This window comes from Adiantum capillus-veneris, chromosome 12 (assembly GCF_014529385.1).
Source record: "Adiantum capillus-veneris isolate H3 chromosome 12, ASM1452938v2, whole genome shotgun sequence".
NCBI lineage: Eukaryota > Viridiplantae > Streptophyta > Polypodiopsida > Polypodiales > Pteridaceae > Adiantum > Adiantum capillus-veneris.
Window position 1 is genome coordinate 44,162,559 of NC_140942.1, and position 72,089 is coordinate 44,234,647.

General features: G+C 39.7%; 1 protein-coding gene across 1 annotated transcript; it reads left to right on the top strand.

Annotated features, from left to right (window-relative positions):
• Nucleotides 1–16,684: 16,684 nt before the first annotated feature.
• On the top strand, nucleotides 16,685–21,743 carry LOC147445665 (peptidase M1 family protein). Its single transcript, XM_086525116.1, has 4 exons — nucleotides 16,685–18,144; nucleotides 19,100–19,333; nucleotides 19,845–20,171; nucleotides 20,995–21,743. Exons 1-4 carry the CDS (start codon nucleotides 17,176–17,178, stop codon nucleotides 21,286–21,288), a joined length of 1,824 nt encoding a protein of 607 aa, XP_086381242.1. The 5' UTR covers nucleotides 16,685–17,175; the 3' UTR covers nucleotides 21,289–21,743.
• Nucleotides 21,744–72,089: the final 50,346 nt, after the last annotated feature.

A 72,089-nucleotide genomic window follows, 5' to 3' on the forward strand; every position in this document is an offset into this window, starting at 1 on the left:
GTAGCTTGAGATTCTACATCATTTTGGGACAATCTTTAACTTCGGTCTCGCCATTTGTAGGGGTTCATACAAGGTAATGAACTTGTTGATATTCATTTCCATCCGCATGTCTATAATCATATGTGAGTCTGATCACATGCAATTGTATGAACACTATGGGATTTGTCAGCTTTTGACTTTGACTTGTGGAAGTCAACTGAAACGTTTGTCCTTGATGATCTTCATATAGGCATTTGTCAACAGATTTTGATTGAATGTGGGTCAACTGGTATCTTCCAACAACCATATGATCTGGTAATGGCTTCTGCTTTGAAGGTGTCTGGCTAGAAGTTCTAGGGTTTCTTTCTAATGTGGAAATTCCTGGTACAAGAGCTGAGCATGCTGGGTTTGTAGCTCCCCCCTTCCTAGGGTGATCACTAATTCTTTCTCCATGAGATGGGCCCAAGACTATTTTGTTTAGGTTTGACCTCATTTTTTGGGGTCGTGAAGGTATACTATGTGTAGAACTATCGATGTTTGGCATTTGCAAACCTTCTGTATAGTGTCCTATGTACCTCCGTGAAACATGACATATGTCTCCCCAGGTCAAGCTATAAATTGCATTATCTTCACCTTGATATTTTCTATCATGTGGGTCTCCTATGACATGAGCTTCTATGCATTCTAGACCCAAGGCATCATAGATCTTAGACTCTCGTCTATATCTACGTCCATTTCGATCAAAGTATATGCTTGTCTGGTCACAATATTGAAGCTTGACTTTTGATGGGTGAGAGTTTGGCTCTGCGGTGATTTTTGGATTCACTCTGGTGATTTTATTCAGCTCTAGAGAGGATGGATGTAATAGATTCTTTCCTCTGAAATAACCATCCTTCTTGATCTATTACTGGGCATAATTCTATGAGCTGTGCATAGGAACTATGTGTTCCATACAATGCTAAGAGCATTTGCTTTGATGTGTCCCTTAGGCTCATAAATGATTGCACAATATTGGTAGTGGATGCAGAATCACTTGCAAACCTAACACTCTTCTCGTTCTTTGGTGTGATAATTGGATGCTCTGACTAAACTCACATAGGAATTTATCGTTGAATGGTTCCAAATTAAGCTTTCCAGGTGTTCATGCATCTTCATGTAGATTTTGAACTTGCCATGCTTTTAGTGGTGTTTCTAGTGGTAATGCAGGAGCATTTGATTGCACCAAAAATGATGAGTTAGATGCACTTACATCAAATTTTGCATTTCCATTTTGCTATATGCTTCACGATGCAATTGCTATCTCCCTGTTGTCTAGGTTATTGGGACAATCCTATGGAAAATGTCCACCTTTCCTTCCACAATCTGAACAGCACACCATTACGATGGGTGGCACTTCAATTGGTTAGTCCATGTCAAGCTCTTGCTGAGAAGTTTCAACTTCTATGTTTGCCAAGTTGTCAATATCCTCTTTTAGAACACTTAGCATCATGTTGTAGACTGCTCCATCTTGATCTTTTATACTACCTTTGGCCTAATTCTTTGATAAGACTCACTTATATTGGCTGCTCTATTGGATCTTCTATTTGTGGATCTCGATATAGACTCCACCATTGTAGTCCATGTACAATGATCGTGATTGCATATGTACCAATTGTATGGTTTGATGGATTGTGTAGATGTCTGGATAACCACTTGGGTCAATTTTTTGCACTTCTATTTGCATCTCATCTTTGAGCTTGCAATACCTGGGTCCACTAAAATCTGTGAACATGTAGGAGTTCTCTGAATTTGCCTTCACTTTGAACAATAGGATCTTGGCTTCTGTGTTGCTTTTGTTGCTCATCACATACCTATGTCCTTCTAAATCAGTATACAAGACTTTGTCTCCACTATAGCCATATAGCTTTAAGATTTGCTCTGTTGTGTTATGCATACTCCATGCTACTACTGCTATTGGTTGGCTTTGGTTCACTTGAATTCTGAGCTCGACTCGAGTCCAGTTTGTTCTTGATTTGTAAAGTTGTCCTCTAGAAAATTGTGATGTATGTAGAAGATGTAAAGTCTATGAGGAGACATTTGCCCCATCGCTTATGAATTGTAAGTATAATATTCCCTTCAAAAGGGAACTCCAAATAGTTTGTGTTGTGGACACTTCAAAGCTCACCTGGAGATCAATATTACTTGGAGAGTGTAGCTTTATAGATGTACCTCTTTGGACATGTGGAGGTCAATATTACTTGGAGAGTGTAGCTTTATAGATGTACCTCTTTGGACATGCCTCAGAGGTGCCTATATTGTGGTAGGTTTGGATAGAAAGAAATAAAGTTGTTTTCTCCATTGGCCTTTTCCCCTTGCTGACTACTTCATGGGAGTAATGAAGAAATTGCTAGCCATGTTACAAAGGCTGCTCAATTTGAAACCAAGGTTATGCGAAAGGGTTTGAGGTGTAGAGATGGAGACCTGGACTTCATGCTATTTTTAAATACTTCTCTTTTTGTAACTCTCTTTGATGCCCTCCTTCTATTCAAGCCACCATTCTTTTGGCCGTTGTTCTTCAAAAAAAAAAGATTCACTAGGACATATGGGCGGGGGTCCTACTTATGAGTATGAGAAGTACACATATGCAATCATCCCTAGAATGGTCTTTATAAGAGGATCTAAGACTACATGTGAACATGGTTTTCTTAAGTGACTAACACTTGTTTTTTACTTAGGAAAAGATGAACACAATGAAAAAAATGCATATTAAGGCTAGCGCATAGAGGTAATGTATCAAGCATCAAGCAGAAAGAATACCTCCACCAACAAGTGGAGGTTATAGATAAATTAAAATAAAAAGAATTACATAGGGTAAAACCCCGATAAGGGGACACCGTCCTACATAAGGACAAACAATAAGAATTGTCGGGGGCCCTAGAGAGAACATAAATTGGTGTGTGGTGGGATGGTTAGCATGATGTGTTCGCTTTCAATTTGCGAGATCTGTGGTTTAGATCCGTCGAGCATTGTCTGTTTTTGACTTGTTGGGTGTGTCTTGCTTTTGGGGGGGAAAACTTTCACACGACATATTCAAAATGAGTGTCATGTTTGCTGCCTAGCGCACCAAATCAACCACCATTGGTTTCAGATGGAAGCATTCGATGCAAGCTTTCATATGTGCCACACCATGGATGCATCGTGCATCAAACGTGCTTTGTGACAATCTCAATGTCCTTAAGCAGGGGGTTTTATCCTAGAAGCCTCATGTTAATAGACAACCATGAGGTGTGGGAAGGTCATTGATGTATATGCCACACAGTTTAGTACAAACAACAACTAACTAAATAAGGAAATGCTATGGGTGTACTCACTTCTAAACCTAACTATGAAATATTTTCGTGAGCGTGTGAACGCTTTGTAATGAGCTTTTGAGACTTGACTCTTGAGCTTAGGAAATGGGCCCTTCATATGTTCATACTAACTTCATAGGCTACATGTGGGAGTTAGAACGTTGTAACTGAATCCTGAAGGCCTCACTTTAGGCTAGCACTTTTTATCCGTTAAAAGGCGTTACAAATGAATGCACAAAAGAGAGTTCTGCTTCACACACCTTCAATTTCTAGATACTCATAAAAGACTTCATCCATACCTTCACTCCCACTTATGCAATGGTCACGTGAGGCTTAGTTACGCCCGACCAACTCTGACACAAGCAATTTTTCATCGGCTTAGTTGTTTAACTTTGCCAAAAATGGTATAGTTACACTAACTATGCCAGTTAGTTGACGATCAATTGCGTGTTTTCTCTCCTGCTACGCCTCTGTGTGTGTGTGTGTGTGTGTGTGTGTGTGTGTGTGTGTGTGTGTGTGTGTTTGTTGTCTATCACACTTTGAGCGTTCGTATTGCCATGGTTAGGCTTATGGATAACTAAGCCTCGCGTGAGCATGTCCTTATCGCCATAACATCCCAAACACTCTCCATATAGGCCTAAAACATCACACACGTCCAGGGCTAGAAAAATACATTTTTCCCAACCTGTTAAAATCAAGGCCATCTTTAAATTCTCCCGGTTTTAAGATCAAAATTTGAAGCTTTTGATGGTTGTTACACTAAAACTTGTGTAGATTTCCCGATTTTCTTAATGGAAAGCTCAAAATCTAACCGGGATTTTAGAATTTCAACCGGTTATGATACAATGGACCCCGATTTTTTTATAACACTGCACATGTCCACAACCCATGTATTCTCCAATAATGCACATACATCACCTTTCACATGCATATCCATGCCAATTTGCTTATACATTAATGCCCTTGAACATGTTGAATGCCCTTGAACATGTACCGCACATATTGCCAAACCCCCATATGTGCACCCATAGCATACATATACAAGTTTGAAGATGCCTTATCTATGCATAAGACTTGGTTCAAAGGGGGCGACAACAAAATAATGGAAAGGGGCGTGCTTGAGAAATGGTGCTCGTCGATGGGAGCAAAAGTAAATTTGGAGTTTTGAACCCACCAGCACAAGGCAATGCGCCCCCCCTTCCCCCAGCCACCCACCCACGCCCGCCGAAGCCCTCAGGCCCTCAAAGGAGAAAAACTTCCACCCTACTTTTTGGCATGAAATGCAGAAGACGAGTCGAGCTCTAGTACACTGGATTGCAACAGCCAATGGTTATACTACCATGCCATCACTCACTACTGCACTGTGTGATCTATGATGCTACTTTGTGTGGACTAAGAGGGCAGAGGTAGAAGTTTTAGAGGGGGCTACCACCATCGTCATTTGGACCTAGCCCAAGGACCCCCAACACACACACACACACACAAATACGCTCATGCATATGCATCACCCACCCACATAGGCAAACCACATACATGGAATGTTTGAAATTGCATATACATACACTCAATAGATGCACAGGTCATCAGTAGGAAATAGGTTTGGAGATTGCACACACAATGAAGCCATGTAAAACACCTAATCTTTGGAACATATAGTTTAAGTGAAAACAAAAATATCAAGATTTGTTCAATGTCAACTATAAACTTGCAAGAGAATTCCCTTTGAAGGAGTATGTGCATGCATCATCCTCTCTCTCTCTCTCTCTCTCTCTCTCAAAACAAGGTTACCTTTATATCACTCAATTATGGATGGTTGGTTATCTCATATTCCTCTCGAGTAACATTTTTTTAGCTCAATGCTCTTCGCATGGATCTTTGAAGTCTCTCAAGGTTGTTACCATGTTAAAAAGTCTCTTCTTGTGTGTGTGTGTGTGTGTGTGTGTGTGTGCACGCGTTGTTTTAAAGATACTACTTATACACAAAAGAACATCATGTTCAAGAGACAGTTGGCTGTGGACAAAAGTAAGGCATATGTACATAAACTTTTTGCATTTGAATATTTTTTGCACAATATGACTAGAATGAAATATCATTATAGTTATCCTATAGACTAGGACATTTAATGAAACTATAGATGAAACCACCCTTCATCTTCAAGGTCGCTAATAGCAAACCTAATCCTCTTTAAGTAAAGATAGAATTCTCACCTGCATCCATATAAAATAGTCAATAGATTTGTTAGCTTAGGATACGTCTTACATATGTCAAAGAACCTATTAGTCATGATCCATGTCCTACTTTAAAAATATTAAATTAGCTACTTTCTTAAGCTAAAAGAAGTTTTTACATTTTTTATTATGTGTTTTTGTTAAAAGGCCATCACCCATTGTGATGGAAATGTTTTAACATTGGGTAACCTACTTGCTATTCAAGTATCAATGATTTAACATAGTTTAAAGAAAGACATGTTTTTAAATCTTAAAAATCATGTTTTTTGACAATTTGTCATGTGGTGTGACTACCATCAGGGAAATCTGCTTATATATGGCAATCCTTATTTTTTGAGTAAATCTCTTTATGATTTCTAACTTCTTCCTTTTAACTAATCCATGACTCATTATTCCAAATCATTATTCCACATTCTCATAGGGAAATCTGCTTATATTTGGCAATCCTTATTTTTTGAGTAAATCTCTTTCTGATTTCTAATTTCTTCCTTTTAACTAATCCATGAATCATTGGTCCAAACAATTATTCCACATGCTCATAGTAGTATCAAGGCAATCATAGGAGGCTTCAATACAACTTTCATTCACTATAGAATCCAAGTAACCAAACCAACACAAGAAGTAATCCACTCAAATAATCCATCCAATATAAAAAAGACTTAGCAATATGTTATGGCATAAGAGCTCCAAAATAATCCTAGTTTTGGGAGCCAGCTAGAGATAAGAATTATCAAACCCCTCTTCAAATTGTGATGATTTAGTGTGAGCTTGGTCAGAACATCCTAACAAGATGAGCCAAGATCCAAACAATTCAGAGAGAAATCCACACCATTTTAAGACAAAAAAACTCCAAGCAAAGGCCAAAGTATCACGCTAGGTTCCAGCTTATGCTCTAATTTTAGAATAGAAATATATTAGCAATTTCAAAAGTTAGAGAAGGAAACACCTTGCAAGCCTTTCCCTTTTTTTAAGCTATGCCAATGCCTTTCTTATTCAACAACAAATAATGATGTTTTTCTAATTATGTTGCAAAAAATTACAAATTGTATTACAACAGATAGATTCGTACGACCAAATAACTATATCTCAACTTCAAAATCCTTTTCAATAGAAGATCCACAATCTAAGCTGAAACAAGGGCTAAAAAAGGTTAAAACAAGATGACACGCTTTGGAGGCCCTAATCAAGGTAGGAAAAGAACAATGCAATGAGCACCAGTTCCAACCAATAAAATCCTTGGGGAGGCTACACAATCTAGTCCTAGAGGTAGTACAATCTCCATCACATTAGCTAGTTAATACAAATTAACCAACAATGAGCTTCCAAACATCAGGTAACCTTAGAGAGAAGGATTGGCAGAGAGAAAACCATCAAAGGCCCCCTGAAAGGATTCCAAGTGAGTTAAAACAGCAATCCACCCATAATCTTGTTAGTCAAGCAGGTGAAACTAAGGCCAAAGCAACTTATCCAGTCAAATGGCGCTTCCCATAGTAGACGAGGGACAATGAGCTAGGTAAAAAAGAGTTATTAAGAATGCCCAAGCTAGGTAGATCCTATCAGAGCTCAACACTAGGAGGCCATCTTAATAAACAAGTCTATGAGCAGTAGAAAGTATTTTCATATTTTCTCAAGTATCCAGATTCCAAACATTCAAGTACTTAGTAAACCATCAAAATCATATGCTTACCATTTCCAAAGCAAGGCAAAGCAATCAAGACCTAAATGGAAGTACCAAAGATTAGTTTCAAAGTCAACAAATTTTATTCAAATTATTGGGGTGTATTAAAGTTTCATGAAGGTTTACAAGCAATCGGGACATAAACATATCCATTTTTCTCAATTAGTTATCATGCCAAAACCTTAGAGAAAAATCATAGACTAGAAGCTAGAGAATCCATAAGATTCTTAGAAAAAAGGTTGTAAATAAGCCATGATGTAGATGTAATGTACCTTTTATAGTGGGATCACACCAATGCACAACATAATGCTTTTTATGGAACATTTCCAACAAAATAATATCAAGGAGCCCTGAGCTAGTCAGAAAAGGTTGTTGTCAAAGACTAGAAAAATCAACCAAGTATCATAACCAAGCTTCTAGATGAATCATTCCTTCTTTAATAGTCATAGCTATAAGAGGTAGATAGGGCTCCAAAGAAGCCAGCAACGTAGAGTTCAAAAAATTCCCAAGACCATGCAAAAAGTTTTTTTATTTGATTTTTTTCAAGAAAAATAAAAAATCCTTGGATCCATGAAAATGTTCATAACTTACAGCATTAAAAAAAGTCAAATATATTAGAAAAGTATCAATAATGACCCAAATATTCCAAAGGAAATTACAATTTTCATAATGTGAAGCAAAACAGATTGAGAACAAGCTAGTGTTAGGAATAGCAAAACCTTGTTTACCATTACCCCGATCAATGCAAGGGATCCATTATGACCATCAAAATCAAAGAGCCAAAACCACCAGTAGGTCATTTTTATCAAATACAAGCTAGCGTGTAAGTGTAAGGTAGTTCAATCAATCCAAAGACATTAAGACTTGAGAGAGCTAGCAAGTCAATCTCATAAAAACAGTACAAGCTCTCAAGACAACCACATCAAAGTTCCCCAAACATCATAAATAACTCCATAATTTCCAAACTATTAATCAAAGAAAGGAATCAAAAAGAGCACCAATCAAGAATCCTTGTAATCATAACACTTCAATTTATCAAATTCAATCAAGAATCCTTGAAATCATTTCAAAGTATAACGAACCAAGGTATTTCAGTTTGTTCAGATTATCATGACATTTAAGAAGTGCACCACAAACCAAAGCCATATAGTTCAACCAAATCAAACGAGTAGCCATTGTATTTAAAAAAGGACCCGAGAGGAAGAGCCTTCCAATAATTTCCACGATGACCAAAGAAAAGTGAAGCTCTTAGTAACCAAATCCAAGCATTCAACAACCACAAGCCCTTCCTTCTGATTCCCGTATAAAGCATCTCCTCACACTCCCGAGATCACTTTGCATAAAAAAATTAAAAGGTCGCAAGGCTAAGTGAGGGATAGAAAATCCCTCACGTTATATAGAAGCTTGAAGCATGAGGAAGCTATTGGCCACTTCTACATCATCTCCAACAATAGCTATCATATTTGCATCCCAGAAGGGCAACATTACTATGCACAAACATGGTACTTGAGTGGTGTAGAGCTGGCAAAGAGAGGGAAAGATAATTCCTCTTGGTGTAGAGCCATCATTGGGGCAACTACAAATCATGTAGGGAGAAAAACAAGAGAAGAGAGAGTCAAGGAGGAGTAAAGATTACCTTAACCCCCAAGTAACCTTTTAGAAAGGAAGTAGGAGAGTGACATCACCGAGTTCAATCTGTCTAAATTTGACAAGGAACATGAGGTGTCCAAGGAGGCAACTATATATTAACAAGTTATCTAGGGTTGCTCCATGGGTGCCTTGGTAGTATGAAAAATAGTTCTACTACCCAACCTACCCTAAAAAGAGGTTATTCCTTGCATCAAGAGTATCAATATTCTGATGTCAAAAGTGTGTGTGTGTGTGTGTGTGCGCGCGCGCGTACGTACACGTGTGTGTGTGAGTAAAAAGAGGAAAGCAGAATAATAGTTATATCACCAAGTGTGGTAGATTGATTATCCATTTACCTCTTAAGTAATTGACTAGTCACCGGCGGTGAATATATCTTTGAGGCCCCTTGATATAACTCCTATGACATTAAAAATACTATTCTTCTTCTTTGAGTTTGACACCGTTGTAATTAAATTCAATAATTACAACAAGTTAAATGTCCTCTTCCTCCTCCTCCTCCTCCTCCTCCTCCTCCTCTTCTTTGGAATGTGTATGTGTGATATATCTTTTGTTTATTATTTTGAAGAGATACAGTAGGGATTTTTCCTTGAGGGTGAGCAACAAAACTACATAAAAATTCACAGCATGGGGTGGATGATCGAGTTTGGAAGCAAGCAAGTTAGACTAAACATATATCAGGGTGAGCTAGTAACACGATATGAAAGACAAGAGGTCGCTTGGAGGAGGTTGCAAGACAATGAGGGCAAGAGAGGAAAAAGAATAAGATTGTGCACCAATAGAATGGAGTAAGGTCTCTTTGGTGAATTTATGTCATGCATCTAAAAGAGGACGCAAGACATTTTGGAGGCAAACATGTTACTAGGGGTGGGCAAACAAGAGGGCCTTTTTGTAGGCTTAGTGCCATGTCATTAGCAAGTAAATTAGTGCACATGCCAATGAAGGTGTTTATCAAACTACTCCTATACATACATGACACCAAGATTGGCCTTTTTTTTCCTCCAAGGATGTCCTGCACTTGAAGGTACAAGCACATTCTATGTAGTGAGCTTTGTGTAATTACTCATGCCTAAGGCACAAAGATGTACACATACACTTACAAACAAAGGATTTTCTAATGGGGGTGCATGCTTAATGGATCTCTCTCTATTTAATGCTAGTGTTCCATAAGCTTATGTGAAGTACCTATGGATTCCCCCCCCTTATTTAGTGGTCTTCCACTTAGCCTCTTGACCTCTCCGTCACTTAGTCACTAATATACTAGTGACCCTATTATGTACACACATTTTGTATACTCTGTCTACATGAGCATACACAAATAATGCTCATTCTCTACTACTATTATCTCGTCCATTGTCTACTCCATCTCCATCTTTCTTCCAGCATTTCCAAAATTTGGTATTAGAGCCACCAAAACCTACCTAGAGCTATGCGTCTTCATCCATGCCTTTGTGTGTGCACTTTTGAGACAATTTTAGGGTTAGGTTGTTATTGCAGCTTCCTTGGCATTCCAAGAGTATGCTTACTAGGAGTTGTGGAGTTCTACCCCCCTTTTGGAGCTGATTTTACGTGTGTGGAAGATCATGTGTACCCAATTTTGGCAGTTAGATGTAAAGTGTGATACTCAAGGTGTTCAACACATTTTTCTACACCTCGTATGCTAGCATGGCCAATTTGGACTGGGATGTAACACCCTTGGAGAATGAAAAAATGCCATTTTTTTAATCGTCGAGTGAGTATTGGTTGGATGGAACCAACTACTCTTTATGGGCATTCTTGGTGAAACAGATTCTTGTTACACAAAATGTTTGGGATTATGTGGTAGGTTTGAAAGAATGACGTTAATTCATTTGTTCCATCCAATTGAGGATTTCACTTTGCTTCTCAAGTTGTGAACGTGTGAGATGATTTCTTGATTGTGGTAAGTTATTTTAAATGTTTGCATTGCAAAGGGTTAATAGACATGTGTTAAGGCACTTGAAAATTAAGCCACCCCAAGGAACTATGTGTTCTGTCTTGCATAAGTGAAAATCTATGCTAAAATAAAAAAAGACATAGTTTGCTTTTCTCCGTGGAAAGCGGGTGGGTGGGTGGAACCCAGGTATGTGGGTGCTTTCCTTGAGTGATTTAAACAATTGTTGCAAGATAGAATCCTTATACAGGAGGACCAACTCGTATTCTCTCAAGTTTAGGATAGATGAGGGGATGGACAACCCCTTCAATGTATGGGGATGGACTACCAAGTGGGGTACTTTCTCGACATCGGCTTGTGGGGTACTATAAGGTATGGGCTTTTTCCTAGAGTCCCTAGAGTGTGAGTGAATAAGAGAAGAGGTGGAATTATCCCACATGTAAAGGTGTGAAGTTGTAGAGCTACTTAATGCTCCTTTCATGAAGAAACAATCATTCCAATTTTGCATTACATGTCACTTGTCTATGGTGATCTTGTGATGGGTTGGCTAACTACTCAAGATTATGAGTGCAAGTTAATCTATCTTGGAACCTAATTCACCTGAGTAACAATCTATCCTACACACACTCACATGTGTGCATAATGTTTGTCTATCACCCACCTTAGCTAGCACGATCCCATCCCATCAAGTGGTATCAGAGCTATGGTATGCTAGCTACATTTATTGATATGCATTTGTGTGCTAGTGTGATTAGCATCTCTATTAGAGTAATTAGTATTTCTTAATCATTGTGGCATTTTCCATACCTAGTTGCTTCTCTCACTAATCAAGCCCTAATGTAGCCATGTGTGGGCATGTCCTTTGCACACCCAAGAGGCCACTACCCTTCATGGCTAGGTAGGCTTGATTAGGGAGAGGATTAGTATCCATTTTTGCATTTGCATTTAGAGAAAACTTTGGTGTCAATTTTCTAGTAATTTGCATCTTCAATTAATCCATTCCTTTGATCATTATTGAAAATCATTTCTTGTGTGTGGGAAGTGCCCAAGGAGAGCTTTTCGTAGAGCCTTCAAGATCTGCAATCTGAGCTCGAGAGCTCCTTTTATCCTATCACCAACTTTTTCTATTATTAGAGGTGTGTGTGTGGATCTCTGCTAAGTCGAGTTTCTATTTTGCTATTTTCAGCTTTCCTTGCACAAGAAAGCCTTGAGGCCTTGTGGCTTAGAGCATTGACCCTAATTCGGGGTAGGGGATGTGGTCATGTGCTCAAGTTGGGTAATCTAAGTTAAGGCAGGGTGGGCGCGGATCCGAGCCGGCAATTAAATCGGGCTTTTTTGAGAATGGCGGGTCTGTAAACAGCCGTTCCTGAGGAGAGCGCGCCTCACACAATCAAACACAAGGCGATATAAAATCCACCTTTGGGCCTGCTTTTGTGTCCGTAAAGGACTATTCCCACAATCGGTGCTTTGGTACTCTGGAGCCACACCTTCCCCCCACCTAAGGTGGGAAATCCCATGCTCTTCCCCTCTTACTCCTCTTAAACACTCATAATAAGGGTGCATTCTCGTGAGCTGAAGAGCTTGACATTGCTCACTGTTTAGGAGGAGTGTCCACTGGTAGCAAGGCATCAAAAGTTTACAAATCATTCGAAAGATTTTTCACGAGCTTTGACAAGGCAAGCATCCATCAAATGAAGAAGAAGTGCTTTCATCATTCCATTTGTGAAGAGAAGCTTCACCACCAGTGAAGAGGAGCTTCACAAAAGAAATTCTCTCTCTCTCTCAATTAACTCTAAAACTTTTGCAACCAAGCACCATTTTCAATGTATGCCAAAAACCACATTTATGGAGATGATTTTCTAGTTGTGCTCATGTAAAAAGGTAGACACTGGCTAGGAGAGTATCCTAAGCTAAGACCCCTCTATTGGCATATTCAGTGAGAAGGGTGTAGAGAAATTTAATGGGGAAGGGTTTCACACATGGCAGACGAAGCATAGGGGCTACTTGATGAAGAAGAAATTATGGGGAGTGGTCAAAGCGCCACTAGATAATCAAGAGGGAGTGCATACTAGGGCATTTAGTGCACAAGCTATAGAAAAGGACAAACAAGCACTTGGGATCACTATCACCACACTTCACGATAACTATGCCCACTTCATTGATGAATGTACAAGTGCACATAAAGCATGGTTGTTCTTCAAGAAAACTTTAGGGCTAGAGCTAAAAGAAGTAAAGTGATCCTTAAAAGACAACTTTACAAAACTACAATGTATGAAGGTGAGGACATAGCTAGCCTAGTCAATAGACTTAAAAGCATCATAATCAGCTCACTTACATAAAGTGTGATATACCAGAAGATGACAAAATTGTCTTGCTTTTGAGTGCACTTCCACCCTCTTATGACCACTTAGTCACCATCCTTGAAGAGAAGAACCGGCTCCAGTATTACAAGACGTCATCAATTCACTTCAGGCAGAAGAGAAGAAGCAAAAGGGCTCATCGACATCATCAGGAGGAGCTTTTGTTGCATCATCATCATCAAATGTAAAGAAGTGTTATGATTGTGAGAGAATGGCACATGTAGCAAAGGATTGCTACACCAACAAATCTTGCAACAAATGTGGTAAGAAAGGGCATCCTCCTTCTCGATGCTACTCAAGTGGAGGAAACGACAGTGAAGAAAGCAGCAGTGGCAACAACAACATCAGAAGCTACAAAGGCAAGGAATCTATAAGAGGATCAAAGCATGTGGTGAAGGACCAAGAAGAAGACAAAGACAAAGGTGAGAACAACCTTGTCTACTACAACGATATATTTTGAAGATTCTAGCCTCTCTACTTCAAGGGGAGGAGTTCTTTTGTCATCCTTTGTGGATCTGTCATCCTTTCTGGATTTGTATTGACATCCTTTGTGGATACCATGTGTCATCCTTAGTGGATATAGAATCTTCAGTGTATTGTCCTAGTCCAAACTCCAAATGGAGGATTGTAAGGTATTGGCTTTGTCCTAGAGTCACTAGAGTGTGAGTGAATGAGAGATGAGGTGGAATTATCCCACATGTAAAGGTGTGAGGCCGCGTAGAGCTACTTAAAGGTGTTGGCTTTTTCTAGAATGTGAGTGAATGAGAGATGAGGTGGAATTATCTCACATGTAAAGATGTGAGGCCGTGTAGAGCTACTTAAAGCTCCTTTAATGAATAAAAAATCATTCCAAGTTTGCATTACATGTCTCTTGTTTATGGTGAGCTTGTGACGGGTTAGCTAACTACCCAAGATTGTGTTTGTGAGTCCAAGTTAATCTATCTTTGAACCTAATTTTCTTGAGTAGCAATCTAGACTACACACACTCACATGTGTGCATAATGTTTGTCTATCACCCACCTTAGCTAGCACGATCCCATCTCATTAGGTACGATGAGATATCTTACATTATGATGTTGCCAAGGGCTTCTATTCTCACATCTCTGTTGTGACTTTGCAGTTTCTTGCTTTAATGTAATGTTGAGACAAGTCCTCTGCTTATGATTCTACAAGAACGGACATAGTTTTATTAGATTTTGGTCGCGAAGAAAAGTGCTTTGTGGCAAGTATTTCTAACAAGGAGTAAGGAGTATCATTCATCCGACAAAGATACCATGGATTCATAGACTATTGTTTTTTCCTACTATAATTGTGGTTCTTGTAGTGATTCTTCCCCTCTCCTTTGTTGTTGCCGTAGTGGTAATTGGTTTTGTCCTTTTCGTAGTGATCATATATGTCTTTGTCATACTCGTCAGTGTTGTCCTTGTAGTATTTGACATCATCGTCATAGTGGCCCTTATATTTGATATCGCATCTGTCTTTTGTCATCGTGCCCTACAATGTTTAACTAGTTTTTTCCAAGCAAACAATGGAAATCAACAATGGCCCTGCATTAAAGGAGCCATGGAGAAGCTCCTCTAAAAGTAGACAAGACCCCCCCCCCCCCCCTCCCCTCTCTCTATGCATGTGTGTGTATAAGTGTCTCCTCCTATGCTTGTTACCCATGAACTATAGTGGCCCTTGTATTTGCTATCACATCTGTCTTTTGTCATCGTGCCCTACAATATTTCATTAGTTTCCCAAGCGAATGATGGCAACAATGTCCCTGCATTAAAGTCACCCAGGAACTGCTATTGATTACCTCTTCACATTAGTCTAAACGACTCTCCATCTTATGCAAGCCACTACCTTCAAAGTTCATGGACAAGTCATTAACAAACATGTATCAGTCTGTCTTGCTTAATGTAGACATAACAAGGACTGACATGTTGGACGCATTTCTCGGCTCTAGATTTGCACTTGACATACATAGATGATGCTTGAAAGCCTAGGCTAAAATGACAAATATGCACATAAGCCTCAAAGGACATACACTGATGGTGTCACTAACAAAAATACACATGCTCATAGGGCCCTCTAATCTTTTTTGTCACCGAAAGCATTGTACATTAAAGCAATAGATGGGGGTGGAAGGTCCTCGGGACTATTTGACACCCCCTTGTTAGGTGGGATTGACGGTCCACGATCTCTGGACGATGTGGACCGTCTGGTCATTCTCAAGAATGAAAAGATGCTAACTGGGTCTGTCCCCGCAACTTGAACCCACCACCTCCCACACCGTAGACAATGACTCTGCCATTAAGCTGTCACACAGAACTTGAAATGGGGGTGAGAAAGTAAAATAATATCGCAAAAGTGACGAGGTGTGGATCGCACGATGTTCACTTGGAGATCACTTTGGGATGGTTGGGGTCACAAAGTGATTACTTTGGAATAGGTGGGTTCACAAGGTGATCACATCTCGATTGGGATTCACACGAGGATCACTTGGCGATCACTTGTTGATGTTCACATTGAGTTTCCTTGGGGTTCACTTCGATTGTGATCACATGATGATCACTTAGGGTAGAGGGGCCAGTTGCGGTACGCCCCCCAGAGAAAAGACACATGAACCCCTAATTTTAATATGTTTGGGGACCAAAAGAAGCACAAAAAAGTGGAGTTGAAACGGCTAGTTCATTTGAAATAAAGCCTTCTCATTGGCCAGGGCGTGGGTGCAAGACGTTGTGGCTGCATTTTACCTATTTTGGCCCCCATTGGTGTTCTTATTCATGCCGATTTTTGATACACTTGATTCCGAAAATCGCGCCGCGACTACCGACTTTCAAACCTGACCAATCCCAAATTATTTTTCCTGAAAGCTTATGAAAAGGCGATTAAATTGAGCTACTCAACGCAAAAAATTGAGCTCGGAGGAGGGAGATTCAAGCTCCCGAGGTTACCCGTCCCCCTACTAGCTCCTCTACCCTAGAGATTAATCCACCATTGAACGACACAAAACCAATCCCGCCGCCCCTAATTAATAGGGACCATTGATCCCACATGATAAAAGGGGTGTCAAATAATCACGAGGAAGGTGTGCTTTCCAAGTGCTGACTTTTGTAGAGTTGAAAAAAACTACTTGCGTGAGCAAGCCGCGGGGGGGGGGGGGGGGGGGGGGGGATATGAGGTGAGTCGGTGACCCCGTGGGCCGTCAAACATTGTGCTCTTGGTGGGTCATCCTTTTTCGAGGACACTTTGTGATGATACCCTAGGGATGTATATTAGACATCCACATGACCCACAATGTCCCACATACACACATTGGATCGTAGACCCACAATGTCCCACATACACGCATGCACATTGCAAAAAAGTGAAACATTTGCAGCTTGATGGATACATAATACATACAAGCAAGTACGTTGTTCAGGACTTGGGAACATGCATGCACACTCATCATGAGTGCTCACAATGTCCTTTAGGTAGGGCATACACTACATGGCTACAAGTCTACAAACTGTGGGTGCCAGTGACTAGTGTGTGAGATAGCTTATATATATGTTCAAGCCTTCAAGGGTCCTTTCAATCTTCTTCCTTGTGGGGGGAAGTTGGATTGTACACCCGCGCGCACACACACACTCTCTCCCTCCATCCCTCCCTCGGAGTCCCTCACTCTCTCTGTTTCTGTTAGATGATGGCGTTTCATTTTCTGTGTTGTATGCAAGTCATGGAAGCTTGAAAAAGCGGGGGCCAGGGCTGTAGGTAGATGTAAAGGAAAGGAAGACTGCAAAAGGGAGCGCAAAACGTGGGCGTTCTCTCACAATCCAAAGACCGATTTTGGCCGTACTTCATGAACATGGAAGCTTGATTTGAGCCCAATTTCGTAGACAGGGTGAGGGGACTCGGGAGACTGGGGCACGTCGGGGAGAGAGAGAGAGAGAGTTGCCTTCTCTGTGGATGCTCGTTCCCCTTTAGCTTTACAGGAATATTTTCCGTACATCTTCGCAAAGCTTAATCTAGCACACCATACGCGCAGACAAGTAAGTTGTTCTGGTTCGCCATGGCTCCTCTTGACCCCCATTCTTACACAGACTCCTCTCATCCTCTTACAAAGCGTGTAGATCTCTCTCTGTTCTTGGATTTCGATAGCAAAACCATCCTGGGCTCTGCAACTCTTCATCTCTCGCATGTGCACACAGGAGAATTCTACCTTGACACTCGCACTCTGCGCATTTCTTCGATTGTGGGTCCTTCTGATGAGCCCCTTCAGTACACTCTCGATGATGCCCAACCCATCAAGGGCTCTCTGTTGCGTGTTACACTTGCGAAGCACACAAGCTTCAAAGTGGTTTATGCAACGGACCCATGTGCTTCGGCTCTGCAATGGCTCGACCCTCCACAAACAGCCGGCAAGAAGTTGCCCTACATACTTACACAATGCCAGGCGATTCATGCACGCTCCATCTTCCCCTGCCAAGATACCCCTCTTGCGCGCATTGAATATTCTGCAAAAGTGAATGTGCCTAAAGAGATGAAGGTAGTGATGTCGGCAGCACATGTTGGTCGAAGCGCTCCCTCCTCAGGAGAGGCGAATAGTGCGTGTGAAGAGAGCAGATGGCTGATGGAAGGGCGTATTGTCGAGTATTTCAACATGGAGCAAACCATACCCCCGTATTTGTTCGCAATGGCAGCAGGGGACATTGTGCATGCAGAGTTGAGTGCACGATCAAGAGTGTATACAGAGCCATGCGAACTGGAAGGGGCGGCAAACGAGTTCGCAGGGACAGAGGCTATGATGCAACAAGGGGAGGCTCTATTTGGACCTTATGCTTGGGAGAGATTGGATCTTCTTGTGTTACCGCCTAGCTTTCCATATGGAGGTATGGAGAATCCTCGGATGGTCTTCCTGACCCCGACAGTGATTGTGGGTGACAAAAGTGGCGTGCAAGTAGTCGCTCATGAGCTTGCACATAGTTGGACTGGCAACCTCATCACTAATGCGACAAATGATGATTTCTGGCTGAATGAGGTAGGCACTTCAAGTTTTTCATGTCTTGATTCTCTCTTTGTGATTCTTTGTAATATATCAGTTTCTGTCTTTGCAAAGGAGAAAGGCTTTAGTGCTTGCATTTCAAAACTACAATGATCTCACAGTAGAAGATGACGAAGAGAAAGAAGAGAAATTGTAATCAAGTAGGAACATTCCCAAGGGACCTCACAGAGATGTGTGCGTTTGAAGGTCAGGGCATGTGAGAGAGAGAGAGAGAGAGAGAGAGAGAGAGAGAGAGAGGAGAAGAAGAAGAAGAAGAAGAAGAAGAAGAAGAAGACGAGAGTTTAGGAAACTATCCCAAGAGACCTTAAAGATCTAGCGGATGAGGAGTTGAACTCAAAACCTATTATTCAAGAGGGAAATGGCAACACACACACACAGAGAGAGCACACACACACACACACACAGAGAGAGAGAGAGAGAGAGAGAGAGAGAGAGAGAGAGAGAGAGAGAGAGAGAGAGAGAGAGAGAGAGAGAGAGAGAGAGAGAGAGAGAGAGAGAGAGAGAGAATTTTAATGTCGTACTAAGCTATCCTGAGAGAGAGAATGTCATAGGAAGCTATCCAGAGAGAGAGAGAGAGAGAGAGAGAGAGAGAGAGAGAGAGAAAGAGAGAGAGAGAGAGAGAGAGATGTGTTGGCACACACTTTCATCATAATTCATAGCAAGATGGCAATATGTTATGTGTTTATTGTGGTCATTATGACTCAAAGGGGACCTGCATTATGTGTGTTTATTGTGGCTATTATGACTCAAGGGGGCCTGCATTTGCTCATATCATGGCCTTGATCAGTTCATCTCATTGGGTCTTTCTGTGATATAGAAGAACTTTATTTGCAGTATATTCTTATTTTAACTTCAATGCAAAAGTCATTGTACATTCTTAAAGGTCTTTCTTTGCATAAATGGATAGCCAGTTAATTCTTTCCAATACCAGGGTTTCACAACATATGCAGAGCGACGGATTGTTGAAGCATTGGAAGGTGAGGAGCGAGCTTGCTTGCACATTGGCCTGGGGTGGACTGGGCTGAAAGAAGAGATGGAGAGGTTCAAGGAGAGGCCAGAGTTTACAAAATTAAAGACAAATCAAGAAGGTGTGGATCCTGATGAAATCTACTCTCAAGTGCCCTATGAGAAGGGTTTTCATTTCCTTTGGCGATTGGAAGCTGAGGTATGTCACAAATGTTAACATGTCTGCATGTATTGCTGTCTATGTATGTATACGCGCCAGGCCCATCTGGATGGCGGTATGCATTCGTACAAACAGAGAAGTCTAAAATGCAACCATACTACATAAGGCATGCTTGTATGTATGTACGACCGTTCCCTGTCATGCGTACATTCATACATGAAACACACAGAGAGGTCTTAGGTGCAAACATAATCCATACATGCATGCTTGTATGTACGTATGACTGTTTTCTGTCATGCACACGCGCATATATGAAACACACAGAGAAGTCCTACATGCAAATATATTACATACATGCATGTTTGTATGGATGTATCACCGTTTTTAATCATGCATACATTCATATAGGAAACACACACTCACACAACACATATGCGCAGATGGCTGCTCTCCCTTCCTCTCTGGTTGTACCTTTCGTGCACCTGTGCTGATGCTCTTTTTTGTAAATATACACATTCTTCAGTTAATTTATAGCACTTGCTATGTGCAGTTTGGCAGAGCTGCCTTTGATGACTTCCTGAAGAAGTACATATCCACGTTTCGCTTCACATCCATCACCACAGAGACATTCTTGCAGTTTTTGAAGGACCATTTTCTGGGCATAGAAGATAAAATTGATTTAGATGTTTGGGTCTATCAGCCCGGAATACCAGCAGATGCAATCGAGCCCAAATCGACTATTTTGCAGAGGGTCCTTGCCCTGGCAGAGGGGTTCAATTCAGGGCAGAGGATTTCTGAGGAAGATGCTGTATCATGGCAAGCCCTTGAGTGGCAAATCTACTTGGAGAATTTGCCAAAAAAGCTACATGCAGAACGGGTGAGTGATGCCGCTAGATTTTGTGGTGAATAAATTTTTTCTTGTCAAGCATGGATCCCCCACTGTAGGGATGTACCTTTTTTCTGTCTATGTATTGTGTAAGCCCTCCCACAATTTTCCATATTTTCTTTGTAATTTTAAATTTGAAGGTGAGAACCTCAAAATTTAGAGGAATTGTGTAAAAAAACCTTCAAATGTAGTCCATTTGACCCTTAAAACCTAGATTTAGTGTAATCCCACTTAGAGCCCCCCGCTGTGTATTAGTGAATTTAGTGAAATTAACAAAATCTCTTTGCATAATGGTCTCCCAAAGCATGTTTGCTTTTAGAAAATTTAGAAAGACAAGGATCCTTTTTTATCGTAAACTTGCAAATGCAAGCTTTGTCACGGGTATTAACATGAGAATAAGAAGACTAACCAATGAAAAATGGTTCCAACTCCTAAAAGAGAGGAGAAAAGGTCAAGTGGTCACCTCAGTAAGAATCGTGGAGATCGTGCAACCTCATCCTTTCCATATTTTGACATTTTGGAAATACCCATGTGAATATGATTTAGTGAAGTTAAGCTTTAAATTCATTAATCTTACTAGTGCAACGTGAGACTCGGCTCTTACACAACTTATGAAACTTATCTCTAAATTTTAAATTTTAAGACAAGAAATCCTACACTGTAAAAACCTTGAAATATAGTCCATTTATCTCTAAATTTTTTTATGTGTAAGCTCTCCATGTTTTAAGAAAAATGTTGATTCCGAGCATTGCTATGTATGTGTATGTGAGAGCATGTTGCATTTGACCCATGATGCTTTTTTTGTGTTCTGCAGATATCTGAGTTGAACGAGCGATTCCATTTTTCAGAAAATCACAACTGGGAGATTAAAGTCGCTTTCTTGACGATTGCTGCATTCTCGGGCTACGAGACATGCTTTCCTGCAATTGAGAGTGCTCTCCATTCTGTAGGCAGGATGAAGTATTTGCGTCCTTTGTACTCCGGATTGCTACAAAGCTCGTCAGATGCAAAGGAGCTTGCAAGGCGCGTATTTGCAGATGCAAGGCATAAGTATCATCCCATTGCACAATCTGTTGTACAAGGGCTATTGCAAAAGTTTGATCAGTAAATTGGGTCAAGTTGAATACTGGAGACGGAGATGAGAGGCCATCGAATGTCGAAGCCAATCTGTAAAAGCCAGATGTTCTGCATGTGTGTGACGGATTCTAGTTCACCTCTCATCCCCACATGCATGCGACACATCACCCCCCCCCCCCCCCCCCCCCCCCCCCCCCCCCCCTGCGCGCGTGCCCGTGCCTGCGGTTGTCCCCGAAAGCATGAGAGGGATTATAGCCTTGCATGTTTGCTGAGGGTTTTGAAGTTTTGAAAATGGTCTCCTTTTGCCTTAGTTAATTACCTCTAGCTGAGAAACCACTGATGAGGTTCAGTGGGCCTATTTTTGTTATATAAAACGTTGAACCTTTTTAAGTGTACCTCCATTTTGGGAGTCTGACATAACAAGATGTTCATAACTTTTAAGATGATATAGTATTTGCAGACTAGCCAGGTTGGCTATGGTGTCTCTCCCCTTCTTCATGACAGTAAGTATGTTGTCCGTCTTTATCCCCCCCCCCCCACCCCCTCTTCCCCCCCTTTTTGTTGGCCGCAGAGGCGCGATTGAGGGTTACAAAAGTAAGGGACCTTGCCCTAGACAAGGTACACCAGAGGACTATTTAGCTTAATCTGTGTTTGAATCTTTGTGTGAGTGCTCACCTACAAGTGTTTTTGTCTGGTTTTGTTACACATTTAGTAAAGTAATTGGTGCATGCCTCTGTTAGTGAAGAAGCCTTGTGTGATGATTTTTTAAATCTTCGTTGACAGTTGAGGGCATCGGCGAGAGGCAAGTGTTGTATGTTGTTTCTTCCTTGATTTTGTTCATGCAGTCATCGTCTCCAAAAGTTCTTTGGACTCGTGTAAAACTAATAATTGCAATGATAGAAGAGTTGCAATTTATGGAATCAGAGGACCACTACCGAATTTAGCATCACAAGGAACTCCAAACTATTAGAGGTCCCGTCTCTATATATTTTGTGGAAGATGGGAAATCATCCTGCAAGTTAACTGTCAATAGAACAAACCGAAACTCAGAGACATTTTGCATCTCAACTCAACATTTGGGTAACCCTTTTCTAGAAGGGCTAGACACGAGACATTGCAAAAGAACTAGAGAGCAAAATTGGGGAAAATTATTTTCTTAAAATATCCACCCTAGTTTTGAAGATAAATCTTAGTTAGAGAATTCTACCTTCTCATCAAAATTTGTTTGTTGATAGTAGAGAGAGAGAGAGAGAGAGAGAGAGAGAGAGAGAGAGAGAGAGAGAATGCATGTAGATTGAAGGCGGAGAAGGAGTGTCATCCACTAAGTAACGAAGGGAGAGACAATCTCCTTGCTAGGGTTAGTCGCTCACCACGAGATGCAAGAGGTGCACATCCGTGAGGCAGTGTACAGACATGTGCTAGCAGAAGGAGCAGGGTTGGCCATGACTGCACGAAGGGGGAATGCTTGAGTAGTATTTTGAAAATTTATTCAAGGCAGCATGCATCGTGAGCGCAATTGCTCGGATGGCTTTGATCAGAATTTTCGTCAATGATCAGCGGGTGTTCGAATCTTGGCATTTTTTTTCATGTCATTTTAGAGGAGGGAAATACCTTCATAAAGGGAGGGAATATTCGTGATTATTGAATAAGTTGAAGAACTTGCCACCAGAAGGGGGTACCAGCTGAATTTAAAGTAGGTTTCCCTTAAAACCAAACAATACTTCAAAAAACTCTTTTCACTTTGACTTTGAAAGCACATGGTTGTCTCTTATTATGAAAATTAGATTTCTTGGTTGTTTTTGGCGGCGGTGTTGAAATTTCCTTGTTGGGTCCATAAGCTCATACAATACATATAAAGGAAAAAAGTTGTAAATACTAGAATGGATGCCAGTTGTTGCAAACAAGGGAACCGATTAGCAAATAGGAAAAACTTGTAAGGATGTAATTTCAGGAGATGTAGGGTTGTTGAACGTTGGCCATTGGCCATCGAATTTGGCCACCGGCCATAGACTTTCGACCATTGATTAGTTGTTTTTTGATCACTTGTGACCGCCATCTGGTCACAATATTCCAACGAGTGATTTTTCTTTCACACGATGGCTTTTCCTCATAACGAGGGCCTTACAAATGTGTGTTTTTTAGAATAAAAATTGTAAGGGGTGAATCATGTTCCATACTTAACAATATGTTAAGTATGTAATGTGTTTACAAAATTTTGGTTCACTATAATAGGTAATGTGATGTATTGGTTCACTATAATATGTAATGTGTTCTTTTAATAAAAGGCTCTTGGGAGTTTTAGAAGTCCTAGGACTCTTCCTTGTGGTGGGAGTGCTTGACTCTTTCCTCTACTCTTCTTCCTCCTTCTTGTGCTTTGACTCTTCTAGTAGCTTCTTCTGCTTAGTTTTTGTCTCCTTCTGGCTCCTTGTTGGCATGTGTTTGTGTTTTTCTAGGGACAACATGCTCCTTTTCCTTATTCTCTTCATTTTTCTTCTCCTCCTTCTCTTCCTTTGCCTTTGATCCTTTTACTGGGTCTACCTTGCTACCATCTGTGGTGCTTGGCCTCTTCCTTCGACTTCTTTGGCCCTTTGGGTTTGCCTTTGGTTTTGCTTTAAATAATGGCATCTAGACATTGACCATATATCAAATTAGCTTGGCCCTAACCCACCAAACATGGTTGTAGGTGTTACAATTCCTATTGATCTGGACAAGAATAATGAGTGTGTTAGCTCCCAATGAGAGGATTTCAAGTAACAACTACTTAAACATAGTCATAAGCTTACCCTAATATTCTTTCTTGGACTGCAATAGGTGTAGTCAACCAGTAGCTTTGCTTGACCACTCTCCAACCACATGAGAAAGACTCCTCTTGCAAGGGGAGATACACAAACACAAGGGAGAGCATGAATTCATTGTATAGATTAATATTTATTTTATAGACTAGCAACACCATACCTTCACATTTAAGATTTGCATGTCATCCATGAGCTTTGTGATGGGAGGGCATTGCTCAATTGCCTCTAGCAGTCGACAACCCTATTAACAAACTTCCAACGCATTGGCTTAAATATAGGACAAAAACACAATGAGTGGGAGCATTGGCTGAACTACATGACAAGTATACTTACAACCTAGCCATTCCATGGTGGCCCTCAAGAGAGTTCAATGGGAAACATGTTTTATCAATGAGATCAATTGCTATAAGACTCTGATGTGAGATGTGACAAGAGAAAAGGCCTTTGTAAAAAGCCTCAAAGACTAAACCTGATTGCTTACAAAAAAAAGAAAACATACCTCTCATTATAGGAGCATACGAGAAGCTCACAAGTATCAAAATCAAAGTTGGGTAACCAATTCTTTATGGAAATATCACTTCTCAAATAGTGGCAGATGATGGATGGATCAATCGTATCCACTTTATGTTGGACATCTAGCTTATAATCGTGCATTGATAATCTACAAGAAATACAAAGAATAGTTATTAATTTTTAATAATATTCCTTAATGCAAGGAGTTGGATGGGAAGGAAAACTTCAAAGATGCCAGGATAATAAATTCATTGATCTCTTTTTGCCAATCTTAAAGAATGTTAATAGGCTCAGCATCCACTAGGACCACAACATCTTTTCTTTGAAGAAGGTCATCCTCTAAGAAGGTAGCCACCCTATAGCCATTTGGATTGACACTTCTCAACAATGAAGGGAGTTGCACTTCAATTTCCCTAAGTTTCTCTGTTTCTAGCTCCTCCCTATCAACTTTCATCTCTTCCCCTTCTTCCACATCATCCTTCTTCTCTATGATCTCCTCGATCACCACTTCGAGGTCTTTTGGCTTTCTTGATGGAGGCATGTTGAGGATATTGAAGGTTTTCTCATCTTGTAGAGGTATTGGTTTAAGAATCCTTAATCTCCTCAATATACTAATATCTTCGTCTAGTAGGGTGATTCTGTAAGAGTGGGTTGCAAAAATGTATACATCTCGGAAGAGCTCAATTAGAAAGTCTTCAACAGCCTCTTGTGTACATTTCAAGGAACCTCTTGTCCATCTCATTAATCTTAAATCTCTCTGCTACTTGTCTGCAATGCCTTTGAAAGGTGGCATAGGAATTGCAATTGTAAGGGCCTTTTGTGCTCTTCTAATCTCCCTCAAACATTTCACCTTTTGGCTTTTCTTTGCAGGTGCGGGCTTCATATCAACTCCTTTCTTGGTTGGTTGCTTTATGGGTACATCACTTTTTCATTTCTTTGAGCTCTCACCTCTATCTAGCTCATCAGGTGCTCCTTCCTTGTTGACATACTTTGGTTTCATATCTTCTCTATGTACCTTCCTTGCAGTTTGTTTGGTCCTTGCCATAACTAAGGGTCAAACCTACAAATTAAGCAAAAATATAAGAGAAATAACTCTCATGTGGTGATAAATGTCCACCTTACGCAAAAATTGAGTCTTCAAAGGCTACTCTGACAACACTACATTTCTTAAGGGCGATACATGTATTAGAAGTTTTTGACAAAAAAGTGTCCTCCTCGCACAAAATATGAGTAGTCAAAGGCTAATCTGACCACTCAATATTTGTGCAAGAGGAACACACATCCTTAAAGTTCATCCTCCTTGCATGAAATATGAGTAATCGTCGGAGACAACTACTTAATTTTCACGCAAGGGGGACACATGTCTTTAAAGTTTATTAAGAAAAGATATGTCCTACAATCTCAAAAAAATTAAAAGGTATTCCTAATTGTTTTTCAAAAAAATTAAAAGATATTCCTAATTCAAAGATTTTCTCAGTATCAACAACAACGATGCACTAGTCTACAGCATGCAGCAAACTGGCAATGACAAAGCACGTAAATTTGCAACTGTATCAGCTAGATGTGAGAAGGATGGATACAACTTTGAGTGAGTGAGAGAGAGAGAGCAAGGAAACTTTAAAGAGAAGAAAATGATAAAGGTAAAATAAAGGAGAAGAGAAACACAAATATACAATGTGAAGTAGACCACCTCTTTATATGGACACAAAAGGTCTTTTGACTTTCCACCTTCGTATGTCTTTTGACGTTCCACTTGCATCTATCTTTTCATTTCCTAAACTCACCTTCACTTACGCACTTAATATGTTTTGAAAGACTTTTCGGTTTTCCGAGATTGGGGAGACCTCAGTGTGCAAAATATGAGTAGTCGGTGGCTATTATGACTACTCAATTTTTATGCAAGAGGCATACATGTCTTAAAAGTTCAACTTTGTACTGAGAAGTGTAGCATCCAAGGCTTCCTAGATGATATTAGGGAGCAGTTAGATGCCAATGTCAAAAACCCGCTTCAATTTGAGCTCATGAAGCATGTAGAATTAGATTTAGTCTTTAGGCAAAGAAGCATCCAAAAATGTACAAGAAATAAAGCAGAGAGAAGTTCAAAGAAAATTTGAAGAAAAATGAGTAAAAAATGTTGTTTGCGTGCACTATCCTCTTTATATAGTAGTGCACGAATACCTAAGCAAGATTTGATTTTGCACAAATTACGAGGCAAAAATTAACCGTTTTGCATGGATTTGACGTTCTGTACAAATTTCAAAGTTCATAATTGATATGCTATATATACCCAAAATTCCTCTAAATCTCATTTTCCTCAATCTTCTCTATTTTGCCTAGTTTTTTGAGCATGACCTTCAATCCACAATGACACTTAGAGAGCATAAAGGTGCATTTTTTTTCTCAATTTGATCGTTGTGCACAAATTTCAGAGTTCATAATTGATATGCTATATATACCCCAAAATTCTTGTAAATCTCATTTTTCTCAATCTTCTCTACTTTGCCCAATTTTTTGAGCATGACCTTCAATCCACAATGACACTTAGAGAGCATAAAGGTGCCTTTTTTTTCTCAATTATTTTCTAAAAAATATCATTTCAATGAACTTGTATCCTTCCTATGCAAATTTTGAGTAATCATAAGCCCATCTAGACCTAGTATAATCGTGTTAGGAGGACACTTCTTGGAGTATAAGCTTGTTTTTTACTTTTTTCAAATTGTGTCCTCCTTACATGAAAACTATGTATACAGGTGGCACTCCGTGCATTGTAATTTTGCATAGGGAGGAGAAATATTGCACTATAATATTGCACTATAAGATATTAATCAAATTTTTTCAACATGTGTCTTTCTTGTGCGAAAACTATGTATACATTTTTACATGGGGAGAATACTTCTTGAAGTGTAAGTTTTTGTGAACATGTGTTCTCCTTGCACAAAAACTGTGTATATGGATGGTTCTCTGTGCATTGCATTTTTTGCATACGGAGGACACTTCCTGAAGTGTAAGTTTTTGTTCGAGTTTTTTGAACATGTTTCCTCCTTGTGCAAAAACTGTGTATACCGATGGCTCTCCATGCACTCTATTTTCGTACATGTATTCAATACATAATTTCTTAAGGTGGACATCTTCCACATGTAGAGTTGTGGAATATGGTGTGATGGATATGGTCTAGTGGTGGACTTTTATTGCGTTTCTCTTTTTACAAAAAAGGCTTCTAGCAAAAAGCGCTTGGAAGGCATGAACGGTTGATAGGTTAATAGACCTACTCTACAAAGTAAAGAAGTAATCAAAGTTTGATTATGTCAGGGAAATATTTAATGTTCCCTTCCAATTGGAGGGCTTTATTGAAGGCTTTATAAATTACAATTCAAACTTTTAGTGTTGGAATTATGGTTGCAGAGAAACGCACACAGCTTGGAGAAGACGAAGGAAGCTCAAGGCACACAATAGAGAGTGTGTACTTAATGTGCAATAGAAAGATAGATAGCCCTAGAGTGATGGGCGTATATACAATGCTCGGGGGAAGAAACCTCCTAAAGAGGGAAAAAATGCCCCGGTGGTCCTAGTGTGTTCACACACATCACTACCACATGTATATGGTAATAAATCCCCCCTGGAGTGATGCGGTGAACGAGAGCTGGCACATGGGTAAAGGGAAGTGCCATGCCTTGAGGACATGATCAATCCACAAAGGGGAGTAAGCCCAAAGCTTTGCGGAAAGCTTCAAGCTTCTCACAAGACAATGCCTTTGTGAAAAGATCTGCAAGGTTGTCCTGTGTTGGCACATAAGCCAAGCTGATCTCTCCTGTTGAGAGCCTCTCCCTAACATAGTGGTAATGCACCTCAATGTGCTTTGTGCGAGCATGAAAAACCGGGTTCCTCACAACTGCCAATGCGCTTTGACTGTCAGTGTAGATAGTGTTGGCAATGTCCTGTCCAACACCCAAATCAGCCATAAGGCGTCTGAGCCATACACACTCAACCGTAGCTGTGAAGACTGCCCAGTACTTAGCCTCACAACTCGAAGTGGCCACAATAGGTTGCTTCTTGCTCAACCATGATATACATGAACTACCAAGCATGAAACAAAAACCGCTTGTGGACACTCGCGTGTCAAAACAACCAGCCCAATCTGAGTCCGAAAAAGCATGTAAGTATGGCGGCAATGATCCCCCCTTAGGATAAAACAAGCCAAATGGTAAAGTGCCACTAAGGTAGTGGAAAATCCTCTTGACAGCCTGCCAATGCTTGAAAGAGTACGAGCGGAAGTGCGACGCGAGAGAGAGTGCGAGAAGAAGAGCACGACGATATGGTGAACTCGCTCTACTGTAATGTGTAGAGCATAGTGAGTTCTTATTAGGTTTTTACAAAAGAATATGTGTACATACCCGGCGGCCCGCCCACTTACCTGGGCGACCACATTGGGCTTTATACCCCAACAACCTCCCACTTAAAGTCCAATGTGGTACTTCAAGTGTGAGAGAAGCTACTATACAAGCTAATATAAAAGAGATGTAGAGAAGTGATGTACTACCCTACACCTAACTGCTTGCGAAAATGCGCAAAGCTCTCTGAGGGAAGTCCTTTTGTAAGTAGATCAACAGGATTTTCTGTGGTGTGAACTTTGACAAGCTGAAGTTGCTTATCCTCGAGCATTTCCCTGATGAAATGATACTTCACATCCACATGCTTTGTCTTTGAGTGATAAACTGGATTGCGAGCCAATTGTATAGCACTTTGACTATCACAATATAACACACGCATCTCTTCTTTGATTCCCAAATCTGTTACTAGTCGATTAAGCCAAATTGATTCTTTGCATGCCTCTGATACTGCAACATATTCAGTCTTTGTAGTAGACTGAGTAACACAATCTTGTAATCTAGAACGCCATGATACTACTCCACCAACCAATGTAAAGACATACCCTGACGTAGACCTTCGGTTGTCTAAGTCACCTGCATAATCTGAGTCTGTAAAACCCTTTACACTTAGCTCCTGACTCCCATAGCATATACGCATACTCTTTGTAGCTTTCAGGTATCTCAATATTCCTTTCACTGCCTCCCAATGTTTCTTGCCTGGGTTTGACATGTATCGACTTACTACTCCCACTGCAAATGCAATGTCTGGCCGAGTAGCAATCATTGCATACATCAAACTACCCACTGCAGACGCATATGGAATCTTATCCATTTCAGTCTGTTCTTCCTCAGACACAGGACAATCTTGTTTGCTAAGTTTCACATATGGTGGCAATGGAACACTCAGTGCCTTTCCCTTCTCCATATTGAAACGTTGCAAAACTTTGTCAATATACTCTGTTTGAGATAACCAAATCAACTTCTTTGATCTGTCTCTCTCAATGCGCATACCAAGTATATGACTTGCCTCATCCATGTCTTTCATGTCAAACGATTTTGCCATCTTTGACTTCAAAGCTGAAATTTCTTCCAAGTGCTTGCCAGCAATCAACATGTCATCCACATACAAAATAAGGATCAACCAACTACCATCCTTAGCCTTCTTTGTATATAGACAGTGATCGAACTCACTACGTTTGTAGCCTTGAGAAAGCATAAACTTGTGGAATTTATGGTACCATGCCCTCGGTGATTGTTTTAAGCCATAAAGACTCTTTAACAACTGGCATACCCAATCTTCCTTGCCTTTCTCAACAAACCCTTCTGGCTGCTGCATGTAAATTTCCACATCTAAATCACCATGCAAGAACGTTGTCTTGACATCCATTTGGTGCAACACCAAATCTAATATGGCAACCAATGCAAGAAAGCATCTCAATGTAGTCATCTTGACCACCGGAGAGAAGACTTCCTCAAAGTCAATGCCTTGTTCTTGCTTAAAGCCCTTGGCAACAAGCCTTGCTTTGTACTTTGGCTGACTATCATGAGCGGTGATCTTATACCTGTAAACCCATTTACAAGGTAGAGCCTTTTTGCCCTAGGGTAATTTACCTAGCTTCCATGTCTTGTTTTTATGGAGAGCTGTCATCTCTGACTGCATGGCCAATTGCCAATTCCCGGAGTCCTTCATTTGCACTGCTTCCTTGTAACATGAAGGCTCATTGCAATCAGTCAACATGACATAGTTCATAGATGGAACAAACCTATCACGAGGTTGCGTGACACGTCCAGATCTACGCACAATAGGTGGCTCAGGCTCAGCCACAACCTGTGGTTCCACTCTATCCTGTCCTTGCTCGTCTTGATCCTTGACATTTTGTCTTGCACGTGCAGGTCAATCTTCTTGGAAGACAACTCTTCTAATCTCCTCAACCCTCTCTGGTTTAGAATGATATTTGGATTCATTAAAGTGAACATCATTGCTGCGGACAACCTTTCTGGATTCGGGATCCCAAAGTCTGTACCCCATCTCACCAGAATTACCATAGCCTAGAAAGATGCACTTTCTACTCTTTGGCTCAAGTTTGTTCCTAAATTCCTTTGTAACGTGAGTATATGCCTCACAGCCAAAGACTCTGAGATGCTTGTATGAGGGCATTTTGCTTGACCATACCATCTCTGGCACTGAATCCTTCTGCAAAACCTTGCTAGGAGATCTATTTACAAGATGAACAGCTGTTGATACAGCTTCAACCCAAAACCCATTTGGCAGCTGTGCATTAGACAACATACTTCTGACCTTCTCTTGTATGGTCCTATTCATCCTCTCAGCAACACCATTTTGAGGAGGATTGTAAGGAGCAGTAAGTTCACGTTTTATACCTTTTGACTCACAAAAGTCCTGAAAGGCCTTTGAAACATAGTCTCCACCATTGTCACTGCGTAAGCATTTAAGCTTCTTGCCACTCTGATTCTCCACAAGTGTCACAAACGTTTTGAAAACACTAAACGCTTCATCCTTGTGCTTGAGAAAGTAAACCCATAGTTTCCTCGAGTAATCATCTATAAATGTCATAAAGTAAGAAGCTCCCCCTAGAGATAGGTTAGGCATAGGTCCACACAAATCACTATGAACAAGTGCCAACTGTGTATCTCTTCTACTGCTTCTATGCTTATGTGGCTGCTGTGTTTGCTTACCATACAGACAATGTTCACAGAATTCAAAATCATTAAATGAAAAGCCAGGCAAATAACCAGAACGAGACAAGATTTCCATTCCCTTCTTGGACATATGTCCTAACCGGCTATGCCACAAAGAAACGTTCGGCTGCTCGGTTACATTGATTACATTTTTAGAGACATTTGATACATAAATCATGTAAAGTCCTCCAGACTTTACTCCATGTGCTACTGTCATAGAACCCTTGGATATCTTCCACATGGTCTGTCCAAAAGTGGTGACGTAGCCAGCATCATCAAGTAAACCTGTGTTGATCAAGCTCTTTGTAATTGCGGGAACATGTCTCACATTCTTCAGCGTGAAAGAAGAGCTATTCTGAAACTTCAATTGAACATCTCCAACACCTAAGATCTCACATGTCTGCCCATTGCCTAGCCGAACATGATCTTTAGTGGTCACATAAGAGGTAAACCACTCCTTTTTTGGAGACACATGAAGTGATACCCCTGAGTCTATAATCCAGTCACTCAGTGCATTTCCATCAGATGATGTAAGAAGAGCTGAGTCCATTGTATTCTTCAAGAAGTAGATGTCTCCTGACACTAGACTGTCATCCTCTGCAACAGTGTTTGTCACATTTATTTCTTGAATCTTCACTGAGGACTTGTTCTTCTCACCATGGTCTTCAGCTTTCTTTTTGCCTTTTTCTGCTTTCCATTCTCTGCAGTCTCTTTTCATGTGACCCTTCTTGCCACAATGGTAGCATTCTATGTCACTCTTGCCTTTAGCATTGCGGGACTTGCTACGAGACTGATTCCTCTTTCCACCTTTGTACTTTTCTTTGGTCCTTCTCCTGACAACTAAGGCTGTTCCTTTGCCTTTGTCCATTGTCTTTCTATTGGTTTCTTCAGTAAGCAGACTTCCTTCTACACCTGCTATGTTCAAACCATCTGGAGGTGCAGAATTACTCAAAGCTGTGCGAAAAGTGTCTCAACTTTCCGGCAATGTGATCAATAGGAACATAGCTCTAACAGGTTCATCAAACTTGACACCTTGAGCTGACAACTGACTGTAGATGGTGTTGAATTCATTCAGATGATTGGACATAGGGGTCCCTTCTTTCATCTTCAAGTCAACAAGCTTCTTAAGCCAGTATACCTGTGAAGCTGCACTCTGCTTCTCATAAAGATCACTCAGCTTTATCCATGCTTGATAAGCCGACATCTCGTCTGCTACATTGAAGTAAACGCTTTCTGCCAAAGTCAGCATAATGGTAGAAAGTGCCAATTCATCCATTTCGCTCCATTCATCTTCGTCCATATCTTCTGGTTTTATCCCCTTGAGTTTTATAGGTTTTATCTGCTTCTTTTGTACCAACACGTGCCAAATCTGCTTCTTCCACAATGGGAAATTGGCTCCATCCAACTTCTTGATATTGTAAAGAGCAGTGTCCTGTGATCTAGCCATAGCTACGCTTCACAGTGGTTTACTTTCCTGGGAAAAATTCGGCAGAGTTTCCCCTGTAAACTGACCTCTGAACCAATATCAACCTGTCAAATGAACCAAGAAAGCTTCAGATTCTGCATAAATTTTGGCAGAGTCTCCTTTGTAAAATGGCTCTGGTATACTAAAAACAAACCAAAAAACAGCTCAAAAACACTGTCTCTCTTACACTGTAAGCTGTGGGTAAACCTGTCCTGCACCTGTACTGTCTCTGAATATCCTGTCACTGTCCTGTAAGCATAGACTGTGACAATGCCTCAACGGCAGTAAAGCATAGATGCGATCCCAACTGTCTAACTCAGAGTCAATACATCCTAGCTGCCTATCTAAGGGTGCTCGAGGGATTGCTCCAAGACCTGTATCACCGAAAGGATCTCAACATTCGAGAATCCCCTAGCTCAATAAAACCTCACTCGACCCTCAACAAAGGCTGCAGTAAATCTGACAGTACATAGACTTCCAACAAAGTCATACATCCACAAATTTCCCACTGTATGCTGTAACCGCTGTGGTGGTTGTTTGCTGCGTGACTCACAGCCAGCAAACCCTCAACAGACATACATCATCTCTGACAATACATCCCATGTGGAAGTACCTGCAATGTCAGGATGAAATCTGGAATATCAAGCAGCAAACACAAGCTACCTGATGAACTAGTGGATGTCGCCTACAGTCTGTGTGTAGATGCGCCCGTGTCGTATGTGACACGCCTCCAAGAACTGTGAGCCATCCTTCGATGTGTAGACAGCCACAAATCAACACTCTGGGAGTGTCGATATCCTCAGCACCTGCAGTCGTAGGCCGAAAACCCCAAATTTGTAGAGTCGGATCTGCACCCGCTGAGACCACGTAGTCGAAAATGGCATGCACAGACCTTTGTCGAAGCCGAACGATGGCCGAGATGACCTCAGAATGAATTTCTGACAACACTGAACCCTTTGGGCTTTTCCACGAGATTTGGGGCCGTGTCTTTTCCTGTCGAATTTCACTCCAATCTGAGCTGGTGACTCTAGGCTCCTGCAGTGCTGCCCCGAGCCTCGATCTGAGCTGTGATACCAGTTGAAAGAGTACGAGCGGAAGTGCGACGCGAGAGAGAGTGCGAGAAGAAGAGCACGACGATATGGTGAACTCGCTCTACTGTAATGTGTAGAGGATAGTGAGTTCTTATTAGGTTTTTACAAAAGAATATGTGTACATACCCGGCGGCCCGCCCACTTACCTGGGCGACCACATTGGGCTTTATACCCCAACAATGCTTAGACCCTGGGCTATGCATAAATCTGCTGACCTGTGAGACTGCAAAATGAATATCCGGGCTCGTGTTGCATACATAAATGAGGCATCCAACAACAATTTGATAAAGAGTGACATCAGCAAGATCACCAACATCATGTAGACTCAACTTCAAACTTGTTTCCATGGGAGTGGCAATAGGTTTGCAATCCTCAAGTTCAAACTTACATAGCAATGTCTCTATGTAACTTTTCTGACACAAGGCAATACCACCATCACACTCCTTAAATTGCATACCCAAGTAATGATGCAACAACCCCAAACCTTTCATCTTGAAAGTAGCATTCAAATCAGCCTTAAATTTAGCAATATGTCTCTCATTTGGCACAGTGATCAACAAATCATCGACATAAATAACCACAATGAGAATTACATCACCCTCACGCTTTACATACAATGTGCTTTCTGTTGGACTGTTACGAAAGCCTCGTTTGAGCAAATGAGTGTTAGCTTTCTCATACCAAGCACGAGGAGATTGCTTCAACCCATACAAAGCCTTCTTACATATGCACACATTGTCCTCTTGTCCTTTATGACAAAACCGCGAGGTTACGTTACATAAACTTCCTCAAATATGTCACCATTCAAGAAAGCAATAACAATGTCTGATTGATGTACATCCCAACCAAAATGAGCTGCCAATGCACATAGAAAACGCACAGTAGTCATACGACAAGTGGGAGCAAAGGTCTCTTCATAATCTATGTCTTTTTGCTATGCATAACCCTTTGCAACAAGTCGAGCCTTATGACGATCGATCTCACCATCCAGCTTGCGTTTCAACTTGTAAACCCACTTCATACCAATGGCCTTTTTGCCAGGCGAAAAATCACATAAAGCCCATGTGTCATTTTCTATAAGTGCATCATATTCTGATTGCATGGCAGCCATCCAATTTTTTGAATTCTGTGCTTCATCAAAAGACAGAGGCTCCTCAACATCATGTTAGCTAGACAAAGCCAAAGCATAACAATCTGATGCATAAGATGCATGGCGAGAGCCTGAACGAGTATGACTAGACAAAGGTGCATCCAATTTACTGTTACGCAAAGTGTGCACCAACCATTTTGGCATACCTCTAGCCTGCTCATTTTCAACCCTTTCCTCATCAAGTACATCATGTACATCTGCATCAGTAATAGGCCGATCTATAACATTTTCAAAAACCCCCATAGGCTGTACATTTGCCTCATTGGAACTTACATTCGTATTTCCACCACTGAAAAAGAGGCAACAAAGTGTCATAAATGTCCTGTGAGCTTAGATTACTGTCTCTAGTACATGACAGCAAGGGCTCAACAGAATCTTCCACAAACACTACATCCCATGAAACCAAAATACGTTTTGTTTGCAGATGATACAACTTGTAACCTTTGCTTTCAGCACTATAACCAACGAAAATACATTTGACAGCCTTATCATGCAATTTTCTGCGCTGAGTTTGTGGCACCAAAGCATATGCCAAACAACCAAAAACACGCATGTGCTCAATAGAAGGCTTTCTATCATGCCGTGTTGCATATGAAGTAATAGACTGCAAAGCTTTCGTTGGACACCTGTTTAGTACATAAGTGGCACACATGATGGCATCAAGCCAAAAAGAATGCGGCAAAGCTTGAATTTTGACCATACATCGTGCCATTTCCGTAAGTGACATGTTTTTCCTCTCAGCAACACCATTTTGCTGAGGTGTATAGGGCATTTTACATTGGTGTTTTATCCCACGACTAGCCAGAAATGCATTGAATTCATGAGAAATATACTCCCCCCCTCGATCGGAACGGAGGGTGCCCATAGTACATTTCGAGACATTTTCAGCCATAGCCAGAAATTGTTTGAAGCACATAAAAACTTCGGACTTCGCTTTAAGCGAAAATACCCATGCATGCCTGGAGTAATCATCAATGAAAGTCACAAAGTAAAGGTAATTCCCCAAGGGCGGAGTTTGCATGGGCCCACAAACATCACTATGCACAAGTTGCAACCTACATGTGGCCCGAACTGAATCATCCTTTGGAAAATTAGAACGCTACATCTTACCCAGAGTACAGCCTTCACAAACATGTTTGAGAGGTGCTTCAAGAGGCGGCAAAGAAGCAACCATATCAGATTTCTGCAAACGCAGCAAACTGGAAAAATTTAGATGACCAAAACGTGCATGCCAAAGTTTTGCATCTGAAATAGCCCTTGAATCTGCAACAACATTATACAAAGTGAGCTTATACAACTGACGGCACAAAAGGCCAGATGCAACAATTTCATCACCAAAACTGAGATCATGAACTGTCCATCTGTCATCCACAAATTTGACTACAAGTCCAAGTCTTAGCAAGTGCGGATATAGACAAGAGATTCTTGTTGATCCCAGGTACATAAAGTGCATCAACAAGTGTGAAGGAGCCGCCATTTGCAGCAGTAAGCACAATCTTTCCAACTCTCTGAACCAGATAAGAGGCATTGTTGGCACAAGTGACTGAATTCCCATGAGGGACAGACTCGAGAGAGGTGAACGATTCACGATGTGAGGTAATGTGCTTTGTAGCACCACTGTCGAAATACCACACATGTGAATCTGCAGCAAACTGACAAGCATGCATCATGGACAACAGGATTGTAAGTGCACTCTGCGCTAAAAGCCCATTCTGCATCAACATCAACAACACAGTCTCCTTTCACAGAAGACTCAACAATGGCTGCATTTGTAGTGGAACCAGCATTTGCAGTGGAACCACCCTCTTTCTTCTTAGCCTCTTTGACCTTCAACTTAGGACACGACTTGATCAAGTGATCATTAGCTTTACAATAATGGCAACGCATCTTCTTTTTGCTCTTATCACCAGAATTTCCAGACGAATTGCTGCCAGTAGAAGCATTAGGAACAGAATTTTTGCCACTCACAACAGAACCATAAGAAGTAGCTGCATTGCTGTTACCACCCTTTCTTTGAGAAGCAATAAAAGCCTGTTCAACTGCACGCTGTCTAGTCCTGTTTTTTTTGAAAAGTGACTCTTGCAATAGCAATGTGCATAATGCATCAAACTTGAAAACTTCTGGATTTCCTTGGGTCATAAGTCTCCAAGTACTAGCAAAAGTCTAGTAAGAATCTGGTAAGGCATCAAGTACAGTCTGCACAAGGGAACTGTCTGAAATGACTTCACCTGCATAAATAAGTTGCTCATTGATATCCTTGACACCAACAAGAAAAGTTTCCATATCATCTTCCTCATGCATAATCTTCGACTCTAGCTCTTTACACAGCAAAGCAATTTTAGCCTCATTGTGGCTTGCATAAAGACCTGCTACAATATCCCAAGCCTGTTTTGTAGATTTTGCTAAACGAATGTGAGGAACAATGGTGTGCTTCACAGAGAACGCAATCAATGCATGATCCTACGCATTCTTTACATCCCAACTAGCTTGTTCTATCGTAGGCAAAACAACTCTAATAGTAGCAATCCTTGCAACATCCTCAACATCGCCTACATCCTTAGAACCAGGACGTACATCAATGCCCTGCAAAATATTCCAGACGCCTTTTGACGCAAGAATCTGTTGCATCATATAAGCCCACATAGGGTAATTGTCACCATCCAACCTGTCCTCAGCAGCAAACATCTTGAAGACATCGGTGTTGTTGTCAGCCATGGTAAATGCTGCACCTGATGTGAAAACTGCTCGAAAATAGGAGAAACGGAGCGGGAACAACACGTGATATATAGCACAAGACATAGAAGACTGTAAGGCACATGTTATGCAGAAAATGGCACTGACAAAAATTCTGCACAAAATGACGAAATTGCCTATGCAGACCTGTATGTAGTGGAAACGGAGGCCGAAATCAGCTCGAATAAAAAATCTGAGCAGACTAAGATCTATGAGCTTACCCGAAATATTTGTTGACCTACGAACGCTCGCCAAACCTCACTGTAATTGGAGAAAGTGAGCAGGCGTATGCTGGAGCAGCTGGCGACTAAGCTCGGGAGGACGAAACCTGCTCTGATACCAATTGTTGGAATTAGGGTTGCAAAGAAATGCACACAGCTTGGAGAAGACAAAGGAAGCTCAAGGCACACAATAGAGAGTGTGTTACTTAGTGTGCAATAGAAAGATAGATATCCCTAGAGTGATGGACGTATATACAATGCTCGGGGGAAAAAAATTCCTAAAGAGGGAAAAAATGCCCGTGCGGTCCTAGTGTGTTCACAGACATCACTACCACATGTATATGGTAACATTTAGAAGGTCTTTATTGACCTGACAAAGAAGCACAAGGTTGGTAACTTTGTACACTTCATGATTTTTTCAAAGAAGGAACGTTAACAAAGAGCACAAGGGCTAAGAAGTTGGCTTTACTCCAAGATGAATGGAAGAAGATTCATAGCCCTTGTGAGTGGCATGGAAAGTATGGGTATTAAATTGTGGTTGAAGAAATTGCATTTTTGTTAATTTCAAGTCTTATCCCAATAGAGGGAGAGTCCAAGACCATGCAAATCACAACAATTGTGAATGACATAGATGCTGAAGAAACACCGAAAGATTTTAGAGAAGAAATGGAGAAGATCCAAAACAAAGAAGTCTTGGATATGGTAGAGTTCAAGGCAAGAAACATCACCAAGGTAGAGGAATCCATTTATATTCCAGAGGAAGATCTTAGGGCCCTTGTTGTGCACAACAACCATGCCCACCTACAAGATAAACACTTTGGAGTATGTGCTGATACATGATATACAAGTCTCTTTGATCTAAGAGAGGACTACTACCTTGGTATTCTCTTAGAGTGGGCAAAGCATGATAAAGGCTTTTTGGAATACAACACACCATGTCCAATATCATTGCTTGATATAGAAACTGAAAAGTTCATTAATCAGTCTCATGTTAGAGAGCATGTACTCAATTTTTTTCAATGGTATGAAGAGCAAGAGCTTCCTATAGAGAAAGAATTACATCGAATTCAAAAAAGAATGAAGATAGAGCACATGGGCAAAGAAGTTTCAAGAGAGAGAAAATAGAAAAAACCAAACTTTTCCATTGATCTCTAGAAACATGGCCTTTTTGAAGATGATAAAAATCTTAAGATAAAATAGTTTTTTTACAAGCACATTATTTAGGCGAATGAATTTTTTTTTTCTCTGAGTAATTTGAGGTTTTCTTCATACATATTGATATTGTGGTTCCTTACAATTTTTCATACATATTGATATCGTGGATCCTTACAATTTTTTAGGAAGAGGGAAGGGATCCAAGCCTTTGGATCTGAAGAGGGGTCAGACTCTGGGTCATTACATTGGGAATCTCAATAAGGAGACAATAAATATCTACCACAAGAAGCTTTCTCAATCACCCATTCTTCCCATACTTGGAGTATTGGCTCTATTAAGGGTGGTAGGCTCACATCCTATACGATTTGGATTGGATAAAATCACACTTCTTGTAAAGCAAGAAGCCATTAGAGTTTTTAGAATTTCTCTAGGATTGATGGGCTCAAGAAGTATAGTACTATGGCACTATGGCTAGTTATGTCCTTGCCTCTTTAGGTGACATTGGCAAGCAATGGCAGAGTTACAAGAAGAGAAAGTACTTAAAGTGAAGGAAAAAATTAAAAGGAATGATGTTAGCTCAAGCAACTATAACTGATTCATTCTTGTATTATTCCCCATTTTCTTCCTTAATGCCTCTCTCTAGTTGAAAGCCATTGTAAAAACCTTTCACTTGTGACCTACTAAATACATCTTTCCTTTTTGTATACTCCTCTATATAGCTGTAGCAATATCAAAATTATGTAATAATTTTTTGGTTTCTTGTGATCTTGTTCTATGCTACACTTATCCGTACAACCCCTGGGATATTCAACCAAGCTATTAGATTTTTGAAAAAATTGGCCCTTGATTGGTAGTGAGACTTCTCCATACCTTGAGTAGGCCAGATTGACAATCTTCCGTAAATCCTTATAAACCAAGAAGTGTGATTGTAAATAATATGCTACACCAAAAATAGATTTTTTAAAGCTATTTATACAAGTGTTGAAGAAAATTAGCAAAACCATACTTCATAAATATTACCATGTATGAAGTGCTTTGAGCTTCAAGCATTTGTCATAGATTTCTTGAATCTATTGAGCTCTTTCTTGAAGTAGGAGAGGTCATTTTTTCCCCAATGACTTTTATCACAATAAGAGAAGACTGCATCCAAGGCTTCCCACACTTCTATCTTCTGGTTTCTTGCTCATCCATGAGCTCCATGGTCCTATCATTTTGTAGAGACTTCCATTGGTTAATGGACTTTGGATGCACCCCTACCTACTGTTCCATAAAATCCTAAGAAGTTTCTAGCCTTCACCCCACCAACATGAGATTTCTTAAGAATCGTTTTATTTTTTCTAAGCAACCACTTGTGGTATGAGTCAATAACCACATTCCCCCCAAGAACTCCAATACCATACAATACCCTTTGAATACATTTAATGGTAGTTTCTTTGGATAATAAAGGTTGTAGTTCCCATGATAAATATCAAAAGGTGCACAGTCTTGTTAATGATTCTACACAGTGCATGCAATGTGCACAAGTGGACATTTGAAAGGGAAATATCTAAAACAGCTTGAAAGTTTGGATCTTTGAAGTGCCTATCTGGAGCTTTGTTCCAATCAGCAAGATTCAGCTCCTTTGTTGCACCCATGCAGTAGATACAAGGCATTTGGTCTGGTAGCACCTTTAACACATTGTACATACACTTTAGTGTCTTTAGGCCTCCCTTCATGTGCCATTACACCTTGTACCTACCAAAACCCTCAACATCTAACTCCTCCCCAACCTGTTGGCATTCAATTATTACAGGGATATTAGTGTGGTGGTGGAACACCCAATTTAACGCCTTAAAATTCTCACTATCAATCTCAAAAGCACCCAACCACCAAATGCTCTTCTTTGATTTCACACTAAAATTTTTAGGGTTTTTTTTTCATGGTTTCAAGAACTCTATTCATGAGGGTTATTGATACTCTCTCAAGTTTTCTACCCTTCATAATCTCACTTTTATCTAATTTGATCACAAAAATGGCTTACCCATTCACCTCAGTATGTTGAAGATCATAGAGTTTTATCATTGTCCTCTATAAAATTCTTGAGTCAAAGAATAGATTGTTGAAAGAGTTAAACTTGAGGTCTTTCTTCTTACCAGGATATATATCATTGATGTGGAAAGGCTCTCCAAGCATGTCCATTACCCTATTTTTAATTCTAAGCCTGCTTGCTGAACAACTAGGAGCCCTTTACTCTTGATTTCTTCAAATTTTTTCTTCATGACTTTGAATAGCTTTCGATAATGTACCCTATTGATTCCAAGTTTGTCCATAGTTCCTTGAGCTTCATCCTTGTCCAAGGTAGAAATCTCCAAAAATCCATTGATATGTTTCTTCCTAGCCTTCTTGAATCTTATTTCATCCACCAATATGTTGCCAACAAGAATAGGTGGAATCACTTCACATAATGATTGTGATGCACCTCTCATGTTTCCTTGTGAACAGTCTTTGGTTGTACTAAGGACCTGAGCTAAACAAAAACAAAAACTATATAGCAACTTGCAAAACGAACACACCAATTTGAAAAACAAATCAATTTTATTTCATTTCTTTGATTCTTCTACTACAACCTCCACCTCCTCGCTTAAGACTCTCAATGTTCTTCAGCTTCCTTTGTCTTTGTCTAAGCCCGAGCTATGTTCTCTTTCTTTTGGCTATATTCAGCAATGATTGCAGGTTATTTACCATCTCGTTGCTTTCTTGAAGTTGATGATTAAGAGAACCTTTAAACTATAGCAGAAAACGTTTTTGGAGCTTAAGAATGCCCCTCTTTGCTGCAATAGCCATTTCATACCATCTCCTACAAATCTCATCAGTGAAGAGAAATTGAAAAATGGTGGGGTGCATTTGGTGACATGGTCTATGTGATACAATTTACCATTTGTCCATAGGCTTCTTTCCCTCTGATCTCATTGCCCTCATGGCAGAATGAGGAGTTTCACAAACTCTGTTTCTTTTTTGAAGGGGGGAATATTCATCTTCCAACTCAAAATGGAGATGAGAGATACCTCTCTTAGTAGGATTTATGGATATGAAAGAGGATGGGTTGGATACGGTGCAAAGAAAGCTATAGAGAAAGGATAGAACGAGCAGGGCAAAATTTGAAATTTGAACCAAAAGAGAAGACCGATGCTTTGGGAGGGAGAATTTTTGGAAAAGAGACACATTCTCAAGGAATTTGAAAATGACACTACATGTGGGACCCAAAAAGTGACATCCCATGCACCCAATAAAAAGGTGGAGCTTTTCCCTCAATTTTGAGTTTTTGAATTTCTTGTTCACATTTTCAAAAATGAAAAGCATTTTCTCTCTTTACCATTTCTTATAGGTCAAAAAAATGACTTCAAACCTCTCACAATTCTAATGGTATATGTCAACACTTATTCAGATGATGATAACGATGCTGGAGAATTGAAAAGCCGCTTTATAGGACATCAAAATTTTCATGGTTAATGTGAAGAGACTCTTGTAGTGTAACCTACAAGTTGAGTACTCCCTTGTCACATAACCTCTAGAGCATTATGTGCGGCAATGAATCTTGAAGTCTAGAGCATTATGTGTGTGTGTGTGTGTGTGTGACCCCATGAGTCTTGAAGTCAAGACCTATAAATTAAGAGGGAAGTAAGGTAACCAATATACCACATGGGCTGATAGGAATTTGAATTTTCTCCTCTCTCTCTCTCTCACAAACACACACACACACACACACACACACATTTCATCACCTGCTAGTAATAATTTTTTCAAAGCTTAGTTCACACTTGCTGGTACACACACACACACACACACACACACACACACACACATTTAACACTTGCTAGTAGCCCTTTTTAAGCATCAGATTATGGAGTATTTTGCTTGTCAATACTCTAGGTTCTATTTAAGTGGACCTACTACTCTTGAAACATGGGATAGAACCCTTAGAAGGGTATGATGGTTACAAATCGTGAAAAAATTACTTATTACAATCTTTTACTATGCCGTAAGGCGCTTGGATTTAACCTAATGTGCATTGCGGGCAGTTACTCTTCCACATTTCCCCAGGGGAGCTTGATCTACTCAGGACACACTATAGACGATTAGCCATGAGCAAGGGCGGACATCCTTCTTCTATTTAAAGAGGTGAGGGTGCATTCTGCCCCTCACTTAGCTTTGCGTTTGTTTTACTTACGTCAAGAGTAAGGACTGTGTATTTTTCCATCTCTGCTGCACCAAGCATGGAGCTTACAACTCACCCAACGCAGGTTTGTCACTAAGCTTAACATCAATAATCTCGTTACTGTCATTTTTTGATTAAATGGTAAAGCACTATTTCATGAAAATGCCCGTACTTAGCAAATGGTGTACTTAAATAGTCGGGATGACTATACTTAGCATGGCATGATATAAGTGATTGGAGCTCTGTTTGGTGGGCTCTATTCCTCATTCTATAGCATGGTAAGAACCACTACAGTGGTCGGCTTTGACGGGCATTACTATGGTACTATTACTTGTTTTTTTTCGAAGCTGGTCATTATTAAACTGGAGGTACATAAATTTTTTGAAAAAAAGGAGTTTTTCATACCCATTATTCATGGTTTTTCCTTACCCAATATTCAATGTACTTAAATATTTGGAATGACTATACTTAGCAGGGCATGATATAAGTGATTTAATCTCTGTTTGGTGGGCTCTGTTCCTTGTGCTACAGCCTGGTAAGGACCACTACATTGGTCGGCTTTGACTAGTATTACATGGTAAAGATGGTTTCTGTTGGGAGCATTAATATGGTACAATTACTGGTTTTTTTTCAAAACTGGTCATTACTTAACTGCAGGTACAAAAATGTTTTTTTGTTTAAAAAAAGGGGTTTTCCATACTCGATATTCACTGTTTTTTTATTGTTCATAATGGCACTTAAGCGAAAATCTGAATTTTTTCTGGAGGGCATAATCAGCCATATAGCCTGATGAAATTAAAACCACTGTGTGGTGGGCCGTGGCAAAATATGGCACTTCGAGGAGTAACATTCCTTGCTGTTGTTTAAAACAGGTATAATACATCATATGGGCTGGCTAAGTCTATATAGTAAGGCCGCTACTGCTTACTGTGGTGCAACATTATACATGGATTGGGGGTTAGCCGATTGGCTTGTGGCATACTAACTATACCTTTTTTGAAAACACACACTTAATTTTTTACACTTGGTCTAGCTTGAAATCGTGTTTATATCTAAAGATCTCTGCTAATAGGCTTACTCATCGGAGAATGAAGGTTAGTAACATTTGAGGAAGGAGAAGGACATAGAACCCTAATTAGGGTTAAACTTTATCTGTGAATATTACAAAACTTGTTGATTATTCTTAAAAGAAATATCATTTATATTGCTTTTGCTTTATAGCAAAGTGAATATGAAGCTTCACCAATCGAGCAAGTTCTAAAGGTAGTATGACCTTCTAAAAAAACTTACACTTTGGGTGATAGAATAAATACTTTGGACTAAGGCTTGAAGTTTTTTAAAAAAACTTGTTAAAGATGGACATGGATAACAACTGGTATAGTCCACTTGATACCTGTATAACACATTCAAAGCTAACATATTTGTTGTCTTGTTTGGATGGATGCAGGTAAGGACTCTATCTTATCTTTGGAGGTTTTTTTTTTGGCTTTAAGCAGTTGTCCTTACATGATTACACAGACACTTTTGACAAGGGAAGTACTTCTGATATATCTGTATACTAGAATGAAACTTCGTTCTTATAAAGATTGTACAAAGATGATTCTGAGACTGATTTATTTTTGTACTTATCATTCCTTCTCTGTTGAACCAACTGTCTTTTGAATGTAAAAAGTTCAATTATGTCTTATTATTATGGTAAAATAGCTACACACATACACATTTAAGTAATCTTAGAGATAGTATTTACTTTTATTATTTTATTCAAAAACTCCCCCGATTTTTTTTGACAAGTATAGGACTTCTTTTACCACAGGAAAAATATATATGCATAAGGTTGATTTTCAACCCCCCCCCCCCCCCCCCCCCCCCCTTTTTTTGCCTTTATGGGAATGGCCCTTAAAGAATAAACTTGGACAAATACCTTTTAAAGGTGCATTGAAATTAAAATATCACCCTTAATACACTGACGGATAACACTAAGTATTGTAGTAAATAATCTTGAGTCGATCAATGCGTTCATGCCTGTCGCTTACAATGTATACCACACTTGGAGCTCTATGCACACACATGCTGCATGATGCTCTTCACCTCCTCTCTCCCACTTAGTCTCACTATGGAGTTTAGGCGGCCACTGATAGACTTACGATGCTGATCACACCTATCGCATACAATATAGATCACACACAGTTGCCCTGTGTACCCGCATACTACATAATGATGGTCTTCATCTCCTCTCCATCCCCCTATGGGGCCGAGGCGGCTGCTTAATGCCTTACACCTTGGGAAAGGAACGGACTGCTGGTCTGTATCAATATCAAACCTCTATAAAAGGTGAGGATTGGCCCTGAGCCCCTCACTTAGTCATTTTGCATGGTGATTGTGTTGGTATAAAGAGAGATTGAGAGTTTGTTTTGGAAGCTTTCCTACTCCCTAACCATGGAACTTGTGAACAAAGAGGGTGCATCTCATGTTCGCACTCTGTATAATTTATTGGTTTTTTTCCCAGGCGCTCTAATTTTCATATCATTAAAATGGTTTGGCTTAGCAACCATACTAGTAGTAAAACAACTTGTCCATTTTTTTGCTAAGGTTTTTTAACGCAAGTGAGTTGTTCACAGTAAATTAAACCTCGTTGTTAAGCATAAAGGATGTTTTTTGAAAAAAGGGGGTTTGTATGGAGTTATTATGGGCAGTTTTCACATACCAAGCATATTGTATTATTGGAATGGTATGGGTTGCCATACACCAAGGCATATACTAGAATTTTTTGAAATCGCTTGCCATCTCTTTTGGTTTGCGGTGAGACTGGCATTAGATAGTGTAGTCTAGGATGGAGATGCCATGACAAAATTAGTATGGATTTCATGGCTTAAGGCAAGGCTTACCTACACTAGCTGGAGAAAAATTTGGATTTTTTAACTCAAATTTAATATAGAGGAGTTGATATGTTTGGCTGAGTGCTTTTTTTTGTCTAAACCAAGCAATTGATTGTTTAAAAGCATAAAAAGAGGTGGTTAACCAAAGTTGATAAGAGAAGTTACTATGTTTTGATTAATGGTTCTAAAGATGGATATACCACATTTACCTGATTAGTTTTAGGATATGTATCTAGCTAAATAAAAAGCTATGTAAAATTTTGAAGAAAAATAAAACTTTGAACTAAAGGTGGTACTAAGTCAGTTGATCAAAAGGGGTGGTGGCCTTCTGATAAAAATAACACATTGGTAAATAACTATTTAAGGAATATTAAAAATTGGGTTATATAGAAACCTTACATATAATAGATACCATAATTCATTGGGTTTATGGTTTCTTTACAAGCTCTATTTAAGTTTGGAAAAAATTGAAGAACATTTACACTTTGAACATTTATTTAAAGTTAAAAAGTTGTAAGATGGACATGGATATAGTCCATTGACACTTGTAAAACACATTCAAGACTAATATATCCGTTGTTTTGATTGAGTGGATGCAGGTGATGACTCTATCCTTTCTTGTAATCTTTTTAGCTTGAAGCAAATGGTTGTCCATGATGACACTCGCTCATACCACTTGGGAAGTACTTCTTTAATGGGTTACTATCATTGTATACTAGAATGAGGACTCATTCTTATATATCATGTACAAAGATAATTCTAAGACTGGGTTGTTTTTGTACTAATCTTTGCCCTTTCTCTAAAGCCAACTGTCTTTTGAATGTTAAAGTTCATTTATGTCTTATTATTTAAAAAATTAAAAACAGCTCTACACACGTCCTATACATAAGGTTTTTTCATTATTCTTGAAAAAACTAGGACACTGGCTTTGGAAACTAGCCTCAATCTTAGTTCTAAGTTGGATCGACTACCTATAAATCCTGTTCTAGTTGGTAGGTGTTAGGTGGACCGACTACCCTGGATCTTAGTTATAGGTTGGACCAACTACCTATAAATCCTTTTTTGGTTGGCAAATGTTAGGTGGTCCTACATAGGCTAATGTTCTAGATACTTGCTCATGACTATTATAGTCTCTGAATTTGTTGTTTAAAGGATTGCAGGCCCAACCTACATGACTAATTGTACATTTTCTTTCACTATCACAAACACTTTAAATTGACAGCTCGCATGAGAGTAAACCGCGACCTGGAGAAGCCTACAAGAATCTTAGAAAAAATTAGGGTTTACCTAAAGGACCACTCTCCAAAGAAAGCTTTAGCTAATAGAACTAGACCTTTTCTGGCTTGACGGGCCAAATGCTGTGTTACATATTACCAAAAATAATTCCTGAATTACCTATAATTTTGTCTATTGCAAACCCTTGCCCTCTCACAGGGCTTGGAACTATCTTGTGAGCCCCTCTCTATGGCTACCTCTCTTGTTCTAAGATGTATTGGCAGTCTGGATACTTCTTAATTAATATATGTTTCGGATCTTGCCTCGGATAAAAAGAATTTCAAAACAATGTTTGCTCCGTTAGTGACTCTAATCTCTTAGAAATGGTACTCAAAGTGTCCAAGGTTTTTCCTTTTCTACCAGTTAGACAAATTGAAATTGAATCCTTTACTGTAGACCATCAGCTCTGGGTTCTTCCTAACAAAGCCTTTTTGGCATCAATTCTTAGTGAAACATTGGTCTATCTAGCTAATCTTCCCGCCTCTAGAGTTGAGGATTGTAGACACAGAATTTTTAAAGGAGGAAAGTTCTTAGACAAAGGAGAACTCATTAATGCCCCATTTAACCTTAACCTTTTTGACCATTCCAAATGCTCTTCCAATACGTACAAGTCTATATATTCGGACAAAAGGGAAGATGGAGTTTGCTAAAAGAAATCCTGACTTCTACACAAAATCTATTTGGGATGGATTTTGACCATACGTGTGCTTGCAAATTTCTGGACCCTAAAGCATCTTGCAAATCCAATATTATGTGGTTTGACCATGCTATCTGGTTTATCTTCAACCATCTGTACCAACACTTCCCTGAAAAGGCGATGGACTTTCATCTATCCCGTATCTGTTTTGGTTAGGTGGCCACGCTAAACAATTAATGATTGCTCAGATTGCTTTCAATATTTTTCATGGGATTTTGATGGATATTCTTAAAGAACTAAAACTAGATGAACTTGGGACATATTTGAATACATATGGAAACTACAAAGGTGTTAAGATTATTACCAATTTAGTCAAGCCATGTATTGAGGATGATGATTCCCCTTCACTAAAAAGACCTAACTCTCTTGCCACCCTCAATTCATTCACGTCTTTTCTAACACCTAGCTCATCCTCTAATTTTAGTAGAGGAAAATCTCGTAGCTTTACTAGGGGAAGAGGAAGAAGCACCCCTATCTGGCACCTTCTTGACTTATGATCACTTATGATGTGCAGGCTGCTATTGGCCCTTGTGGAAAATCTATTTATGAACATTGTCTTTTTAAAAATGAACTTTTAAATTGGATACACCCAAAGACACTTTTTTGTGAATGTTTTGACTTACTTTTTGGAAACCATGAAATACTTTTGTTCAAAATGAACTTTTGGATTAAATACACCCAAAGACACTTTCTTGTGAGTGTTTTGACTTACTTTTTGGAAACCATGAAATTCTTGATAATGTACTGATTGGTTAAAAGTATCAACAACCTATTAAGAATTTGGTTTATTGTAATGATTTTTTAAGACACAACACCATTCCTAAGTGTGCTTGTGATAAATATATCCCTTTTTGTAAAGATTTTGATACTTATGGAAAATGTATCTGCACTTGTAATCTTGATCTGGTTAGGAATACCACAGTCCCAAAAATCGTAGGTAAAGACTTAACCATATACCCACTTTTCCTAAAAACCCTTATCTTGCTCTATCAGCTTTACTTAGCTGTCTAATTAACCTTGTTAGAACTCTCCAACTGGAGAAGACAATCCTACCAAGACTTAGCAGATTTGGTTGAAAAATGTTTTTTTTTTAAAATCTCGATCTTATTTATGAATGGTTATCTACTGAAAGCACTTGGATCACACCACAACTAGCTGTTGAATTTCAAAAGCTTTCACATGACTGGTTTATAGTAGGGTTGGATAAAAGTTCAAACTGTCCCCCTCTTTTATGCAAAAACTTAGCTTGGAAAATAACCTCCTCTGAAGTTTTTGGAAAGGAATTCACACCACTTAACACCTCTCTGTACGAGGTTACTAACACAATTTCAAAACATCTAGATATATTAGGCTATTCCTTTCAAGATACCAAATTTCTAGTGCTTTTTCCCACCTTTAAATTACACAAACATAAATTTAGATGGATATCTAATGCCTCAATGGTATTTTTACTGACATTACCAAGGATATCACCCTTTGCCTTGACTTAGTACTTTCAAAATTTGAATTTGTTTGTGGCTATAAACATAAAATCTGCTCTAACTTTCTCCAAATACACTATAATCCTTTTTGGCTAGGAAAAAACTCCACAAAAGTTACTCTTAATCTCCCTAAACAAATTTTTCATCTCTTTACAGCTGATATTACTCAATGCTATGAGAACATACCCTTGGATGAAGAATGAGGATTGAAAGTTGTTCAATTACAAATGATTAGGCTTGCCTTTAAACATGCTAGATTGAATGGTTTCTTCTACATGTCTCTCTCGAGAAAACCTAGATGGATCAGAAAAAACAATCTTCTCATCCCTTACACTTCGATGAGGATAAACTATTAAAAAATGTATCTTGAGTCCTTTATAACTACAGTTCAAGCTTTTCGGAGGACAATGCTTTAACCAAAGCCTGGGCATCCCCATGGGCTTTTCATGCTCATCTCTTATGTGTAATTTATACTTGGCCTTCTTTGAATACAATTGGTTTCTCAAAACCATGGGTGATAAAGACAAGTATAATAAACTTTCACTATTTAACACACTTATAGATATATAACTGACATATTAAGCCTCAACAATAAAATTTTCTCGGATGAAATCAGTCATATTTACCCTAGCTACCTGAAAATAGAATCAACGTATGGAAAAGGGTTTAAAACCTCTACCAACTTCTTTTCTACTTCGGTACAATTCCTTAACTTTACAATTACACTCCATAGCCCTTGTGTGTGTGGTTATGACCAACGGTTTACTTGGAAAAGGGACTTATTAGATATCCCACCCATTGAATTCGTTAAAAAGAATAGTAATCGACCATGTAAAGCCGCTTTTAGTACCTGCATCAGCCTCCTATACCTGATTATGTACTCCTCCTCTAATTGCTTCTTGGCACGAGAAGATATCAAGCTACTTATACACAAATTTTGCCTTAATGGATTCAAGAGAAGCAACATAATTAACAAAATCATAAAATCTCTTTCTCAAAATGACTTGCCTGGTTTACATTTCAACCATACTAACCTCATTTCTCTAATTAGGTAGTAGGCCCATTTACAATGGGCTTACTATCGACCCATTGTGTATGATGCGTGGGGACAGGGTGGATACACTCTCTCTCTCTCTCTCTCTCTCTCTCTCTCTCTCTCTCTCTCTCAAGTAATCTTACAACTAGTATTTACTTCTAACATTTTATTAAAAAAAACCCCCGATTGTTTTTGACAAGTATAGGCCTTCTTTTACCACAAAACCTCGAAAAAAATATATGCAATCTCCAACCCCCCCCCCCCCCCCCCCCCCCCCCCCCCCCCCTCCTTTTTTTTAGCCTTTATGGGAGTGGCCCCTTAAAGCATAAACTTGGACAAATACCTTTTAAAGCCGCATTGAAATTAAAATATCACCCTTCATACACTGGTGGACAACATTGAATATTGTAGTAAATAATCTTGAGTCAATCAAGGTGTTCACGCGTGTCGCTTACAATGTATACCACACTTGGATCTCTATGCACACACATGCTGCATGATGCTCTTCACCTCCTGTCTCCCACTTAGTCTCACTATGGAGCCTAGACGGCCACTGATAGCCTTACGGTGCTGAACACGCCTGTTGCATATAGTATAGATCACACACAATTTCCCTGTGTACTCGCATACTACATAATGATGGTCTTCATCTCCTCTCAATCCCCCTATGGGGCGGAGGTGGCTGCTGCTTAATGCCTTACACCTTGGGAAAGGAACCGGTTGTTGGTGTGCATCAACATCAAACGTCTATAAAAGGTGAGGATTGGCCCTGAGCCCCTCACTTAGTATTTTTGCGTGGTGATTGTGTTGGTATAAAGAGAGATTGAGAGTTTGTTTTGGAAGCTTTCCTACTGCCTAACCATGGAGCTTGTGAACAAAGAGGGTGCATCTCACGTCCACACTCTGTATATTTTATTGGTTTTTTTATCAGGTGCTCTGGTTTTCATATCATTTAAAGGGATTGGCTTAGCAACCATACTAGTAGTAAAGAAACTTGTCCGTTTTTTGCTAAGTTTTTTTTCCGCAGGTGAGTTGTTCACAGTAAATTAAACTTTGTTGTTAAGCATAAAGCATTTTTGAAAAAAAGGGGTTTGTATGGAGTTATTATGGGCAATGTTTTTCAAAATAAAAAAGAAGAGCTACTAGTATAATCTTGGTGTCACATTGATGGTAAAATGTGATATATACTATGAGTTACATTGCAGTCCAGGATTGAGATGCCGTGACAAAAACAGTCTAGATTTCATGGCTTAAGGCATGGATTACCTACACTAGTTGTAGAAAATTTTGGATTTTTTAACTCAAATTTAATATAGAGGAGTTGATCTGTTTGGCTGAGTGTTTTTTTTTTGTCTAAACCAAGCAATTGATTGTTTAAAAGCATAGAAAGAGGTATTTAATTGAAGCTGATAACAAAAGTTACTATGGTTTGATTAATGGTTCTAAAGATGGATATAGCACATTTACCTGATTAGTTTTAGGATAGGTATCTGGCTAAATAAAAAGCTATGTAAAATCTTGAAGAAAAATAAAACTTCGAACTAAAGGTGGTATTAAGTCACTTGATCAAAAGGGTGGTGGAATTTTGATAAAAAAACCACATAGGTAAATAAGGAATATTAAAAATTGGGTTATATAGAAACCTTACTTATAATGGATACCATAATTCATTGGGTTTATGATTTCTTTACAAGTTTAGCTAGGATAGGTATATGGCTAAATAGAAATCTATGTAAAATCTTAAAGAAAAATAAAACTTTGAACTAAAGGTGGTACTAAGTCACTTGATCAAAAGGGGTGGTCGAATTTTGATTAAAAAAAATACATAGGTAAATAAGGAATATTAAAAATTGGGTTATATAGAAACCTTACATATAATAGATACCATAATTCATTGGGTTTATGATTTCTTTACAAGTTCTACTGAAGTTTGGACAAAATTGAAGAACATTTACACTTTGGACATTTGTTTAAAGTTAAAAAGTTGTAAGATGGACATGGTAAACAACTAATATAGTCCACTGAGACTTGTAAAACACATTCAAGACAAACGTATCCGTTGTCTTGATTGAATGGATGTAGGTGAGGACTCCATCCTTTCTTGGAATCTTTTTAGCTTGAAGCAAATGGCTGTGCATGATTACACTGGCTCATACCACTTGGAAAGTACTTCTTTAATGGGTTACTATCATTGTATACTGAAATGAGGACTCCATTCTTACATACCATGTACAAAGATAATTCTAAGACTGAGTTGTTATTGTACTAATCTTTTCCCTTTCTCTAAAGCCAGCTGTCTTTTGAATGTTAAAGTTCATTTATGTCTTATTATTTAAATTAAAAATAGCTACACACACGTCCTATACATAAGGCTTTTTCATTCTTCTTGAAAAAACCAGGACGCTAGTTTTGGAAACTAGTCTGAATCTTAGTTCTAGGTTGGAACCACTACCTGTAAATCCTTTTTTGGTTGGCAGGTATTAGGTGGTAATATATAGGCAAATGTTCTGGATACTTGCTCACTACTATTATAGTCTCTAACTTTTCCGATTTAAGGATTGCAGGCCCAACCTACATGGCTAATTGTACGTTTCCTTTTACGGTCACAAACACTTTAAATTGATAGCTCGCATGAGAGTAAACTACGACCCGGAGAAGAATACAAGAATTTTAGAACAAATTATGTTTTACCTAAAGGACCACTCTCCAAAGAAAGATTTAGCTAATAGAACTAGACCTTTTCTGGCTCGACGAGCCAAATACTGTGTTACATATTACTAGAAATAATCTTCGACTTACCTATAATTTTATCTATTGTAGACCCTTGCCCTCTCATAGGGCTTGGAACTATTTTGTGAGCCTCTCTCTGTGGCTACCTCTCTTGTTCTAAGATGTATTGGCAGTTTGGATTCTTTTTAATTAATACATATTCTGGCTCTTGCCTCAGATAAAAAGCTATCTATCTTACACATGTTGTCTTTCAATGATTGGGTCAAGATTCTGGCTACCTTGGACAAGGACTCCAAAGATGAGGTTAATATGATTTCCCACTACATAGCCCAACTAGCTATACTTTCTGTACAATATCAGCAAGAGCTGGCCTTATTTTCTTCGTTTGGGGACAAATTATCTAACTTTCTAAAAAAATTATGTGACCTTAATCCTTCTTTTATCAGTACCCCTGCTGCTCCAACTATCCCTCAAACCGGTGGTATCTTTTGCAGAGATAGTGCAACACTTGAAGCTATCAAGGAATTTCAAAACAATCTTTGCTCCCTTAGTGACTCTATTCTCTTGGAAATGGTACCCAAAGTGTCCAAGGTTTTTCTTTTTCTACCAGTTAGACAAATTGAAATTGAATCCTTTGCTGTAGACCATCAGCTTTGGGTTCTTCCTAACAAAGCCTTTCTGGCACCAATTCTTAGTGAAACATGGGTCTATCTGGCTAATCTTCCTGCCTCCAGATTTGAGGATTGTAGGCTCAAAATTCTAAAAGGAGGACAGTTCTTAGACAAAGGAGAACTCATTAAATCCCCCTTTAACCTTAACCTTATTGACCATTCAAAATGCTCTTCCAATATAGGTCTATACATTTGGACAAAAGGGAACATGGAGTTTGCTAAAAGTAATCATGACTTCTACACAGAATCTATTTGGAATGTTTTTTGACCATATGTTAAGTGTACTTGCATATTTCTGGACCCTAAATCATCTTGCAAATCCAGTATTATGTGGTTTGACCATGCTATCTGGTTTCATCTATACCTTATCTATTCTTGGTTAGGTGGCTAAGATAAACAATTAGTAATTGCTCAGATTGCTTTCAATATTTTTTGTGGGCTTATGCTAGATATTCTTAAAGAAATGAAATCAGATGAACCTGGGACATATTTGACTACATTTGCAAACTACAAAGGTGTTAAGATTATTACCAACTTACTCAAGCCATGTATTGAGGACCATGATTCCCCCTGACTAAAAATACCTAACTCTCTTGCCACCCCTAATTCATTCACGTAATTTCTAATACCTATCTCGTCCTCTAATTTTAGTAGAGGAAAATCTCGTAGCTTTACTAGGGGAAGAGGAAGAAACACCCCTATCTGGCACCTTATTGACTTATGATCACTTATGATGTGTAGGTTGCTATTGGCCCTTGTGGAAGGAAGCATCTTATCAAAAAGACTTCTTGCAAAAAATGTATTTACGAACATTGTCTTTTTAAAAATGAACTTTTGGATTGGATACATTCAAAGACACTTTTGTGTGAGTGTTTTGACTTACTTTTTGGAAACCATGAAATACTTGATGATGTAATGATTGGTTGAAAGTATCAACAAACTATTAGGAATCTGGTCTACAGTATTGATTTTTAAAGACACGACACCGTTCTTGAGTGTACTTGTGATAAAAAAATTCATTTTTATGAAGATTTTGATACTTATGGCAAGCATGTCTGCACTTGTAATCTTGATCTGGTTAGGAATAGCACAGTCCCAAAAATCCTAGCTAAAGGACTTAACCATATACCCACTTTTCCTAAAAACCCTTATCTTGCTCTATCAGCTTTACTTAGCTGTCTAACTGACCTTGTTACAACTCTTCGATTGGAGAAGACAGTCCTACCTGGACTTAACAGATTTGGTTGAAAAATGTTTTTTTTAAAAAAATCTCGTGCTTACCTTTTAAATGGTTATCTACTGAAATCACTTGGATCACATCACAACTAGCTGTTGGATTTCAAAAGCTTTCACATGAGTGGTTTATAGTAGGGTTGGATAAAAGTTCAACTGTCCCACTCTTTTATGCAAGAACTTAGCTTTGAAAATAACCTACTCTCGAGGTATTGGAAAGGAATTCACACCACTTAACACCTCTCTGTATGAGGTTACTAACACAATTTCAAAACATCTAGATATATTAGGCTATTCCTTTCAAGATACCAAACTTCCAGTACTTTTTTCCACCTATAAATTACACAAACATAAATTTAGATGGATATCTGATGCCTCGAATGGTATTTTTACTAACATTACCAAGGATATCACCCTGTGCCTTGACTTAGTACTTTCAAAATTTGAATTTGTTTGTACCTCTAAACAAAAAATCTGCTCTAACTTTCTCCAAATACATTATAATCCTTTTTGGCTAGTAAAAACTCCACATAAGTTAGTCTTAACCTCCCTAAACAGATTTTTCATCTCTTTACAGCTGATATTACTTAAAGCTATGAGAACATACCCCTGCATGGAGAATTAGGATTGAAAGATACACAAATGATTAGGCTTTGCCTTTAAACATGCTAGATTGAATGGTTCTTCTACATGTCTCTCTCCAAAAAACCTAAATGGTTTCAAAAAAAATCCTTCTCATCCCTTACACTTCGATGAGGATAAACCATTTAAAAATATAACTTGGGTCCATGATAACTGCATTTTGCTTTTTGAAAGAAATGATTTAACCAAAGCCTAGGCATGCCCATGGGCTTTTCATGCTCACCTCTTATGTGTAATTTATACTTCGCCTTCTTTGAATAAAATTGGTTTCTCAAAACCATGGGTGACAAAGCCAAGTATAATAAACTTTTACTATTTAAACACGCTTATAGATATATGGATGACATATTAAGCCTCAACAATAAAACTTTCTCGGATGAAATCAATCATATTTACCCTAACTGCCTAAAAATAGACCAACATATGGACAAGGGTTTCAAACATCTACCAGCTTCTTTTCTACTTTGGTTCAATTATTTTCTACTTTGGTTCAATTCCTTAACTTTACAATTACACTCCATAGCCCTTGTATGGGTGGTTATGACCAACGATTTACTTGGAAAAGGGACTTATTAGATATTCCACCCATTGAATTCGTTAAAAAGAATAGTAATCGACCATGTAAAGCCGCTCTTAGCATCTGCATCGGCCTCATATACCTGATTATGTACTCCTCCTTTAATTGCGTCTTGACATGGGAAGATATCAAGTTACTTATACACAAGTTTTGCCTTAACAGATTCAAGAGAAGCGGCATAATTCACAAAATCATAAAATCTCTTTCCCAAAATGACTGGCATGGTTTACATTTCAACCACACTAACCTCACTTCTCTAATGGCCCATTCACAATGGGCCTACTATCGACCCATTGTGTATGATGCCTGGGATAGGGCGGATAGACACACACACACACACACACACACACACACACACACACACACACACACACACACACACACACACACACACACACACACACACACACACACACACACACACACACACACACACACAATATTGACAATCGGGTATTCCCATATTTCCACACACACACACACACACACACACACACACACACACACACATACAAACACAGAATATTACAATTCCTTTTAATCACATAACAATAGAACTATACTAATCTATTGAACATGATGCAGGCAACCACATCAATAGCCGGGGACTGATGGATCTCAGCAACAACGACAAAATATGAGGCCAAGCAGTTAATAATTGAAAATTGTATACATGCCGGTGTTTTCGGCATTGAACAATTTTTTTATTGTATTTCATATGCTTCAATAGAAGCTAAACAGATGATGAACCAATTTGTGGGTAAATAAAAACTCTCCATTGAGCAATGACAATTGAATTTTTTAAACATGGGATGTCTTTAAATTTGAAATTCAAAATTGAAATATAGGAGACCGTAATCGACCCTACTTACATAGACGAGCAAAAGAAAACATAACATATGATTAGGAGTATGGTTGGGGTCCAGTGTGTGACAACAATAACAAGCAGTGGGGATTGCTTGATATACCTGTCACCCATTTAGTGCAAATTAATTCTAATTAATTGTACTTGTGGTTGGTTGGCAGGTAAAGATCCCTGCTCTCATCTGATAGGAGTTTCAGCTTAAGCTCCTACTTTTTCATGTATCAGAGTAATTTGTAATGAAGTTTATATCAAGAAATTCTTCTTTGTTTTGTTCTCTACACAAAAGGTTTTTGCAAACAGTATTCAAGTCTCTCAATATATGGTTCTAAGTGATGGTATTTTAAACTTAAACACACACAAAGTTTCCCGGGATACCTTTGGTCGGGTATCCATCATATACTGAGAATACTTAATAATGGACTAATAACAATAATTTGTTTAATACCTATATGGTGATTGATTCATGCCTTTTGGATTCCATCTCTCACTCGTTTGGGATATGGTGTAGAAGAAGACATTCCTGTCCACCAATTGGTACCCAATGTATTATTTCTTGTTTCAAAGGAGTGGAATTCCACAAAAAATTGCTTGATGTTGAGAAACAAGCTATTATCACCCACTCTATATCTGTCTTAAACACAGCTTCTATCAATGACTGGCTCTCTTTATTAATTCTCTCCAGAAAAAGAGAAAGATAATCTTTTGGAGGCCTTTAGTACCTTCCTAGCTAAACTACCCATTATTGATGCCCATGATAGCTCAGATCTTGACTTTTATTTTACTTCTCTACCCACTATTGTAAAAAAGTTGTATTTTATCAATAACCTCCCTATTGTCCCTATAGAAATTAAGCACTCAAAAAAGATAATCAATCCTCTTTTAGATCTAGACATTTTGGAAGAAGAGGAGAAAGAAGCACTCAACTTTTTAGTAGATGCAAACAATTTATTCCCAGAAAGAGCAGTTTCTAAGCTCTTTTCAGAAGTAATCCCACTACTACCACAGAGGCAAGTTGAGTTGGATGCTATTTGACTCGAACACAAACTCTGAGATTATGAAATCTTGAACCATAGAGCACCTTTCACAATTTCCTCTCTAGGCTTGCTCTGTAGCATACCCACGGATATTGTAGAACAATGTAAAACCCTTGCTTTACATTCCAAACATCTTTTATCACAAGATGTTCCTTTCAAGCTTAAGCAAGTCTGATTATCCGATGTCGATGGAAAAAAGTGTTCAAGCTCTTCTATCATTGCCCGCACCAAGGGACTTTCTCTAATAGGACAAAGGATCAAAAGCGGTTTTTGAGAAACCGTTGGAATTCTTATAGACCTTCTCTCAAGTTCCAATGCAAAAGGGTGGATGAAAATTGCAATTGTTCCTCTTCTATCATTTGGTTTGACTAATTTTCATGGTACGTATTCTAGAATCTACCAAGGTTCTTTCAATTTTCTTCAGGACCAGCACAAGTATACGCTTTTATCGCTTGGGTGGCATCATTTCCAACAAAATTAAGGCATTTTGTGATCGTTTATTATCAGTTTCATGAACACATGCTAGAAGCAGCTAAAGGATTAGTCCTATACACATCAGGGACTCCACTTCTTCAAAAGCTACACAACACACCAGTATCCAACACAATTGAAACATTTCTCAAACCTCCCAAAGGTAAAGAGCAATTAAAAAAGATCACACACACACACCAAGCAACATGGCATCAACAAGTAAGAAACCAAGGAAATTCAGAGGATCCAGAGACTATGGGACACTCCCAAGGCACTTGAATACTCAAATTCAGAGGACCAGGTACGATCACTTACTACAAAAAATGATGGTTTGCTACATCTTGAGCGCACTATTAAGATGCATGGGAGATTTATTCACATATTGTTTTGTAATAAATATATGGATTTTATCAACCCCAAAGTTTTTTTTCAAACAATGATAAATGATTTTTACATCAATAAAGATTTGTCTATGATGAGGATTTGTTTTGGTTGAACCATACACTTTACAAACCAACTTCGGTATTTGCCAGTGAGTTTGATGAAACACAACCATGTGGTTGTTTAACTCATAAACAATTTTCTAATTTTCTAGTTGAATTTGAACCCTTTGGAAAACATGTAATCACCACAGACCCTAACATAGCTAGACATAAATTGTTCCAAGAATTTATTAGGAAAGGATTAAACCACATTCCATTAGTACCTGTAAACCCTACCTCAATAGTAAGAGAACTTGGTAAGGTATGGAAAACTTTAGTCCCCTCTTAAGATGTGAGAATAGTAAAGAACATCACAATTATATCCATAGTTTAGTTAATGAGTCCTTTTCCCAAAGATTTCCCTATCACATGCAAAAAACCAAATTCCATGGTACAAAAACACAAACCTAATGGATGAAATTCAATATATTTCACAATTTTATTTATTTGTGGACTAGATAAATCCGCAAAAACTCCGGTATTTATATGTAAAAAGTTTATTTGTTTAGCAACAAGAAGGAGGCTGGTTCTCTCTTCAAATGAGGAAGAAATTTGTCAAGCCATAATATCTTATACCCAAGAAATTGGGCTAGAAACACCATTGGAATACTCACTCCCATATCTTATGGGAAATTTTAAAATGCAAAAAATTGATTTTAAATGGATTACTAATGCACATAATTGTGTATTTACTCCAGCTACAACTATAATCACTAAATTACTCAAAAGAGTAACCCAACGTTTTTTGGAATACACTGAAAAAATACATAAAAAGAAACACACATTTTTCGGGATAAAACTAATGGATATTGGATGATCAATAATCAATACAATTTTTTGATTAATTTATCAAAACATAGCACAAACATTCATTCATTTGATGTAACATCATGTTATGAAGCTATCCCTCATAAAGGCATGCATGGTTTACTTGAAGTATTTGATTCTATTATTAAACTCATAAAAACTTTGAAATATCTTGGCTTTAAGAAACACCGTAAGCAGATTATACTTACCAAAAAGAAGAGTGAAGTGATATGGACATTTGAATACCTACATAATATTAATGAATTTGTCCTTGATAATTGTTTTACAAAATTAGGTAAACATATTTATCGACAAGAAAAAGGTATACCAATAGGATATAACTGCTCCCCATTATGGTGTAATTTATATTTGGCCTGGTATGAAATTGAATATATAAAGAAGTTATCTTGTCTTGCACAATATGATATGTTGAAAGCCTTGTTGGATGGAAGAGACTCACACACCCATGAAGTGCATGCAAACACTACCTAGATCAACATAATGTCAATCGAGGACACAGATGACATGATAGGCACACGGAGGAAATCTCTTTAGCTTGTCAGACTGAGACCATCATACAACACTCTGGAAGGCCAACTAAACCACAATCAAGAACCTCAATGCTCTCAATTACACCACCTAGCCACATACACACATACGGAAGGTAACTCACCTAATCATGCCAGATTCATACGAAACTTAAGGAACGCCATCCCCTCACTAGGATACACCTGTCCCTAAGCTTCTACACTCAAAACTCTCACTCTAAACCCATCTGCGGAAAACGTGTAGGATGACAGAACAGAATTTTGAAAGTGACCGAAACTGAAATTTATGAGTACCTATGCGTAGCTTATGTCGCCACGATTCTATAGACTACTAGCACGTAGAGAACAGACATCGTTTGATACACTTACGGCCACAAATAGCTCGTAGATGCATCGACGTGTGCACTTCGTCTCGCATGGAATGCTTGGCGTTATCGCGTAGCTCTCCTCGAGCCTACAACAATGGTGCAGTCGGATCTCCAATGTGTTGAGCGAGCTGGGCGTAGCGAGAGGATGAAGCTCACGCTCACTCTCTTTCTCTCTCACACACAGTAGACGGCAGCGCTAAGTTTTGATTATGATAAAAAGTCTTTTTTACAAAATGACCTAGGTACCTTATATACTAAGGCTACCTTAGGTTTAACCAAAAATGGGGTTGTAAGGGTCAAATGGCTTTGTATTTACAATCTGGAAGTGCCATTGCACCCCGGCTTCTGAAACTAGAATAACTACTCATTACAAATGACGTTTATAGCCATAATCCGTAGCATTTCATAACTCACAAAAGATAAGACTTTGGTACGAAACTTGAGTTATGTTGTGTTGTTGACCCAGCGGTCAACATTCCCCCCTTCCGCGTTCATGTCGTCCCCAACATGACCTGATTGTCGATGGCGATGTGGTCTTTGCTATCGTTTTGTTGTTGTAAAGAAAGTATAGACTATAGAATTTGCAGTAGCTTGTCTTGTTTGTCCAATCCGATGTACATAGTCTTCACATGATTTAGGAAAATCATAATTGATGACTAACTTTATGTCTTTCACATCCACGCTCCGAGCTGCAGCATCTGTTTCTGTCATTATAGGTCTAATGCCAGATCTAAATTAAAAAAGAACCCAATGTCGTTTAACTTGACTCTTATCATCATGGATAGAGAAAGCTCCATCCATCACTTGCTCAAGCAAATCTGTCAATTCGGAGTATTTGTGATTCTCAAAAACAACTTCTACAATCTGTAGAATTGAGTGAATGGCTTTCTGATCTTGTGAGCCAATGACAACTTTGTAAGGATTTTGTAGAAATTGTATGGCTAAACCCTTAACTTCTTTAGGCCAAGTTGCACTCCAATGCAAAGTTTGTCTGTCAGGCCGAATCCAGGACTTAATTATTCTAATTTGAGGTTTAAAACCCTGTCGAGCATTTGATGCGCATTATCAAGGACAAGCTTTTGAGATCCTCTGATTACCCTTATGTCTGCTCTTTGTCATTGAGGACTTCTTTGTTCTTGAGTTATTTTGTGTTGTTGACCCAGTAGTCAACACTTTGCTGTTGTTTTGGCTTCATCTGTTGCACTGCTTGTATCTTTGTCAAACCACAACAAGAACTATGATCCATTAGAGCGGACATCTATCATCATAACTATTCATCTTTTGAGATCCTCTGATTACTTTTATGTCTGCTCTTCTTCATTGGGGACTTCTTTGTTTCTGTGCAATCATGTTGTTAGTGTTGTCTGCAGCTTTGTCATTGTAGGCCATTCTTCGACTCACCATTGAGGAGAAGTATGCTATGATTTGAAATTGGTGCTCCAGTTCATTTGTCAATTGATTTGAGTAGCATCTACTTATTGTTGATGTAGAAGGAATATGTACAAGAGGATGGTGATAGGTGTCCTTAGATTAGGGTCTAAAACCTGGATGACCAAAGGGAAAAAACCCGGTGGGAAAAAAATGCCTTTGGTATACGCTCTTATTGGAGTTGAGCAGTTGAACGGGAAGTACATGTTCATGAAAGGTGAGTGCTTGGGTGAAACACGGAAAGAGTGCCTGATGCAAGTGCCAATTATGGGACACTCTATATGCATATGAGAAATTTATCAACAAAAGCATGCAATGTGAAAGAAGGAGATGATGGGTGTTTCGAGGAATAAATGTAGCACATGTGACATCAAAAGATGTCTCAATAGCTTTCACCTTTCCAAGAAGGGTTTTCGATGTAGAAGTTTTGCCACTCGTATCTAACTGTGCTTAGTACGTGAGTGTCTTTTGGACCTTCTCCTTCACTTCAACAGACTTAAGTACTTAGACTTTGACCCTTTTTCTCACCTATACCAGCATGAGAGACACAACGTAAATATGCTCAACTCTTCCAGCTTGAGCAGTACCTAGAATAGCTAAGAAGCTTAGACCATAGATAATATTACTTGAAGCTTTGGGACTAACACTTAACTCATTTTGTGGCTTAGCTACTCGACTCTGACTTGTATGACTTGTCGGTTGCATGTTGACACTGCTTTGTGACAAGTTCTTTGGCTGTTGTAGTGGCTGCTGAGACATACTTCGTGAAGTTTCATTGTTTTCCTGTACCTTCTTCTCTTTGTAGTGCTCAGGCCTCTCGTCAGTCTTTTCTTCATGTGGATTATGGATTTTTTTTATTTTTTCTTAATAATAAACAAAGAAAATCTTAAAAAAAACTTAACAAAAGAAAAATCATTCAAATAGAAATCTAAATGGTATGTACACTATACACATGTCCCTAAGGGCTCATATGGATTTTGTCCCCATACTCCTCTATAACACTACTATGAGGGCATATACTCTAAATTTCGTCAAAAGATTATCACAATAAAACGCAAAAATTCAATGCATCTCACAAAACATTTCCCTCTAATAGTCATAATGTTAGGTCCGCATTCAGAATGCCTCCCCCCTTCCTATTTGGAGTCATCCTTTACGACAGGGTATCGCAAAGGGTATGTGTTGTGCTTGGGCAATTAAAAGTTGTGCCTATGCAGGCCTTGTAATGTAGCCCTATTATGCATACACGGTCAATGCAGGGAAAAGATTTATGTTGTGCAAGATGTGGGTATAAGCAATTTGCTTATTGGCATTTGTTGGTGAGGGTTCCTATTCTAAGAAACGTAATGGTCTTTGAAGCTCCGGTATCGTTGCTTGATTGAAGCGACTTGCTCTCTTCTAACTGTACTGTAATTGTAGGAAGAATTGTAAGAATTCAAGCGGCGATGCACTGACAGTAGTTTTGTTATTCTTCTTTGGGATACATTTCTTTGCGATTATTGGCTGTTTTGTTGCTGACTCTCGTTTGGGAACCCATACTTGCCCGTGATTCGTTTGTGTTTGAAGAGACTTCTTTGGGATCCACCTTTTTGTTGTGTGAGTCAACAGTGGTCTTTGCTTCAGCCCTTGTACCTTTGGTTGGTGACGGGATTCAAGCTTTGAAAGTTGATACTGTGGTTGTTTTGGAATCCAAATGAATCAACTTCTTTGAAGCCCAAACCTGAATCCAAATGAATTTTTTATGCTTGAATCAACTTCTTTGGAGCCCAAAGCTGAGTTGTGAAAGCTTGCAAGTTTGTGATATTCTTACCCGTTCGTGCACGCTTTCCTTATTTTTGTTTTGGTGTTGGATCTTGTGATTTGTCATTAGAGATCTTTGTCTTCTTGATCCATATCTGTTTTTGGCCGATCTGGCTTTTTGGTATCCAAATTTGTCGAGCTTTTTGGATTTGACTTGTTGTCCTGTTCTTTTGACCTGTCATGGTTGTTGCTGAAGGGGTTGCTGATAGTGATGGCCTGAGTTGATGATAGGGGATGTCGTAAGATTCATCACTATCACTACTATCCTCAACAAGGTTGACTTCTTGTACTTTCCCTTGATTTTTTGGCTGGTAGTGGAAAGTTACTGTCTGTTTGCTCGTGGGTGGTAGTTTCTTGGAGGACTTTTCTAGCCCATTGATTAGAGCATTGTTAGCTCGTTGCTCTGGTCGTATTCCTCCTAGCGAAGTCTTTGCATCCTCATTAGGAGCCATGTATGAGGATGCTTGTGGTGGCTGTGTCTTCACCGAGGACTTTGGAATCCACTTTTGATGCACTTTATTCGTGTAGCGATGACATTGATTCCTGGGTCGTTGATCTTCTTGAAGCTCGAAGTGTTCTATAGAGTCATCGAACTCGTCGTCTTCTTCATCTTTTGATTCTCCACATTTCTTTGTTTGCTCCTTATTTCGAGAGCTTGTTGATGTCTCGATCTCTTCGTTTTCCTAGATTACACTCACTGCAAAATAAGGAACGACATCATAGCCATTTTCATCACAAAACTTTGTTGTGGGAGCATCCTCCACGGCACACACGTCCAGAGTAGCCAAGATGTGTTCCCATCCAAAAGGCTCTAACTCTTCTTCAGGAAATGGTTCTGGGACATAGTCCTTGAAGGAGTACGAGCGGAAGTGCGATGCGAGAGAGAGTGCGAGAAGAAGAGCACGACGATATGGTGAACTCGCTCTACTGTAATGTGTAGAGCATAGTGAGTTCTTATTAGGTTTTTACAAAAGAATATGTGTACATACCTGGCGGCCTGCCCACTTACCTGGGCGACCACATTGGGCTTTATACCCCAACAACCTCCCACTTAAAGTCCAATGTGGTACTTTAAGTGTGAGAGAATCTACTATACAAGCTAATATACAAGAGATGTAGAGAAGTGATGTACTACCCTACACCTAACTGCTTGCGAAAATGCACAAAGCTCTCTGAGGGAAGTCCTTTTGTAAGTAGATCAGCAGGATTTTCTGTGGTGTGAACTTTGACAAGCTGAAGTTGCTTATCCTCGAGCATTTCCCTGATGAAATGATACTTCACATCCACATGCTTTGTCTTTGAGTGATAAACTGGATTGCGAGCCAATTGTATAGCACTTTGACTATCACAATATAACACAGGCATCTCTTCTTTGATTCCCAAATCTGTTACTAGTCGATTAAGCCAAATTGATTCTTTGCATGCCTTTGATGCTGCAACATATTCAGCCTCTGTAGTAGACTGAGTAACACAATCTTGTAATCTAGAACGCCATGATACTGCTCCACCAGCCAATGTAAAGACATACCCTGACGTAGACCTTCGGTTGTCTAAGTCACTTGCATAATCTGAGTTTGTAAAAGCCTTTACACTTAGCTCCTGACTCCCATAGCATATATGCATACTCTTTGTAGCTTTCAGGTATCTCAATATTCCTTTCATTGCCTCCCAGTGTTTCTTGCCTGGGTTTGACATGTATCGACTTACTACTCCCACTGCAAATGCAATGTCTGGCCGAGTAGCAATCATTGCATACATCAAACTACCCACTGCAGACGCATATGGAATCTTATCCATTTCATCCTGTTCTTCCTCAGACACAGGACAATCTTGTTTGCTAATTTTCACATATGGTGGCAATGGAACACTCAGTGCCTTTCCCTTCTCCATATTGAAACGTTGCAAAACCTTGTCAATATACTCTGTTTGAGATAACCAAATCAACTTCTTTGATCTGTCTCTCTCAATGCGCATACCAAGTATATGACTTGCCTCACCCATGTCTTTCATGTCAAACGATTTTTCCATCTTGACTTCAAAGCTGAAATTTCTTCCAAGTGCTTGCCAGAAATCAACATGTCATCCACATACAAAATAAGGATCAGCCAACTACCATCCTGAGCCTTCTTTGTATATAGACAGTGATCGACCTCACTACGTTTGTAGCCTTGAGAAAGCATAAACTTGTGGAATTTATGGTACCATGCCCTCGGTGATTGTTTTAAGCCATAAAGACTCTTTAACAACTTGCATACCCAATCTTCCTTGCCTTTCTCAACAAACCCTTCTGGCTGCTGCATGTAAATTTCCACATCTAAATCACCATGCAAGAACGCTGTCTTGACATCCATTTGGTGCAACACCAAATATAATATGGCAACCAATGCAAGAAAGAATCTCAATGTAGTCATCTTGACCACCGGAGAGAAGACTTCATCAAAGTCAATGCCTTGTTCTTGCTTAAAGCCCTTGGCAACAAGCCTTGCTTTGTACTTTGGCTGACTATCATGAGCGGTGATCTTATACCTGTAAACCCATTTACAAGGTAGAGCCTTTTTGCCCTGTGGTAATTTAACTAGCTTCCATGTCTTGTTTTTATGGAGAGCTGTCATCTCTGACTGCATGGCCAATTGCCAATTCCCGGAGTCCTTCATTTGCACTGCTTCCTTGTAACATGAAGGCTCATTGCAATCAGTCAACATGGCATAGTTCATAGATGGAACAAACCTATCACGAGGTCGCGCGACACGTCCAGATCTACGTACAATAGGTGGCTTAGGCTCAGCCACAACCTGTGGTTCCACTCTATCCTGTCCTTGCTCCTCTTGAGCCCTGACATTTTGTCTTGCACGTGCAGGTCAATCTTCTTGGAAGACAACTCTTCTAATCTCCTCAACACTCTCTGGTTTAGAATGATATTTGGATTCATTAAAGTGAACATCATTGCTGCGGACAACCTTTCTGGATTCGGGATCCCAAAGTCTGTACCCCATCTCACCAGAATTACCATAGCCTAGAAAGATGCACTTTCTACTCTTTGGCTCAAGTTTGTTCCTAAATTCCTTTGTAACGTGAGTATATGCCTCACAGCCAAAGACTCTGAGATGCTTGTATGAGGGCATTTTGCTTGACCATACCATCTCTGGCACTGAATCCTTCTGCAAAACCTTGCTAGGAGATCTATTTACAAGATGAACAGCTGTTGATACAGCTTCAGCCCAAAACCCATTTGGCAGCTGTGCATTAGACAACATACTTCTGACCTTCTCTTGTATGGTCCTATTCATCCTCTCAGCAACACCATTTTGAGGAGGATTGTAAGGAGCAGTAAGTTCACGTTTTATACCTTTTGACTCACAAAAGTCCTGAAAGGCCTTTGAAACATACTCTCCACCATTGTCAGTGCGTAAGCATTTAAGCTTCTTGCCACTCTGATTCTCCACAAGTGTCACAAACGTTTTGAAAACACTAAACGCTTCATCCTTGTGCTTGAGAAAGTAAACCCATAGTTTCCTCGAGTAATCATCTATAAATGTCATAAAGTAAGAAGCTCCCCCTAGAGATAGGTTAGGCATAGGTCCACACAAATCACTATGAACAAGTGCCAACTGTGTATCTCTTCTACTGCTTCTATGCTTATGTGGCTGCTGTGTTTGCTTACCATACAGACAATGTTCACAGAATTCAAAATCATTAAATGAAAAGCGAGGCAAATAACCAGAATGAGACAAGATTTCCATTCCCTTCTTGGACATATGTCCTAACGGGCTATGCCACAAAGAAACGTTCGGCTGCTCGGTTACATTGATTACATTTTTAGAGACATTTGATACATAAATCATGTAAAGTCCTTCAGACTTTACTCCATGTGCTACTGTCATAGTGTTGGGGTATAGGCGTTTGTGCCTTGCCCGGCCGCCGAGAGTCTGGGCGTCCACTGACTTGTATACCTTATACATAGCATAAGTGTATAGGGGGCTTCTCACTCTTTGAGTCTCCCCACCCATATCTGTGTGTCGTGTGTCTCCTTCTCTCTCTCACTCTCCGTCTGTGGTGCTCCCCGATCCCCTTCAATTGGTATTAGATCTATGGTGACCGCGGAGAGCACGACGGCTTTGAGAGCTTCGAGGCGATAGCTCGCTCGCTCTCGACGGTAGAGAGATTAAGAAAGCTTGGTCGAGGAGGCGGTTGCGGCTTCCTTGGTGAGAGGAGCTTTTGAGCTCAGTGAAGCTCGTTAGAGAAGTGCTCGGCGGAGGAGAACTTGACATTCGAGTGCTTGGATGTTGTTGTAGCAAAGCTCTTGCATTGGAGCTTGCATTGAGAGGACATTGCATCATGCAGAGTGGAACAGGAGCAGGTTCAAAACTGTGTGCAGCTCGTTTTTGCCATTTTCGGGCTCTAAAATGCAGTTTTTTGCGTAGCTCCGTCATACAGAGTTAGATCTACATGAAATAGGAGTCTAGGTCAGGGTTTTGGCACACTCCGGATGCGATGGTGATATCTATTTGCTGAAATTCTACTTTGAATTACAGTAGGTACAGCAGCAGGTTTATTTGTGCACTTTCGGGTCCCAAAAACACTGTTTTTGGTATATCTCACACACACGGAGTATTTTCTGCAGCAACCAGCAAATTCATAGGTGTATACAGGTTTTTGGATATGCATTTGTCCAGAGAGCCACTCATGAGAGAGTGAACTATGTTGCCATGGTCTTGGCGGTTTATGTATGCCATATATGGATTTGTGTATTTGTTTATGGCTGAGATTATTTGAGATTTGGCTCAATTTATAGAAGAAACTCTGTTGTATTTTATCCAGGTTCTCGCCATAGCTTCTACGTATCCGTAGGTTGCTCTTTGACAGTTTAGTGGTCGAGTTTACTCCCACTTTGACAGGTGATTTTCAGTCATCATTTGGTTGGAGTTTGGAGTCACTTGTGTATGCCCTTGTGTGCCGTATTTCGCATTGCGCATAGCGACAAATCTTGCAAGGTTTTGCAAAATGTTGCTATAGTTATCTGGCAGACATTTGGTCATCGATTGAAAGGTATTTGGGCAGCAATCATCACTCACATGTATGTCATTTGAGGTACCGTTGAGTGGTACTCCGGCAAGAGCGGGTATGCTCATATGTATGACTTTGTGAGGTGATTCCGGTCGAGTTTATTCCCGGATTGGCCATTGTGGCATATATTATTGTCTCTTTGAGGTTTACTGTTGAGATTTTGCTACAGTTACAAAGGAGACTCTGCCAAAATTTTGTCAGATATTTATGCGCGATTGAGTCATATTGACTTGTGATTTTGTGCAAGGTTTTGCACGATTATTGGTGCAACTTTGCATCAGGTTTTGAGCCATATTTGCCGACTTTTGTTGATGTGATTCGAGCCAGTTTAGGGCTGATTTGGTTGACATTTGCTACTCATTGTTGGTTGCGCTTTTGCGAGCATTATGGCCGATTTTTCATTTGACTTCCAGCGTTATGGTCTGACACACTTTGATGGTGCAGATTTTGTTGCTTGGAAGGAGCATATGCTTGTTGCATTGGCGGATTTGGGGCAGGATAAACCCTTGTGCGGTTTATCGGCGAAGCCCAAGTCTATGCGTGATGATGATTGGCAGGATCTTGATGAGTTGGCAATGTCTACGATTCGTTTGCATCTGGTTGAGTCTGTTGACTGGCAGGTCTCGAGGGAGACTACAACTCATGCTTTATGGCAGAGTTTACATGCTATGTACGCGACATCCATGTCTACAGGGGAGTCTAGTCCCACTTCTATGTCCATGGGAGAGATTGGTCCCACACGCAAGTCTCGACGGCATAGAGACTTGACATGTTGGCATTGTGGACATAAAGGGCACATTAGGCGTCGATGTTTCAGGCGTTTGAGACAACGGAGGTGACAGATGCGTGATGCAAATTTGGGCATGACAGATGCTAGTGAGATCAGTACGGTGGTTACTGAGTATGCTTGTGACGGCGATGTCACATTTACATCTAGCTTGTCTTCAGACGATCTTATGTCTACGGATTGCATATCGGATTGCACATTGTCTTCCCAGTGGTTACTAGATTCAGATGCTACATTCCATGTCACATCGCATCGTGAGTGGTTTAGCACGTTTTCTAGTGGGAGACTTGGTTGTGTGCACATGGCTGATGGTGTTGTGTATGACATTGAGGGTGCATGAGACATATGTTTGTCCTTGCCCATTGGTATGAGATTTACCCTGCGTCATGTGCGTTATGTGCCAGATCTGAGACGGGATTTGATCTCAATCAGATAGTTACGGGATAGTGGATGTCGGGTACCGAGAGACCCGGACAGTCTCTTTTGCTCATGGGTTGCAGGGTGCTTTGCATGGAGTGTAGAGTAGTGAGCTCGTTGTGCACACAGTTAGGGCACGACTTGAGCAGTCACACAGAGAGGTGACAGAGTCAGACATGCATGCTCTGCTAGTGACTGAGCAAAGCAGAGAGTCAGTTGTGCGAGATACTTCTATGTAGGATAGACAGGTAGAGCGATCTTGCTCTAGTGAGTCACGACAGGAGGACGTTGTGCAAGAGTCTATGCATACGGAGTTAGAGCATGAGAGCTCTAGTGAGTCACAGCAGATTGAGTGGTCATGTTTGCAGTGGATGATTGCAAAGGAGGCTGAGATGTCAGCGATTATGCAGTCATTCCTTTCTATGCTCGACAGTGAGCATGGGGATATAGTTGTGCAGGATATGTCTTCTAGCAGACACCTAGAGCAGCTGGTTTGCTTTGAGGTTGCACGACAGGTTGATGCATCTTTTGTGGACAATTAGGAGATGCATGTGGCTGACACGCCTTGTCAGTCAGAGATGCCTATTGCCAAGGATATATATGTTGATGCATGCTCCGTAGAGCTAGTAGCGCCCGCTAGCATTGCATCGGCATTCAGTGGTCTCATGTATGAGATGTTGATCTTGAGACCGGATATCGTAGCTGCAGTGGGAGCATTTGCAGTTGGGGTTGTCAGTCATTTGTTGACTGATGATGGCATAGTGCATGAGGGAGATATGCAGGTATTGCGTACATACTTGCAGTACGTGTGCGGTACGTCTGGTGGTGTATGGACTTACACGAGAGCAGGACAGCCGGGATGCACACGATCATAGCCAACCAGTGGGCATCGGTTGAGAGCGGTTTTCTCTCGCCTTTTGTAGTCTTTAGACTAGGTTCTCTTGCTTAAATGCACAGTCGCCTTTAAGTGGGAGGTTGTTGGGGTATAGGCGTCTGTGCCTTGCCCGACCGCCCAGAGTCTGGGCGTCCACTGACTTGTATACCTTATACATAGCATAAGTGTATAGGGGGCTGCTCACTCTTTGAGTCTCCCCACCCATATCTGTGTGTCTAGTGTCTCCTTCTCTCTCTCACTCTCCGTCTGTGGTGCTCCCCGAT

What these genes read in the sequence shown, in the direction of transcription:
- LOC147445665 (XM_086525116.1), top strand. Translation starts at nt 17,176, where the DNA reads ATGGCTCCTCTTGACCCCCATTCTTACACAGACTCCTCTCATCCTCTT. An exon ending in ATGATTTCTGGCTGAATGAG is followed by an intron (nt 18,145 to 19,099) that starts GTAGGCACTTCA and finishes TTCCAATACCAG; the next exon opens with GGTTTCACAACATATGCAGA. An exon ending in AAAAGCTACATGCAGAACGG is followed by an intron (nt 20,172 to 20,994) that starts GTGAGTGATGCC and finishes TGTGTTCTGCAG; the next exon opens with ATATCTGAGTTGAACGAGCG.